Source organism: Capsicum annuum, chromosome 1 (assembly GCF_002878395.1).
Source record: "Capsicum annuum cultivar UCD-10X-F1 chromosome 1, UCD10Xv1.1, whole genome shotgun sequence".
Classification (NCBI taxonomy): Eukaryota; Viridiplantae; Streptophyta; class Magnoliopsida; order Solanales; family Solanaceae; genus Capsicum; species Capsicum annuum.
In genome coordinates this window covers 219,051,228-219,123,316 of record NC_061111.1, presented here as the reverse complement: position 1 = coordinate 219,123,316, position 72,089 = coordinate 219,051,228, and the positions used below count along the sequence as shown (strand labels likewise).

The window sequence follows — 72,089 nt, the reverse complement described above, 5'->3', positions numbered from 1 at the left end:
CACAGCTTGGTCTAGTGCCAAAAAGGCATCCCAAAATTCGACATAAGACACATTCTCATTCAAGGGATCAACTGGTTGGGGTGGCTGATTATTATTCCTACAAGCATTAGATCTGTGGGGAGGCATATTTTTTCATAAGAGAGCATGAGTTAATAGTAGATTGTAATACCCCGTACTTCTACCTAGCTTAAAATTGTCCTAATAACATTAAATACTTACTTTAAAAGATGAATCCACTTTTATACATATGGAATTTTCAAGATTTTAACTTTTTGTCATGTGGAAAATTGAATAAGATTTTTGTCGATACCAAATTCATCCAAATCCGACACCCGGGCGAAGAGTTAGAGCCATTTTAGTGAGACAGTGTGCCACCTGATCCTTCAACGCGTCGCGGAGCATGCCAAAATAGAAATTATCAAAATCCAGTAGGCCTCCATGATTATGGCATGTCGCGCCAAGGCTTAAATCTAGTGCCACGTCGCACCGTCAGTCTAGTTCCCAGTTGGAAATTTCCAATGGCACGACATGATAGTGCCGCGTCGCACCAAGTGCACAAATTGGGTTTTCAGTGACAAAAAATAAAAACCTTCCAAAGGTAATTGGGTCTTTTTTCATAACTCATATCAGCCTTTAATCACAAAATTTTTCCCTAAAAACCCTATTACATCACTTTTCCTCACTTTCTCTCTAGAACAAAATCCTTCTCTCTCAATAACAAGAACCCTAGCTCTCAAATTCAAGGGCCAAATCACAAGAAATCTCCATCAATCCTTCCAAATTCATTAACTTAGGTATGCATAGTGTTCATTCATGGATTTCTTTCGTCCATGATGCCCAAGAATCAAGTTTTAAATCATGTATTATGAATATTATGTTGTGGGTTGATTATGTTTATGTGATTGTTGTTGTATGGTTCCCAAGTTAGAATCTCAATGTGTTTTTATGGAATTACTTTAGTATATGAGTTTAAATCCATGAATTGAGTAGTTTATAAGGTGTTAATTAATGATCATACCTATGCCCTAAGTGGTGCATGTAAGGTGTTTGATAAAATGCCTAGAAGACTAGAAATCATGTAATATAGTTCAATTATGACTTAAGTGATGGATTCATGTTTTACCCTTATGTTCAAATGACTCTCATGCTATTAATGTCCAATATAGATGTTTGTTAAAATGCTCATGATGCTAGAATATGGAATTATGACATTGATTATATGCATTCCTTCCATGTACAAGATTACGATAACCATGTACTTTATAAAATCCCCAACTTATTATATTATGAATAGTTGATATTAGTCATGTGTTCAATAAGTATCAAGTCTTGTCAGTTTCATGCTATCGAGTCCTGTGGGTACTTGTACCCGATAATTTAGTTGTATACCTAGAGCCAGTGTCACGTTTCCACAATATCCTCAGTCAAGCCATGTTCAGTAGAATTTAGTCAGTCATGTGACTCAGAAAAACTCAGTAATCTCAGAAAGTTAAGTACTTCAGTAATGTCAATAGTATCCCGTCAGTCAACGGAACTCAATGAACTCAGTCTAGTTTAGTTCAGTGAATAATGTTCAGTGTCTATTCAGATGGGAGTAGAATTTAGTACCAAGTGAACTCAAGGATGAGGACACACACCCTGACAGTTGAGGGTGTGATCCTTAGAAAAAATCATTGCGTTCAAAAAGTATGTAGCCAACATAGGTTGAGACATCAACATTGTCAGATGAGGGTTGATGAGGTGGATAAACACTGTCAGGTGAGGGTCCCACCATTCTCTTTTGGAGACACTGCCAGATGAGGGTCACTCACAGCTTTTCCGTACCAGTGGTGCAGTATTGAAACCCTTCCAATTGGGGTTACAAATTGAACACCAACTCAACTATAATAGCTTACTAGGGGTATGTCGGTTAGATGATTACCTCCCATAGTTTCAGTTTCAAATTCAGTCTTCAGAATAGAACTCAGTCCAGTTCTATAGAAATTAGGACTGTTAGATACAGTCGCTTAGCTCAGTATGGAACTCAGCTAGTTCCATCAGATTTTAGTACTATCAAACACAGTCACCCAGTTAATAGTATATTAATTATATGAAATTCATGTTACTAGTATTCAGATTCCAGGACTTTTAGTCAATCAGACTAGTACTTCATAATCAGAACTGTTAGAAATAGTAATTCCTTTATCAGTAATATGACATCGTTCCTCAGTACTCAAAAGACTTAGTCATTCAGTATCCCAGTATTCGTATTCAGATATCAGAAAATCCATATTATCAAAATTCATTATTTAGTGTTACCTCACTTGCATACCAGTACATTCAATGTACTGCCGCATTTGTACTATGGTGTTTTATACCATAGGTTTAGAAGCACGAGCTCCCGAGCATCCTTAGTAGATCAGACATTCAGCAGCCAGACTAGCAGTGAGTCCTCATTATTCGAGGATAGCATGTTTATTTTATTACTTTATTATTTCAGTAGTTCGAAGTAAGTTGGGGACATATCCCATCAACTTCACAGATTTCAGATAGTTTAGAGGCTTTCAGACTACAACATGTTTCAGATAATTTATTTCAGTTTTGGGTATTATTATACCCTATTACAGACATTGTTTTATAATTAGTATTAGTTCAGGTTTGAACCTTATGGCCTTACAACTTATATTCTGTATATTTATAATGTATTATTTAGTGCTTAGTTATAGATATCAGTCATGGGTTAGCTTATGGTCCTTTAGGATCATGAGCACCGTGTAACATTATGGGTACCAGATTTGGGGCATCACATAAATAGAGATAGTTGTAAGCACGATGGATTGTGAAAGGATGAGATGATTTTCCTAAATATCCCGTAGCCTCTTGCTCATAAGTGTGGCGAACTTCACATTTATGTTCAAAACTCTACGTAATGTGGCTTGTCTAAATCCCTAAGACTCTTTAAACCTTAGGCTCTGATACAAAGTTTGTAACGGCCCAAAATCTCATCTCAAGACATCACACGGTGCTCAAGGCTATAAGTAGCCCCAAGCTAACCCTTTGAGCCTGTTACTGAATCTGGAGCTTACTTTTAAATAAACTAGTCAAGCAATAATACTGTTATTATAGTAAGTTTGAACTAAAGTAACCGAAAATAATATCTGAATGACAAAATACTGTAAAGTCTAGTCCAAGAAACTGATAGTTCGGCAAGCCTCTACTGCTAAGAACTAGAGAGTCATTGGGACAGACCCCACCCTGACTCAAACTGAACTGAAAATAATAACTCAAATACTATGAAAACTAGAAAGCTGTAGAAGTAGGTCCTCAAACCATGAGGACTCACCAAATGTAGGGATGTAGATGAGATGCTCAGAAATCACTATCGCTTCTGACATTGAGCACCTAAACCTACATTACGAGACAATGTAGCACATAGACGTATATGTGGATCAGCACTTTGAAGATATACAGAGTATATGAGGGCGTATGTAATATGTAAACAATATCATTACAGTTTATAAAATCATGCATGCTAAGAATAAATGACACACATAGCTTAAGTAAACTGAAATCCTAAAGATCATCAACTATGAATAGTAAGTATATGGTATAAATCTTATGAGTCATTACACTTAGTTTTCTAAAAGCTTTTCGATTCATCTCTTCTTTTAGGACTTAGGAACATTGGGACTCAAGGACTTGGGAACTTTGGTCTTAGGAGTTTCTTCTAACTGACATAAACCATGTGAGCTGACATGGAGTCCAACGTCTTGCCCACGTTGGGAAGAGCTATTCTATCCTTGCCATCGGAATAGAACCTTAACTTAAGTGATCACTATCTTAGCCCACTATAGGCAAGTCAAAAACCTATAGTGGCACATAGTTCTGGGGCATGAGACCTTGAATTCATACCCAACTCAGTGCTAAATACTACTTCCATACTTATTGCTCAGAACTTTTTAGGGAAAATTTACCTTAAAATAGCACAAGGGTCTATAATGAAAACCAATTATGCTTCTCTTACTTTAAATCATGAATTATATGAACAATGTGGGTTCCCTATCTTAGATTAGGATCAAAAGATCAAATCTTACTTAAAAATTATCTTTCTTGATTACCAAGAATGAAACTTATGGCTTATAACCCATACTTGGAAATCATTCCAAATCACAATAAACCTTATGCTCACAATAATAGAATTGAAATACTTTAAAAATCTCAAAAAATTCATACTTGGATTTAAAGTATATATATACTTAAATAATCACGATTTTGTAACAAAGCTTAATTCTTGACAAGTGTCTTGGAAACACTTTAAAATAGCAATTCACAATAGGGATATGCAATTCATGGTATAAATCCTCAATTCAAAGCATAAATAGGTTGAATAAACCTGCACTTCAAGGCTTAAATCACTTACAAGTTCATAAACTTAAAACAAGATACTTTGGGTATAAACCCCAACTTGCAAATCATCAAAATCTTTAATAAAATTCAAGTTTTTAAGCACAAGAACGAAAGATTTGCTCTTGTTCAAACCCCACATACCTTGGATAAAGAACTAGATGAACAAACTTACTTTTGAGATTCTGTTTGTACTCTTGAAGGAGGGTTCTTAGAATTCTTGAGTTAGGAATCTTGAATCTTGAATGTATTTGGAAAAAAGATAGTTGAATTATTAAGATTCTTGAAGATGAGTAGTGAACTTAGGGTTTTCAATAGGGAGAAAGTTGATGAAAAATAAGCCTAATGTGCTTAGAATAGGCTTAAATCTTGTGTTTGGATGGATTGGAGATAGGGAAAAAGGACTATACTACCCCTTGGCCTCTCTTTCCCGTGTAACTGACCATCATGGTGCGACTCCCAGAAATAGGAATGAATCTTGCATCGTGACTTCCAGAAACAGTAATAAATCCTGTGTCATGACTTCTAGAAACGATAATAAATCTCATTGTCGTGACTTCCAAAAATGGGAATAAATATCATATCGCGGGCTTATCGCGAGTCATCATAATTTTGAACGTCCAAACTCACCCTTATGCTAGTCCAAAAAACCCGAGATGAACTATGGACTACACCGATCAAGAATCAACTTAAAAATCAACTTTCCAAGGTTAGGAAGGTCGTGAATAAAATCCTCTAAGTTTGAAGGCTTTGGAAATGACTAAGTCCAAAAACTCAGCTAAAATTTTCTAAGTGTGAGACCTCTCTTGGCATGCTTTAAATGGCTTAGACGACAAGAATTTTTGCGGGGTCTTATAAGCCCGGTATGAATATATATATATGTTAGATTGGGTACTACGCCGGTACGGATATGTATATGATGGATTGGGTACCACGCCGGTATGGATATGTATATTGGATCGGGAACCACACAGGTACGGATATGTATATGTTGGACAGGTACCATGCCGATATGAATATGTATATATTGAATCAGGTACCACGCCGGTACCGTACATGGACATAGATTGTTCCCTACAGGTCATGACTATTTGGGCAAAAATAAGTCCCATAGCATGTGTGTACATATTTGTGTTGAGTCTGTGGATGTTTACAGTATGGTTGATAATCTTGATGATTACGTAGCTTATTTGTGAGTATTGTTTGATCTGTTATTATAGTATCGTAAATTCATTGGGTATTTGATTGTGTTATATGTATTTGAAGAAGTGAAACTTTGTATTTACTTAGGTGTTGGTTGACTTGCTTCTTTTATACATGTTTTAATCGTAGCTTACCAAAATGGCTAGTTATCATTCTTTAATATTATAAGAGAGTATTTGGTTGTTAGCCCGAGAGCTTAGTATGGGTTTTATATGATTACTAGTTTGTTCCTGTGAATATGAGTATGAAAAAGATAAGGTGAATAAAGATGAATAGTGATGTATTAGCATTGGATTGTGGTTGATTGTGTGAATTAATGAGGCTAGAATATGTAAGTAGTGAATATAATATTGATGGTGTTTGAAGAGTAGTTGGATATTGTAACTTATTTAGGTAAAGTAATAATATTATTACAACCTTAGTTGAATTATATTCCATTCAAGATGTCATGATTTATTTTCGTTAATTCTAATATGAACAAACACGGTCGGCCGACGATGCCTACCATTACGTGTGGTTGTATTGACCATACTCTTTTACATTCCTTCATGGAGTGTAGACTGGATGCAGGTTAGTTGCAGTTACTAGATGGATGACGATATTCAGCACTAACTTCTGCACTTTCTTCCTGGCAGATGTTAGAGTCTTTGTATAATTTATTTTATTGTTAGTCTATGTTATAGTAGATAGCTCTTGTACATGTCTGGCCAAGTCTTGAGATAGTGAAGGACATTTGTAAGAATTTTTTAAAAAAGTTTATTTATTAGTAATTAATTTACATTATTATATTTAATCTAGTATTTTCTTAAAAATAGAAGTCTTCCGCATAATTTTAGTTTGTAATAAGGGTTCTATTAGCTACATAGAATAGCGTAGGTGCCCTCAAGATCTGTTAATTTGGTTCATGACAATTGGTATTAAAGCGTTAGGTTCACCGATTCCATAAGTACAAGAGCAATGTCAAGTAGAGTTTCGTAGATTGGTGTGTAGGGCCCCATACCCAATCTTCGAAAGGCTATGAGGCATGTAGAAGTCATTTTTCTTTCTTTCTCTCCATCATGTTGTCCTAATCTTGGTCTATTAGATTGAATCCAATTGGTATCTAGACAATTCTAATTGGTATTTTAACAGAGCTCAATTGGAATATAGTTCATTCCAATTGGTATCTTTGTAATTTTAAATAAAAATCTAGGAGATTTCAATTGGTATCTGTTAATAAGGTCTAAAAGTTATTGTTAATAGGTAAAGACTTGTGAAAGTTGTGAACTTATTGATTGCTTGTGTTTGGTATTTGGCAAAACTTGTGTTGCTAGATTTTTGTCATTGTTGTGAATTATTTTTGTTTGAATTTAAGTGATGAAAATTGATTAAGTTATTTTTGTTGATAATTTTGATTGGATTATTTGATTTCTTGTTATTGTGAAACTAGAAATTCTATGGTGCTTTCTTATTTTTGGTACTATTATACTGATGAAATTGATGGTATAAGAATTGAGAGGATGATATGAGAACATGATGTCAAGAAAAGATGGTGAAAAAGTGACATGAATAAAAGACTGTGGTGATATATGGTTTTCGTAATGAGAGGTTCTCGTTAATGATGTTGTGGATGGTTCCTTGGGTAGTTCGATTATTTTATATTATTTAGGGATCCTTGTGTGGTAAGGTCATTGAAACTGTATTTAGAATTTTTGTGCAGTTCCATTATTGAAATTATAATGGGTTCCTTGTGAGGACTAACTAAGTGACATTATCTTTGAATTCCTTATGTGAAAGATTCTTAATGCTTGGTAAAATAATGAGTTTTAAATAAAAGTGACAAAAACTAGTAAAAGTTGTTGATACCAACAGAATTTGATCGATGACTTGTCTGAAATGTGATATTGGTGATGAGACTGTTGATGACCTGTAATCGATCTATTTTGTTTGGCCTTGCTTGCGTGCTAGTAGTGTGGGGACCACACTTAAGGTGATTAAGAGTTAAGTGAAGCCCGTAAAAAAAATATTGTTAGGTAGGAATAAGAATGGCTCTATATATCCTAAATTGGTGTTAGAGATATAAGAGTGGTTTGGCTTGACCATGAAGTGTTCAATGTTGAAAAATATTGAGTTAGTGATTGTCAGGACATAAGTTGTAGTAGTGGATTTATGCATTAGGAAAAATCTTGAGAAGATCAATTATTATTGACTTAACCTTATGGTTGATTTATAAATTTGCATGTCCCATAGAGTTGGCTGATATATGACACTTTTAGTGTATAGTTATTTCCATGATAGTGGCAATGCAAAAACAAATGGCTTAGTTACATTTATAAAATAATAAGAATGATCCCGAATGGGAGAACAAGTGAATTATTGATGGGATGATTGATCTTTCCTTGGGTGATACTTGGTGTATATTGTTTTTTGAGTGATTAAGATATGATGATTAGATGAATATTAACGATGTTGTGGAGAAGAATGTGTTGTGGGCTATAATTTTGAAGGATCTTTATGGCTAATAGTTGTAAGCTTGTGTAATGAGTGAGAGGTTATGTTGTCTTCTATGTATAGTAGTAAATACTAAGCTTGAATCGTGGGTAATCTTGAGGTGAAAATAATAGTGTTTATAAAATGTTGAAGCTAGCTTTATAGAATGAATTTAATAGTCTTGATTGTGTTCATGTGGATATCTAAGTTATGTGAATTGTAAGTGGTGTAGTGGCTTAAATATGATCAAATATAGATTTTCCATAGGATAGTCTCGATTAGAAACTGAGTGAGGTGTCTCAGAGAGAGCTTGTGTGTTGGGTGAAATAGGTGTGACTTGTTTAGTGTTGAAATTTGAATAGTAGATTCATGTAGCATCTCGTAACACTTTTTAGAATTGAACTCGGGACTCTGGAGCTTCGGTAGTGAAAAAGAGGTGTTTTGGATATTTGTCTGCATCAAGGTGGATCTTTTAACCATCTTTATCTTGCTTTCGTGAAACTTAAGTTTCAGACTTAGGCTGTTGAAAGGAGAATAAGTGATTTGTGTGTAAATATTTTTCTTTGCATCTTCATATTTTGAAAAGCTTATTTGAATGATTGAGCATAGAATGTGGTTTGATCGATAAGGATATCAAGAGAGTAAACATGGTGCAGTATAAGCAACTCTATTAGTAATGTCTCTCTAATTCCAGCCTCGTGTTTTTCTCCACTGAATGTCCATTCGGGGATGAATGGATTGTAAATTGGTATCTGATTGTAGCAACCCATTTCGTCTTCACTCAATTATTCATAATAAATTCATGAAAAAACTTTATCTTCATTCCTCAGTATTAACTTGGGTGCATGAAAAATAGCCAATCTTTTATTTATTATGACACCTCAAATTTTTTGGTGAAGATTTTAGCTTTCGGAAGTTCTGGATAGACTCAAGATTGATGAATTTTAATTATTCGTAAGTGTTAATATTAATACTTTAGTTGTGAAAGTTCTTTAGGTGTGAATTAAGGTCATACAATATCCCTAACACAAAGTTAAGTATAAAACTTTCTTTCCGATACAGTTTTGATATGGATTTTTATTAGGGCCAACTTCATATGATTATATCTCATAGAATATAAGTATTTACGGGTCCTATTACCTATCAAATCAAATATCTCTGAGTCCTCTTTCCAACGCGACCAACCGTTCCTCAATCCGAATTTGGAGTAAAAAGTTATGACTGTTTTATTGAGCACTGTCCGAGCTGAAGTGGGATTTCGCTATAGCGAAAATTCTGGTGGTATTTAAATCATCTTCATCCGTATTTTAAGTCTAAAAACCCCAAATTTCATTCTCCAACCCTAGAGAGGTGATTTCCCAAGGCTTAAGGTGAAATTCCTTCATTGAGGTAAATTTTTTACATTATTTTCTTTGTATTTTAATCCTTTAACATCTTAGAATCCTTAAAAAGACCTTTAATGGTGGAATCCTTTTGGGAAATACTCATGGGTTTTTTTAATATGATGTAGAGATGATTCTAAACAGTAAATTAAAGATTCCTAACATGAATTTCATAAACTAGATTATAAATTTTGATGATTAGGAACCTTGAATTCTGTAAAGATGAGACCTTTAGCATAAAAAACTTCATTAATAGAGATGGGTTAAGCTTGAAAGAGATAATTAATGGCTAACTGACATTGGAGAATGATATAGACTTTGAATTAAGGAAGAATTAGTGGGTTTGAATCCCCAAGATATTTGTTTGAAGAGTAAATATGTAATTACTCTTATAATTACTTGATTTATAGATGATTGAATGTTCTAAGGTATGAAAGAAATGAAAGAGCATCCTTGTTGCAGCTTGCTTCTTCCAAAAGCTTGGCGTTCAGGTAGGCTAGGTTTAAGGAGTAGAAGATCGTGTTATTTTATATTTTCATAATTTAAAATTGATGGGAGAAAGCATGTCTAGGCCTACGGACATAGAGTTGAGGTGGATAAAGACACGAGTACTTAACTTAAATCCCAAGAACTAAATTATTAATTAATTATGTGATATTTATGATATTATGTTTTATGTGCCGGAAAGAAGATTGTTGTAAATGTCATATTTGAATATGATATTTTTTTCAGTTGTTCTAGTGATGAACCAAGTTGAGTTGTAATGGTATTAAGTTGTGTGTATTGTGCAAAAATATGATGAGGAGAATTATGCTAAGATCGAATATTGATGAGCATAGTAATATCTAAGGGATAAATGACTTGAATTAGTGTGATGATTGTATTATGTGGAAAGAGGTAGAGGATAATGATACGCGTGAATGAGCTAGTTATAGGTGCTGATGTTAGAACCCAAGTCGCGGTATTTAAGAAGATAATGATATTTTTAATGATTAATGAGTAATTAAGGCTTCAATAGTGACTTGTATGTGTAAGAATTGAATTGTGAATTATTTTATGATATTCTTATTTTGATATTGATAAAAATAATATATCTATTGGATGCCCATGAGAGCCTAAATTGGTGATAATGATGGTTTATTGAATTGTGCCTATGAGTGGCCTGCTTGATAATGATAACTCCTTAAAGTAACGCTATGAATACTTGTTGATTGGTATTCGGACATGCTTGAAATTGTTGATATTTGAATTGTTGATGTGTGTATAAATGATTATTGAAAATTTACTTGATGGAATTGTCTTATGACTTTAAGCAAACTTGTAAACTTGGAATATTGTGTTGTATGTTGTGTTGGATAGGGTACCACGCCCGTACGGATATGTATATATTGGATCAGATACAACTCCGGTTCAGATATGTATATGTTGGATCGGGTACCACGCCGGTACAGATATGTATATATTGGATAGGGTACCACATCGGTACGGATATGTATATGTTGGATCGGGTACCACGCTGGTACAGATATATATATGTTGGATTGGGTACCATGCCGCTATGGATATGGATATGTTAGATTGGGTACCATGCCGGTACAGATATATATATGTTGGACCTGGTACCATGCCAGTACGGATATGTATATATTGGATCGGGTACCACACTGGTATGGATATATATACTGGATTGAGTACCACGTCAGTACGGATATGTATATATTGGATAGGGTACCAGACCGGTACGGATATGTATATATTAAATCGAGTACCACGCCGGTACGGTACATGAACATAGATTGTTCTCTGCAGGTCATAAATATTTGGGCAAAAATAAGTCTCATAGCAAGTGTGTACATATTTGTGTTTAGTTTGTGGATGTTTACTGTAGGGTTGATACCCTTGATGGTTATGTGGCTTATTTGTGAGAACTGTTTGATCTATTATTGTTGTATTGTTGATTCATTGGGTATTTGATTGTGTGATATGTATTTGAAGAAATGAAACTTTGTACTTACTTATGTGTTGGTTGAATTGCTTCATTTATACATGTTTTAATCATAGCTTACCAGAATGACTAGTTATCATTCTTTAATATTATAAGAGAGTATTTGGATGTTAGCCTGAGAGTTTAGTTTGGTTTGTCTATGATTATGGATTTGTTCCTGTGAATATGAGTATGAAAAAGATAACGTGAATATTGAGGAAAGTGATGTATTAGCAATAGATTGTGGTTGATTATGTGAATTAAAGAGGCTTGAGTATTTTAGTAGTGACTACAATATTGATGGTGTTAGAAGAATAGTTAGATATTGTAACTTATTTAGATAAAGTAATAATATTGTTACAACCTTAGTAGACTTATATTCCATTCAAGATGTCATGATTTATTTTGGTTAATTCTATTTTATGATTATATGAACTAACACGGTCGATCGATAATGCCTACCAGTACGTGTGGTTGTACTGACCCTACTCTTTTACATTTCTTATTGGAGTGTAGACTGGATGCAGGTTAGTTGCAGTTACTAGATGGATGACGATATTCAGCACTAACTTCTGCACTTTCTTCCTGGCGGATGTTAGAGTCTTTATATAATTTATTCTATTATCAATCTATGTTATAGTAGATAGCTCTTGTACATGTCTAGCCAAGTCTTGAGATAGTGAAGGACATTTTTTAGAAGTTTATAAAAAATTTTATTTATTAGTATTTAATTTACTTTATTATATTTAATATAGTATTTCCTTAAAAACAGAAGTCTTCCGCATAATTTTAGTTGGTAATAAGGGTTCTCCTAGCTACTTAGAATAGCGCAGGTGCCCGCACGATTCGTTAATATGGGTCGTGATAGTTGGTATCAGAGCGTTAGGTTCACCGGTTCCACAAGTACAAGAGCAATGTCAAGTAGAGTTTCGTAGATTGGTGTGTAGGGCCATACACCCAATCTTCGGAAGGCTATGAGGCATGTAGAAATCATTGTTCTTTCTTTCTCTCCATCTTGCCGTCCTAATCTTGGACTATTAGATTGAATCCAATTGGTATCTAGACGATTCAAATTGGTATTTTAATAGAGCTCAATTGGAATGTAGTTGATTCCAATTGGTATCTTTGTAATTTTGAATAAAAATCTAGGAGGTTTCAATTGGTATCTGTTAATAAGGTCTAAAAGTTATTGCTAATAGGTAAAGACTTGTGAAAGTTGTGAACATATTGATTGCTTGTGTTTGGTATTTGGCAAAACTTGTGTTGCTAGATTTTTGTCATTATTGTGAGTTATTTTTGTTTGAATTTAAGAGAAGAAAATTGATTAAGTTGTTTTTGTTGATAATTTTGATGGGATTATTTGATTTCTTATTTTTATGAAACTAGAAATTCTATGGTGGTTTGGTACTATTATACTGATGAAATTGATGGTATGAGAATTGAGAAGATGACATGAATAAAAGATTGTGGCGATTTATGTTTTTTGTAATGAGAGGTTCTCATTATTGATGTTGTGGATGGATCCTTGCGTAGTTTGATTATTTGATATTATTTGGGGATCCTTGTGAGATCGGGTCATTGAGACTGTATTTAAAATTTTTATGCAGTTCCATTATTGAAATTATAATGGGTTCCTTGTGAGGACTAAGTGGCATTATCTTTGAATTCCTTATGTGAATGAATTCTTAATGCTTGGCAAAATAATGAGTTTTAAATAAAAGTGACAAAAACAAGTAGAAGCTGTAGATACCTACAGAATTTAATCGTTGACTTGTTTGGAATGTGATATTGGTGATGACACTGTTAATGACCTGTAATCGATTTATTTTGTTTGGCCTTGCTTATGTGCTAGTGGTGTGGGGACCACTCTTAAGGTGATTAAGAGTTAAGTGAAGCCCATAATAAAAATATTTTTAGGAAGGCATGATTGATCTTTACTTGGGTGATACTTGGTGTATATTGCTTTTTAAGTGATTAATACTTGTTAGGAAGGCATGATTAGATGAATATTAACGATGTTATGGAGGAGAATGTGTTGTGGGATATTCTGTGGATTTTTATGGCTAATAGTTGTAAGCCTGTGTAGTGAGTGAGTGGTTAAGTTGTCATCTATGTATAGTAGTAAATACTAAGCTTGAATCGTGGGTAATCTTGAGATGAAAATAGTAGTGTTTATGAAATGTTGAAGCTGGCTTTATAGAATGAATCTAATAGTCTTGATTGATTTCATGTGGATATCTAAGTTATGTGAATTGTAAGTGGTGTGGTGGCTTAAATATGATCATATGTAGATTCTCCATAGGATAGTCTTGGCTAGAAACTGAGTCAGGGGTTTCAGAGAGAGCTTGTATGTTAGGTGAATTAGATATGACTTGTTTAGTGTTAAAATTTGAATATTAGATTCATGTAGCATCTCGTAACACTTTTCAGAATTGAACTCGGGACTCTGGAGCTTCGGTAGTGAAAAAGAGGTGTTTTTTTATGTTAGTCATCATCAAGGTGAATCTTTTAACCATCTTTATCTTGCTTTCGTGAAACTCATGTTTCAGACTTAAGCTGTTGAAAGAGGAATAAGTGATTCGTGTGTAAATATTTTTCTCCGCATCTTCATATTTTTAAAAGTTTATTTGAATGGTTGAATATAGAATGTGGGTTGATCGATAAGGATATCAAGAGAGTGAACATGGTGCAGTATAAGCAACTCTGTTATTAATGTCTCTAATTCCAGCCTCGTGCTTTTCTCTACTGAATGCCCATTCCAGGACGAATGGATTGTAAATTGGTATCTGATTGTAATGACCCATTTCGTCGTCACTAAATTATTCATAATAAATTCATAAAAAAATTTAATTTTTATTCCTCAGTATTAACTTGGGTCCAAAATAGCCAATCTTTTATTCATTATGACACGTCAAATTTTTTGGTGAAGATTTTAGCCTTCGAATCTGTCTAGATAGACTCAAGCTTGATGAATTCTAATTATTCGTGAGTGTTAATATCAATATTTTAGTTGTGAAATTTCTTTAGGTATGAATTAAAGTTGTGCAATATCCCTAACACAAAGTTAAGTATAAAACTTTCTTTCTGATAAAGTTTCGATATGGATTTTTATTAGGTCCAACTTCATATAATTATATCTCATAGAATATAAGTATTTAGGGGTCCCATTACCTATCAAATCAAATATCTCTTAGTTATCTTTCCAATGCAACAAACCGTTCCTCAATTTGAATTCAAAGTAAAAAGTTATGACTGTTTTACTGAGCACTGTCCGGGTTGAAGCGGGATTTCGCTATAGCAAAAATTCTAGTGGTATTTAAATTATCTTCAGCCTTATTTGTCTAAAAACCCCAAATTTCATTCTCCAACCCTAGAGAGGTGATTTTCCAAGGCTTAAGGTGAAATTCCTTCGTTAAGGTAAGTTTTAACATTGTTTTCTTCGTCTTTTAATCATTTAACATCGTAGAATCCTTAGAAAGACCTTTAATGGTGGAATCCTTTTGGGAAATACTCATGGGTATTTTTAATATGGCGTAGAGCTGATTCTAAACTATAAATTAAAGATTCCTAATATGAATTTCATAAACTAAATTATGAATTTTGATGCTTAGAAACCTTGAATTCGGTAAAGATGAGACCTTTAGCATAAAAAAACTCCATTAATGGAGATGGTTTAAGCTTGAAAGATCTAATTAATGGCTAACTGACATTAGGGAATGACATAGATCTTAAATTAAGGGTAGAATTAGTGGGTTTGAATCCCCAAGATATTTGTTTGAAGAGTAAATATGTAATTACTCTTATAATTGCTTGATTTATAGATGATTGATTGTTCCAAGGCACCAAAGAAACGAAAGAGCATCCTTGTTGCAGCTTGCTTCTTCCAAAATCTTGGCGTCCAGGTAGGCTAGGTTTAATGAGTAGAAGATTGTGTTATTTTATATTTTCATAATTTAGAATTGATGGGAGAAAGCATGTCTACGCCTGAGGGCATGGAGTTGAGGTGGATAAAGACACGAGTACTTAACTTTAACCCTCAAAACTATATTATTGATTGATTATGTGATATTTATGATATTATGTGTTATGTGACGGAAAGGAGATTGTTGTAAATATAATATATAAACATGATGTTTTTTTAGTTATTTTAGTGATAAATGTAGTTGAATTGTAATGGTATTAAGTTGTATGTATTGTGCAATAATATGATGAGGAGAATTATGCTAAGATCAAATATTGATGAGCATAGTAATATCTAAGGGATAGATGACTTGAATTAGTGTGATGATTGTATTATGTGGAAAGAGGTAGAAGATAATGATACAGACGAATAAGCTAGTTATAAGTGGTGATGTTAGAACCCAAGTTAAGGTATTTAAGAAGATAATGATATTTTTAATAATTAATGAGTAATTAAGGCTCCAATAGTGACTTGTATGCGTAAGAATTGAATTGTGAACCATTTTATTGTATTCTTGTTTTGATATTTATAAAAATACTATATCTATTGGATGACCATGAGAGACTAAATTGGTGATAATGATTGTGTATTGAATTGTGTCTATTAGTGGTTCATTTGATAATGATAACTCCTTAAAGTAATGCTATGAATATTTGTCGATTAGTATTCGGACATACTTGAAATTGTTGATGCGTGTATAAATGATTATTGAAAATTTACTTGATGGAATTGTCTTATAACTTTAAGTGAACCTGTAAGCTTGGTATATTGTGTTGTATGCTGTGACATTGTCTAAATTTGATATTGATAATACTAATTTATGTTGGATCAGGTACCATGCCGGTACGGATATGTATATATTGGATCAGAAACCACTCCGGCATGGATATGTACATGTTGTATCGGGTACCACGCCGCTACGGATATGTATATATTAGATCAGATACCACGCCAGTACAGATATGTATATGTTGGATCGAGTACCACACCGGTATGAACATGTATATGTTGGATCGAGTACCACACCGGTACGGATATATATATGTTGGATCAGGTACCACATCGGTACAGATATATAGATTTTGGATCAGGTACCACGCCGGTATAGATATGTATATGTTGGATCGGGTACCATCCCGGTACGGATATCTCTATTGGATCGGGTACCACGCTAGTACAGATATGTATATGTCGGATCGGGTACCACGCTGGTACGGATATGTATTTATTGGATCGGGTACCACGCCGGTATGGTACATGAACATAGATTGTTCCCTGCAGGTCATGACTATTTGGGCAAAAATAAGTCTCATAGCATGTGTATACATATTGTGTGATGAGTCTGTGGATGTTTTACAGTATGGTTGATACTCCTGATGGTTATATGGCTTATTTGTGAGCACTGTTTGATCTGTTATTGTTTTATTATTGATTCATTAGGTATTTGATTATGTGATATGTATTTGAAGACGTGAAACTTTGTACTTACTTATGTGTTGGTTGACTTGCTTAATTTATACGTGTTTTAGTCGTAACTTACTAGAATGGCTAGTTATCATTCTTTAATATTATAAGAGAGCATTTGGTTGTTAGCCCGAGAGTTTGTGTGGGTTGTCTATGATTACGGAATTGTTCCTGAGAATATGGGTATGAAAAAGATAAGGTGAATAAAGAGAAATAGTGATGTATTAGAATTGGATTGTGGTTGATCGTTTGAATTAATGAGGCTAGAGTATGTTAGTAGTAAATATAATATTGATGGTGTTGGAAGAGTAGTTGGATATTGTAACTTATTTAGGTAAAGTAATAATATTATTAACACCTTAGTTGAATTATATTCCATTCAACATGTCATGATTTATTTTGGTTAATTCTATTTTATGATTATATGAACTAACACGGTCGGTCGATGATGCCTACCAGTACGTGTGGCTGTACTGACCTTACTCTTTTACATTCCTTCTTCGAGTTTAGACTGGATGCAGGTTAGTTGCAGTTACTAGATGGATGACGATATTCAACACTAACTTCTGCACTTTCTTCCTGACAGATGTTAGAGTCTGTGGATAATTTATTTTATTATCAGTCTATGTTGTAGTAGATAGCTCTTGTACATGTTTGGCCAAGTCTTGACATAGTGAAGGACATTTGTAAGAAGTTTTTAAAAAAGTTTATTTACTAGTTTTTAATTTACTTTATTATATTTTATGCATATTTCCTTAAAAATAGAAGTGTTCCACATATTTTTAGTTGGTAATAAGGGTTTTCCTAGCTACTTAGAATAGCATAGGTGCCCGCACCATCCATTAATTTGGGTTGTGACAGTTTGTCTAGAGCAAGTGTCCCTCTTTATAATGACAAACATATACATCCTACGTGCTCTTTGACATTTATTTGAAAAGTCATTTGATTGTTGACCGGCTTTAGGTAACTTGATAAAACGTAAGATAGTATTTTATCTTCAAATTTAATGAATCATTTTTTGAAAAAATTAAAAAATATATATAGTTTTTGAGGTCTTCATGAACTACGAGGGGTCTGATTCTCACTCTTTAGTGAGATACGTAGGAAATTCTTCTTGAAATATGACCCTGTTTTTAAAAAATTATTCAAGATTTAATTGGAAAATATTTTTAAAATATGATTACTTTCATAATTAATTTTCTTATCCTCAAGTTCAATTTATATATATATATATATATATATATATATATATCTTAATGGCCCTGAATTTTTAGGGATCATGAGGCTATGTTCTTACAAAATAAAAATATATAAATCTTAACAGCCCTGAACCTTTAGGGGTCGTGAGACTGAATTTTGTACGACATATATTTCTGAACTACGCATACCTGATTCTCATCTTAATGAGATACGTAGGTTGTCCTCCGTGGATTCAGTGATTTTAAAAAAAGAGTTGTCTTTCCTTCTAAAAAAAAATTAAAATAAAAAGTTTTGATCCTTACATATATTAAAAAAAAACTAATGTGTTTTAAAATATATATATATATTATTTTTTGATAAATTCAAAAAAAAATTGTTTCTCATTATTCAAATAAATAAAAATATGTTTCTTCATATCTCCAGTTTCAAGAATTATGCATACCTGATTCTCACATTGATGAGATACGTAGGCTACCCTTATCGGGTTCGGTGATATTCTTAAGAAAAGTTTTGAAAATATTAAATCCTGACCCATTCATTATTACCAAAGTAAAAATATTATTTAGGTGGTTGGTTTGCGGCTAAATTGCCATCTCACCCATACAACACTAGGTCCAAAGAACAGGCAAGATGACTCACAAAAAATGATATGGTCTAAGATGAGTTGTTATAGACTGTTAGAAATGAGGAATAAGAAAAAATGGCCTGAAAAGTGAGAAATTCGGAGCAATATATGAGAAACATGCAAATACTGAGAGAGAAAAAGTGAGTTCCTTATAAGGATTTGTACATGTTTCATAATGTTCGCTTGCCTCTAGAGTCCAAAACATCAAAGTTGGACATGTACGAGGGTCATGGTGATCCTTTGGCTCATCTAAAAAGATTTTGCAATTAATTAAGAGGAGTAGGGGGAAGAGAAACTGTTGACGGTTTACTTTGGAGTGAATTTAACGGTGATAAATTCAGAATGACTAGGGAAAAAAAGATGATGTAGCAATGATTGTGGAGATTCCATTAAGGCTGACGTGCAAACTAGTGGCTAAAATATTAAGTTCAGCAATTTGATAATCACTCCGCTCCCCATGAGGAAGGAGTTTTGGTAGTCTATTTTGTTTTTCTTTCCGCTACCCAAATTATATTAGGATTGTAATTTGGGATCTATCTTGTCTTATTTTATTATCATTTCTATTCAAACCCTTTTATCTTTCTGTCAACAAATGTGTATCCCTTTTATTGTTATTTTTAATTTTAATTTTTAATATATATTGTTTAATTGTCTTTCTTTTCTTTAGAGAGCTCTTCTATGATGATTCTAGTGATGTGATATGCATGTTAAATTCACAGACTGATCTTTAAATCCAATCTAATTCTGAAACATTTGACCAAGAAAATAGAGTTGAAAGAAAAAAAGCATATAAGAAAATAAGTAAAGTGTTCAGGTATTTGGAGACATAGTTACATCATCACTTGAATGTATTAAGAAAATCACTTTGTGAATAAAAAATGACCTGGTCATCAACGAGACGGTCCATCTAAGTCACTTTAAATAAGAGCGATTAGAGGATATATAGTCTCCTCTATCAAGAGAAACAAAAAGAAAGATATCTTCAAAAATGCATGAGTCCTCTAATGGGAGAAATGTAGAAGATAATTTGACCTTTATGTTTGACATGTGCACAAGAAGTAGTGACAAAAGTGCTTAGCCACGGTCAATGTTTAAAAGATGTGTATGAACTACATGTTTCACTCCCAGATCGCATGTTTATGTACTTGCATTTTTAAGAATTGATATGACGAAGGCATTTCATTCTGCTATCCAAATATTATATCATCCTTTGTTACCCCATTTGAGCCTTAATTTTTTTTTCTTTCACAAACCTCTTTTGGAATCAAAATAAAGTCTAAAAAAAGTCAAAAAAAAAGTTTCAAGAAAGAGAAATATAGTCAGGAAAAAAATAGAATCAGCAAAAAAGTCAAGAAAAAGAAAAAAAAAGAGTCCAACAAAGAGAAAGAAGAAAAAATCAAGCAAAAGAACAAGATGTCTGAACTATGTTTGACCTGATTCTTGCTATGACAAGATACGTAGGCAGCCCTATTCTGGGGTTGGGTCCAACCAAGTGAAAATTTAAGTTACCAAGTATGAAATAAAACTGGAGCAAAAATTATTTTTCTAAAAAGTTGATTTCAAAAGTTGTATTCTTCACCCAATGTCATGTATATTTTTGAGCCTCATGCCGTCCTTTTCTTCTAACCCTTTCCAAAAGTCAAGTTACAAACAAAGAAAGACCTTCATATCGATCTTTGAGAATGTAAAGGCTAAACATATTTGAGTGTATGATGTTTCATACTTTGGGCATCATTTTCCTTCCAAAACAAAGGAAAAAAAGAGAGAAAGAAAGAATGAATGAAAATGAGAGAGTCTTATTGGTGAAAACCTTTTGGATACCATAAGGCAATGGTGAGCTAAGAAGGAAATGAAAATGAGATAGGTTCGTTGGCAAAAACACATTGAGGTGCAACTAGCCTAAGAAGGATTGTAATCTAAAGAGAACAAGTTCAAGAATGACTCCATTTCAAATTCAATGAGTGCGCAAAAGTTGTTAGTGATTTGTTTGGATAGATTAAGTTGTTTAATTCAAAAAGCATGTGATAATCACTGAAATCACCTGCCACACCCAGATAAGTTTTCATTTTTAACGTGTTTGAAAAGAGATGTCTATTGTCTTTTTCTTTTCTTTTTATTATTATTTTTCTTTTTAATTTTGTGTCTTTGTCATCAGTGAAAAAATAATATTGTCATCTTTCATGTATTTTGAGTCAAATTTATGTCAAGACAAGTGAGAAAGAACTTCAAAACTTGCTACCAACTCCTTCAATTACACAAAGCATGACAAAGAGCTGATGCACCAAGTTAACATATTTCAAAATAAAGTAAGGTACTCAAGAATGCTTGTCATCCAATAGTTTATTGGACTCATAGGAGTATAAAAAGTGTATTTGAAGTTAAACTCAGAGGCATCATGCAAGTATGATTTGAGTCAAGAGTTTCAGTAGTCAGAATTTGGGGTTAAAAGTATGACAAGTCAATAATACCTATCAATGATTTGCAATGGAGATAAGCATCACGAGTGCAAGAACGGTCGCCTGAATAGCCAAATTCCACAAATCAACCACCGTGTTTTAAAATTAAAAAGTTTTCTTTATATGAAAAAAAATACATGTTACCTTCAAATCAAGGGTTTCAAAGCCTAAATATCAAAAGATGCAATTCCTTACTTTTGCAAATGCAGGAGGCAATATTTCTACACATGTTTAGTAACCACAATCATGGTGAAAACTCATCATCATTTACCCCTAGGAGACGCACTTCCTTGTATGGGTATTCCAGTTTTCATTTGATAGGTGACACACTTCCTAACTTGAACCTTCACTCCTAGAAGACGTACTTTCTAGTTGAGTCATTTCATTTAACCCCTAGGAGACGCACTTCCTTGTTTGTGAAATTTAAGTTTCATGTTTTAGGAGATACACTTTCTAATTTTGGTCATCAATTTACTCTGAAGAGACGCATTTCTTTAGCAGGGCCTTGATTTACCCTCTTTACAGTACTTTTCAAAAGTTGTGATCTTATGACACAAAATTTTTTAGTGCAAACTGGGGCAAAAATTTTATTCGTGTTTATTGAAATTTATTTTTTCCTCAGGACCCTCCTAAAGAATGGGAATTTATTTTTTGCTCAGGACCCTCCTGAAGAATGGGACAGGACCCTCCTGAAGAATGTGAATTTAGTTTATGGTCAGGACCCTTCTGAAGAATGGGACAGGATCCTTCTGAAGAATGGAAATTTATTTTCTGCTCAGGACCCTCCTAAAGAATGGAAATTTATTTTTTGCTCAGGACCCTTCTGAATAATGGGACATTACCCTCCAGAAGAATTGAAATTTATTTTATTCTCATGACCCTCCTGAAGAATGGGACAGGACCCTCCTGAAGAATGGAAATTTATATTTTGCTCAGGACCCTCCTGAAGAATGGGACAGGACCCTCCTGAAGAATGGGAATTTTTTTGCTCAGGACCCTCTTGAAGAATGGGAATTTATTTTTTGCTCAGGACCCTACTGAAGAATGGGATAGGACCCTCCTGAAGAATGGGAATTTATTTTACGCTCAGGACCCTCCTGAAGAATGAGAATTTTTTTTATGCTCATGACCCTACTAAAGAATGGAAATTTATTTTTTGCTCAGGACCCTCCTGAAGAATGGGACAAGACCCTCCTGAAGAATGGGATAGGACCCTCCTAAAGAATGGAAATTTATTTTATGCTCAGGATCCTCCTGAAGAATTCGATAGTGTAACACCCTGACCCTTTTCTAGGTAAAATTTGTCCCAAGGATGTTAAGAGATAGCTTTCAAGATGAATCTTATTTAATTTCTATGGAATTCGTTAGATTTAAACTTTTCATGGCATAGGAAATTGAATAAGCTTTCCAACGATAAAGATTTGCCTAAATCCGATAACTGGGTAAGAAGTTATGTCTATTTTAAGTTCCAGTCGCAAAACATCGTTATTTGGGCCTTTAGCACGTCGTAGAGCAGTGTTATCATGTTATTTAAGGCTTCAATTGCAAGAGATTTACATATATTCATGTTTGAAATTATAAGATTCAAATTATGAGTTATTTTCCACTATCTTGATTGAGATTGTTGAAAGCTTTTAAGATGATTGTTGAGCATTAAATTTAATTATGATTATTGATGTATTAAAGCTTTATATTTTGAGTCCTAAGTACCATTGATGATTTTATAAGGAGATTATGATCTCAAGTTTTATTGACAAGTTTGATAAGTGCTTTCAAAAGCAAAGATTGATCTTTTGATCCAAGATAAGATAGGAATCTACATGATATATACAATTTATGATTTAAAGCAAAGCAAAACATAATTAGTTTTAATTATAAACCCTTATGCTATTTTAAGATGGATTTTCTAAAAGTTTTGAGAGTAAGTATGGGAGTAGTATTTAGCACCGAGTTGGATATGATTCTAAAGTCTCATGCCCCAGAACTACGTGCCACCATAGGACCAAGATTATTCCAACTTCTATGTGGATGACTAAGATTATGATCACTTAAGTTAAGGTTCTATTCCGATGGCAAGGGTAGAACAACTCTCCCCAATATGGGCAATATGTTGGACTCCATGTCAGGTCACATGGTTTATGTTGGTTAGAAGAAACTCCCAAGCACAAAGTCTCTAAGTCCCAAAGCTTCTAAGTTTCAAAATAAAAGAATGATAGAAAAGCTTTTATAAAACTAAGTGTTATGAATCACTAGATTTACAAGTATGATTGGTTATACATGATTTTATATTTCAATATTTTGGATAATCAAGCTTATGTGAGTCATACACATCCGTATGCATTTACTTTCTAATTATGATGATGTTTACTTATGCATTACACCCCCATACACTCAGTACATCCTCAAAGTGATGATCCATATATATGTCTATGTGCTACATTGTCTTACAATGTAGGTTCAGGTGCTCCATATCAACAGCGTGATTAGTTTTGAGCATCTTTATCTATGCTCCCACAGTTGGTGAGTCCTCGTGATTTGAGGGCCTACTTCTTCAGATTTATAGCTTTTATAGTAATTGAGTTATCGTTTTTAGATTAGCCCGAGTTAGTTGGGGGTCTTTCCCAATGGCTCTCTAGTTCTTTAGTAGTTAAGGCTTGTCAGACTACGAGTTTAACTACAAACTTTCAGTATTTGTTACTCAGGCAGTATCTATAGTTTATTCAGCTTAGTTTTTGGTATAATACAGTATTATTTCTTGATTATATTATCTTAAAGTAAGGTTCAGATCTAGTAGCACGCTCAAAGGGTTAGCTTGGGGCTACTAGTAGCCGTGAGCACTGTGTGACGTCTCGGGATTAGATTTTGGGGCATTATAGATAGGACTCTCCTAAAGAATGAGAATTTATTTTTTGCTCAGGACCCTCCTGAAGAATGGGACAGGAACCTCCTAAAGAATGGAAATTTATTTTTTACTCAGGACCCTCCTGAAGAATGGGACAGGACCCTCCTAAAGAATGGAAATTTAATTTTTGCTCAGGACCCTCCTGAAGAATGGGATGTTATTTTTCTGTTTCACCTTTTATTTTGAGTTCAGGCACACATTTGAAAAATCAGAAATAGCAAGTCAGGAGCCCGCTTAAAGAATAGGATAAAGGAAAAGCAAGTCAGGAGCCCGTCTGAAGAACAGGGAGCCCGCCTGAAGAACAGGGTGAAGAAATAACAAGCCAGGAGGCCTCCTGAAGAACAGGGTGAAGAAAAAGCAAGTCCAAGAGCCCGCGTGAAGAACAGGGTGAAGAAGTTGTAAGTCCAAGAGCCTGCCTAAAGAACAGGGTGAAGAAGTTGTAAGTCCAGGAGCCCGCCTGAAGAACAGGGTGAAGAATTTGTAAGTCCAGGAGCCCGCCTGAAGAATAGGGTGAAGAAATAACAAGCCAGGAGCCCACCTGAAGAATAGGGTAAAGAAGTTGTAAGTCCAGGAGCCCGCCTGAAGAATAGGGTGAAGAAGTTGTAAGTCCAGGAGCCTGCCTAAAGAATAGGGTGAACATTATCAGTTGTAAATTAGGAGTCTGCCTGAAGAATAGGCTGAACATTATCAGTTGAAAGTTCAAGAGCCCGACTGAAGAATAGGGTGAAGATTTTCAAGTCCAAGTCAAGATTAAAGAAGGTTGCATAAATAGGATTGTTTACTTGTATCTTCGTTTTCTATTTTTATGATTCATTTAAATGTAAAAGCAGAATATCGTGAACCGGAACCTCACTCGACTTCTAACTCATTGTCTCACCATTTTATGTTATTGAATTACACGTAACCAGATTCCCTTATAACCCGAGATATGTAAGCGGTCCAAAATCAGGACTCGGTCACATCTTTTCTTTTATTTTATCCTTACTTTTTAAAAAATCGGAGGATCAAAAATCATCTCTTTGTCTACTTCTTTAGATGAATACTCTTCGAGATTTCACACAAAGAGGGACAAAATGTAGATACATGATTTTTGACCCTCTCCGAGTTTTAAAATATTTTTTCGACATTAAATATTTATATTTTTGTCCAATATCTATTTTAGCTCTTATTTTATTTTTAATAAGTTTTAGTTAAAAATAAATAAATAGTTAAAGTTACATTTTTGAGATATTTTTATTTTTGTGTTTAAAGTAATACAAAAAATTCAAAAATATATTCCTCTTTTAATTTTAATAATAATAATAAATAAGCTAGTAGTTTTAGTATTATCTTAATTTTAGGATATTTATAATTTTTTATTATATTTTCTTAAATATAAGAAAACTAATTAATTATTATTCTTTTGTTATTATTATTGTTATTATTATTATTTATTATTTATTTATTTAAAAAAATGAATAATTATCCTAACTCAAGTACCCCACCCTATCTGTATCCCAACTTCCCTCAACCTCTCCCTCCATTAGTATATAGTTCCCTCAATCCTTTAGAATACATACATTAAACAGAGACAAACACTGAGGTTGAGGAGACACTGAAGAGAACAGAGAAAAAATATCAGACAAAAAGTATGTACTTTCATTAACAGACTACATCAGACACTTTGGGAGCAACCCAAATAGAAAGTGAGAGAAAACCAGAGAAAGAAAAAAAAGATCAAGAAGAGAGAACAAAAAAAGTTACGATTTGAGTTTCAGATTTTCGTTCGAGTTTCTCGTGACAACCTCTTGCTTTTTTATTCGATTAAGTTGGTATATAGATTCTATTTTGATCCTATTTCTGTTAAGGTTGTAAATCTCCTGTGAAAAGCATAAATGGAATGTTCAATTGGTCTCAAGCACTGTTCAGTATATAATTAATTGAGTATGTAAATTTTATATTGTTGCATGTTACATAATCAAGTTACGGAATGCTTAATGTATTTGTATGTTGATATGTTGGATGGTAAATGTTCTGTGTGAATATTATCAAATTAAGAAAAGAATTAAAAAAGTAGGAAAATAAAAATAAGCACACATGCACAGTGAGAACATATGGTAACATAATACAGAAGGAAAACTTCCAAATAGCAACACACACATTCACAGAGGTCAATTTACCAATAAACACTTTCATTTTTTTACGCTGCACACACAACCTCTATTTTATTTTAGGATGAATATCTACATACACATGAAACACAGAATATGAAGAATAGTGAAAACACGTAGAGAATTGGAGTTGAAAATTGATTAAAAATAGAGAAAACGAGAGATATCGAGAGAAAAAGGGTGAATGGAAAATTGAAATTGAAAAAAAGATGATTTTGATTCAGGTTTTTCCAGCGAATTCATCACCAGAAACACTATCTTTACTGCCGGAAACCGTCGAAACCCCCAAACCCAGCAATCAATCAACCCAAACCGGCCAAATCCGAAGGAAAACCTCCAAAACTAGATCTATCGGCGCTCCCAGCCGGACATCACTCCAAATCTCGTCGGTAAATCCTTGTTTTTCACTGCCAATGACCTCTCCCTCCCCTTTTCCGTTACCCCACTCCCGCTGGCAGCCACCGCACCGCCACTCCCCATTTTCTCTCTTTCTTCAATTGGAAAAACCATCGCCAGCCGCACTGAATCAGCCGTCAAACATTCCCTCACTGGAACCGTTCCACCGTCGGCAAACGGCGTCACCAGATCTGTCCATCCCAAAACTAACTGGGGATGCTGCTAATATATGGGTTCATATATATGTCTGTATTGTTTCGATTAACTCTTTGATTTTGTGATCTTAGTTTAAGTTAGATCTCAGTATATGAGATCCGAATTTGTTTATAATATATATATATATATATATATATAATAAAAATAGATTTCGAAAATTATATAAAATTTGTACTATATGATTAATTTTGTATATATGTATTATATTATTATTTTATTTTTTATTTTATTTTACCTTATTTTATTTTTATTTCATTTTCTATTATTGATAAGGTTTAATAATTGGTTGTTAAATTAATTAACCATCTTAATGAAATATTTTTCAAGGATATTATTAAGATTAAGTAGCATTTTGAAAAAAAAAAATTGTTACGAGTTTTTACAACTAAGATAAATCAATATTTTGGCATTAAGCAAATTTTAGGTACGTTTTAAAATATTCGTCTCAATTAAGAATGCGGCATACGTATCTTTTCGAGATATTTTAAATTCTAGGATGAAGTAATGCACCTTGACAAATAGCTTTTAAAATTAATTTTTACCAATTTATTTAACATAAGAGGTTTAGACAGATATTTTCGGTATAACTAAAAATGAACGAATTTAGGCCATAACATAATGTATTTAAATAGTTTTAGTTAAGTTTAAGTCAATAAAGCGACCGTGCTAGAACCACGGGACTCGAGGGGTGCCTCACACCTTCCCCTCGGTCAACAGAATTCCTTACTCAGTCTTTTATTTTCGTAGAGCATAATAAGAGTCATTTCCTTTTGACTAGGAATTCAAAAAGATAACTTGAAACACCATAACTCAATTCCAAGTGGCGACTCTATAATTAAAGTAATATATATTCAATACCGTCACTTTAATTGAAAAAACCTTTTGACTCTGAACTCCCTCGGGCGAAAAAGAGGTGTGACAGTATGAAAAAGGACGTGGATAATTTTGTGGCCAAGTGCTTGGTGTGTCAACAAGTTAAAGTTGAGCACATGAGACTTGGTAGGTTGTATCAATAGATTGTTTTGCCTGAATGGAAATGGGAAGTAATAAATATGGATTTAATTACTGCCCTTCCTTGGTTTGGGAATCAATATGATTCAATTTGGGTCATCGTGGATAGAATGAAAAAGTCTGCTCACTTTTTGCCAGTGAGGACTACCTTTTCAGTAGAGGATTATACTAAGTTATATCATCAGGAGATTGTGAAGCTACATGGGGTAACTGTTTTGATTATCTCTGATCGTGGTACATAGTTTTTATATTATTTCTGCCAGTCTTTTCAGAAGGGATTGGGTACTAACGTGAGTTTGAGTACTGCTTTTCAAACTCGAAAAAATAGGCAAGCTGAAAAGACTATTTAGACATTGAAAGATATGCTTCGGGCATGTGTGGTTAATTATGGTGGCAGTTGGGTTAAGCATCTACCTTTGGTAGAGTTTTCTTACAACAATAGCTATCATCTTAGTATTTGTATAGCCCCTTTTTAGGTATTGTATGGTAGGAGGTATAGATCTCCGATTAGTTCATTCAAGCTTGGTGAGGCGGATATGTTCAGTCCAGATCTAGTCTATTAAGCTATGGAAAAGGTAAAGATGATTCGAGATAGGCTTCCCAAAGTCGCCAAAAGTACTATTCTAATGTAAAACGTAGAGACTTAGAGTTTGAGGTTGGGGATAAAATGTTCCTCAAGGTATCTCCCATGAAAAAAGTAATGCAGTTTGGTAAAAAGGAAAAGCTCAGTCCCTGGTATATTGGTCATTATATGGTTTTGCGGAGGTTTGGATGTTGCTTATAAATTGGATTGTCTCCTAGTTTTAACTCCATTCCTCCGGTATTTCATATCTCCATGTTGAGAAAGTGTCTTGGTGATCCTTATTCGATTGTTCCTTTAAAGAAGTTGGGTATCTTGGACTCTCTATCTTATGAAGAAGTCCCGGTTGAGATCTTAAATAGGCAAGTTTGGCGGCTGCGAACCAAGGATGTAGATTTGGTTAAGGTTCTATGGCGGAACCATAAGGTTGAAGAAGTTACATGGGAAGCAAAGGAGGATATGAATTCTAAGTATCCACATCTATTTCTGCTCCTGGGATTCGTATGGAAGGTATGTGTCCTCAACACATCTTTTTTTTCTAAGTTTGTTAAAGGAAAGATTAATATCTTTGCCTCTTTGTTTTCAAACTTTGTTAAAGATTAGAAATATATTTGATAATGCAAATGACTCATGCGTGTGATTACCCCTACCTTATCTGTCATTCGGGGACAAATATTCCTAGTGGGGGAGACTGAAACACCCTGGTTTCTAGACATTAAAAAATTTCCTTGATTTCTGGTTTCTGGTAAAGATACGACTTAGAGGAACAATTCATACACTTGGGCATGGATGGTATGGTCCAATCGTATGCTGAACAGTATTGGTTGGTGGGATAGGTGTAGTTACTGAAATAGGTACGATTTAGGCGGTACTAGTCATATAGTTGGGTACGGGTTGTTTGGTTACTTCACTTAACCTTAGACTTGGTAACTTAAGTTGGATCTGAGTACGAGTGGCTCACCATGAGCCGTAATCCAGGGTATAAGTCGGACCTAGGACTCATATGGTTGTCAGTGTTGAAACCTCTGGATTCTATTATCCCAGGGGCACGATATATGGGTACTATTCATACACTTGAATACAACTTGGGTTTAGGTGTATCGTACCTTGGACAGTATGGGGCCCAAGGGGGAAATCCTAGGGTACGAGAGGTGGGTACCACTCATACAGGATGGGTAAGACTTGTAAAGGTCAGTCGTACCCTATGATGGGAATTTAATGCAGTTTAAGTGAGGGCAATCTAGAAATTTCTCCACTTATCCTAATAAGGTCCCACGACTTATATTGCACTTGGAAGGTTATTTGCCCTATTATGCTATTCTTAAACAATTGGAAAGCACTCTTAAATCCTCTCTAGAGTTCTTGGGCAAAGGAAGCTGGGGTTTTATCTTAAGGAGTAAATTGGGGCTTGTCTTGGTGATTTCTATCCATCGCCATCTTGGTTTAAGGCATGTTCTCTTCCCTCATTGTTACTTCCAACTAAAGTCATGGTTTTACATAATGTTTTCATGATTTGAATGTTGTATGATTTTGGGTTTCAAATATGATTTGGGGGTTTTAGTTATGAATGCTTGGTTATGGTTTTCCTATGTTTTTAATTATGCTTTTATATGTATTAATGGTGTTTTTGGATAATTTGTTGCATGTGAATGGTTCTTTGGGAAAGGACTTTGGTTTTGGAAATACTATGCCCCCAAATTGTTTGATAAAATGCCTATAATAATGCTTTCACTATAATATTGGTTTTGAAATGGAACTTATGCATGGTTTAAACCTGGTAATAGAACCATAAATGATATGAATGGTTTAAATGGTTTTGAATAGATTGAAAAGGCCTTAGTGGCCATGGTTTTGTTTTAATTGGAAGTCATATGGGGTACATTGAAATCCCCTAAGATTGGCTAAGGACAATACTTGCAACTTATAGTCGGTATAACAAAACACTATCAATAGACTTGGTTAACAATAATGGAATAATGGTTTGGTTAGAAAATAGTTTTAATTAGGCTTAAAGGAAGGGGTGTGTAGTAAAGCTATGGAAGGTGGAGGTTCCGGGTGTATTGAAACTGGAAAGTCATATTTGCTGATGTGAGGTTTGGTCCTAGTGACCATGTGCATGATGTCACACCTTATATTTTGGTGGATATACTAGTCATCCCAGATTTTCTTCCCTAGTTATACGGCTTCACGCACTGGGGCCCATTCATCAGGGGGAGCTGAACCCACATAGCCCGTGGATGGTTTAGGACGGCAGAGCTACACAACCAAGTAAAGGTTTTAATGGCATACTAAACTCAGTCCCCTTTCTCGGCATGGTTATATATATATTTATGGTTGTGTGCATATAGATGGTTTTTACTTGGTTTTATAAATAGTATTATTTTATCCTTATCTTGAGTTCATGCTAGAGTTCACCCATTAACTCATCTTCGAGTACTGTATCCCTACGCGATGCAGGAACCAGGACATTTTACTCCTTCTACTTAGTATTCAGATATTCGGGAACAGATGTTGGATTGAAGTGGTAAGCTTCTATATTTCTAGAAGGATCCATTTCATGGATGTATTTCATACTTTGACTTATTTATGGATATTGGTTTTGGCTATGGTTGGGGGTACGTCCCAACCGGATTTTGCTATTCTTTTGTTTAGAGGCTTTGTGGAACTACTATGGGTTAGAATGAGCGGGATCGATATTAATATCAGCCTTAGCATTGGTATTGGTATTGGGGCTGATATGGATTGGCGATATTGTTGGTTGTTCCATCCTCTTTTATTTTGGGATTATATATTTAATTATTAATGGAACTTATTTGGCTATGGTTGGATCTATGGTTTGGCTTGGCTTTGTATGGTTGTATAGTTAGTAGGGGACGGTCGGACTCGATTGAGCCAGTCTCAATAATAGACCTATCCCAGAGTCTGTAATCAAGATAGTTACACTATCTTGTTATATGTTTGAAATTCAACCAACTCAGGGCACGCGGCTGAAGGTTGGGTTGGATAACCAGGGTGGTCTTCGGTCTCGGTCGGACTTGGGACATCTATTACGACAAGGTCCTGGGTCGGGTTGTGTTAGTAGTGCAGCAATCTGAGCTGATATAGCAGTAAATTGTTCCACCTGCAACCTTCTTTGGAGCACATCTTCAGTTCGCATGCCTCTAAGGATTCCCTTGTGCAATCTGGTTCAACAAGGTGTATATCTTATCATACGTCAATTTCAACGCTTAACCACCTGCAGCTGAATCTAGCAAAATTTTGTGTTGTGATCAATTACCTCAAAAAAAGTGTGAGCTAGTACCTTATTGGACTGCTGATGATGTGGACAGTCCCACCGAAGAACTTTGAACCTCTCCCATGCATGATATAAGTTCTCATCTGGCCTCTGTTTGAAGCTCACAATCTCACTTTGCAGTCTCGTAGTCTTGCCATATGGAAAGAATCAAATGAGGAATTTTTGGGCTAAGTCATCCCAGGTTGTGATTAAACTTTTCGACTCACCATTCAACTACTTCTTCTCTTCCCCCAACAGTGAAAATGGAAAAAGTGTAAACCTAACATAGTCAGTTGACACACCCGTAGGGATGAATATGTCACTGATCTCTAAGAAGTTCCATAGGTGAATTTGTGGATCTTTATGTGAAAGCCCCATAAACTGTCCGTTGCTGATCAAAAGTTGCACCATGTTCTATTTTTGCTTAAATTTACCTCCAATAGTTGGTTTGTGAAAAGGGGAGGTAAAATTCGTCAGAAGTGGGATTGCCACTTTGCGAATTATCCCGCGGGCTGGTGGATCTTCATCCATGGGAGCAAGATTGTCTTATTTCTCTTGAATTTATTAGATATGGTGGAGAAAAACTGCTTCTCTCCTCATTGGTGAAAGCATTGCTGGGGTTTTGGGCTTGGTTCAACAAATTCCCTATCCCTTGCCAGCTTACTAGTCTGAAAACCTGTTTCCTGCAAATTCATTATCAATACCAATACCAAGCGTAAATCACCAAAGAAATCTAAAAAGTAAAACTAAAACTAAAAAAATTATCAATTTATAAGTCCCAAGCAATGGCGCCAAAAACTTGTTGTGCCCAACCGCACACGCGAGTGTACATTGTCTCATAAGGTAGTAAAGTGGCCATTTAGAAGCCAAGTATCGATCCCTCAGAGACTCATTTTAACAACTATTTAATTCTAGTTCACAATTGAAATTAAATTAGTGTAAAAGTAACCGAAAGAGTTTTAGAGTTGTAAACTAGAAGTAAAGTAAATAATGTGGTAAAGTATAGTTCTTGGACAATCAACAAAGAGAAACTCGGGGTTAAAGAACTGCTAACAATCATACTAAGCTATTGAACTTTATTAGTTAGATTACTTATCTTGGTTGTTGATTCACAGGATTGATATTGTGATCATGGTCTCCTGGTCTCCCGATCCTCTAATCACCTATCTAACTTAGCCCCACAACTACATCATTGAGTGGGGATGTGAGAACTAAGCTAAACGCATTTATATTTCATCCCGTAGTAAACCAAATAAGTCTTTAAGTAAATCTCTATCCTACATGCTAATTCAAATCCCTTATTTTATAAAAGATAAGAATCTTACTCAATTTACCCCCACATTCTATCCTCTTATTCCCCCTCCTGAGCTCATAAAGACGTTAATGGATGTATTATAAGGGTAGTTAATCCTTAAAATAGTTATAACAAGGATAAATAAACAACCAAATATGATAAGCAATCAAAACCAAATCAATTCAAAGCAATAGTAATCATGTTCTTGGCTTTAACCCCGGAGAGGGGACTTTTAGCCACTCATGGACATAACTATAATCACCATAGATAAATACAAGATAAAACCCATAAATAAACCTAATTAAAGAAATAAAAACCTTATTTGAAGTATTTTCCAGCCCCTCTCCAAGTTTCAAAGTTGTCCAAGCAGTTTAACATCAAGTTCAAGTGTCCTATTTATAGGAGGACAACTTGGTCATTTTGGGATTAAAGTCTAAATCACCTATATTATTCCCATGAAATAGGTAGTGCGACATACAAATTATTCCTACGAAATAGGGTGTTCGATACGTCCACATTGCAGTGACACACTGGAAAGTCATCTTATAAGCCATCTCCATGTTTTTCCATCCCAAGCCTTGTGGTGTTGTTTTCACTTGATTTCCAGCTTCTGCATCATCCATATATCATCATAATTAACTCACCAAACATACTATAGAATCAAACACCATGTATTATAGCTCAAAGCAACATAACATTAAAGACAATGAACTAGAAACTTAATTTAAGAACTAGTTTTACCCATTTTGATTTTTAACTTATTGTTTGAATCTTGGCTTGATTCAATTGAACCTAGAACACTATAAACAAGTTGTTCCATACATAATTACATAATAATAACCTTATTAACTCACTATACACATTATAATTCATCTCGATCAACTAGAACAACACCTAGCTCAAGCTAGTAACACTAGTTCCCTCATTAGAATTCTAAGTGACCAAATTAAGTACAAATTTGTTTGAAATACACTTTAAACATCGTAATCAAGTACTTAAGAACTTATATGCTCAATTATATCATCATTAACACATTAATAACATAATAAGTCCTCCAAACATAGCTAAACAAGCCTGAACAACAACACTGAAGTGCATAAATCCACCTCAGATCAGGCATATATGATGAATAATTTGCCCCATCTCTTCCCCTCAACTCAGCCTCAGTTTTAGGTAATAGTTTCCCTTAGTTAATTAATTCTTTATGTTTCATGTACCCCAATTATTCATTCATAGCATGCATTTATGAGTTCAGTTCAGTCCACTTTTTAGTTACTGACTCAGTTATCGTGTAGTGTTCAGCTCTTAGAAACTCAGTGTTGGAAATTTTAGGTACAGATAGTGTGAAAAGGTTCCAATATTATAAGGATAAATAGTGAATAAAATGTGGGAATTACAACTCCCTCCCCTAACTTTCTTAGTCAGTTTTTATTCGAGGATGAATGATCTTAAGGGAAAGATATTGTAACACCCCAAAAATTCAAGCTAAGACTAGAACCATGCTTCAAGTAAATATAGGGAAAAATTTCAAATTTTAACAATATTCAAAGTGATAAAGACATGTACTAAGACCACAAGTAACTCCTATCCCGTGGTCAAGCCAAAACCTTCCTTTCCAATTGATTCCTTGAGAAGTATCTTTGCTATGGTCAGCTTCAAATCAGAATAAATTCTATATTTTAAAGCATTTTTTTAGATCAAGACCCACCAAATTATAGATATTTGAATTATCTTTCCAACTCATTTATTTTTGTCTTAATTTAATAGCTTAATAAAAAGTTATGGCCATTTTAGTGAAGCATTGTCTAGTAGTTAGATGTCACGAGACAAACCACGATCGTGGTTACATTATACGATCTTATAATGGTCTTGTTTGATCAAACCAGACCCAAACATCTAAAATTTGTTTAACTTTCAACCACGAGAGGAAACCATGATCTTAGGTACGATCTTGACTCCTAAATATGACCCAATTAGAACGTTCAACCTGTGAACCAAGGTACAATTGTAGGTACATCCCACACTTTTACCAAGGCTCGTATGATCATGTTTATAGAGCTCACATAAATATCCCAACCACGAGCACCACCCCCAATCGTAAGTTGGTCCCACAATCTTGGGAAGTTCCCATGTGTCTCTTTCAAGAGCTTTCAGTTACGAATTTAAAAAAGGCATATAAATTTTTTCCCACTTTTTTAACATCAAAACTACATTGTTTAATTTATTTCAAGGCTGATTATTAAGGTTAATATTATCCTAAGCCCTCATTACTTAAAAAAATATTTGACACGTAGTTCAATAAAAAGAAAAGAGGAAATTTCTTTCCCATAGGTAGAGCTAAGGTTCATCTTCTTTACGCTCCCAATTACAAAGAATTCTTCAGGATTCTTATCTCTAGGTATGTAGAATTTATCAATGGATCTCATTTCATCCATTGAGTCCCAAAGTTAATTTAATTGCTCAGTTTAATTCTTTCCCCAGAGCCTAGGGTTCGTGAATGTTGCGAATTTCTTGATATTCCAGTTCCTTGATCTCATGAGTTATAATCCCATGTTTTAAAAAGAATTTTAGTACCATTACATATTCAAAATTATAAACCCTAATTATATTATGAAATCTATAATTGTTAGACTTGAGTTATTAAATTATTTAAATTCACTCAATGTATGAAATTATCACAATAGTTGCATTCTTCTGAGATGACGGATTATGAACACCTGATGATATAGGATTTTATGGATATATTTATGAGTATAAAATCCTCTAGCTTACATGTTTTTGAATTCTTTTAGATAATCCATTTATTTTTAGTCTTCAAATTATTATTATCATTGAGCATTGCAGTTATTAGTGACATTAAGCTGGGAGTAGTACTTAGCACCGAGAGGATGTAAGGATGAAGGTTCACCAGTTGGTTAGGCTGATACCTTTAGTAGAATTTCCTAAGTCCTAGAACTACAGTGCCACCATAGTTTCTAATGTGTCACCCAGACCAGGTTTGACACCTTAGTCCTTTGGGACACCAGTTTAGTGGATCCACATCAGTCAGTGTTTGTATCCTTGGGAGGGCACTGAACACCCTTCTAACTAGGGTTACAAGTTGGACCCCGATTATCTCAGATTGGGGTATATCAGTTATTAGTAATTCCCAAAGTCCATAGCACACAGTTTAGATTCAGATTCTTACATGACCTTATATTTAGTTATTTAGTTATCCTATAGTACGTGTCTATTACTTGGCTTTGAATCATTTTATCTTGTTACATACATCATGTTTAATCTATATCAGTTATTTCTCATATCACATACTCGGTACATTCAAAGTATTGATCGCATATTTTCTTTTGCCCTATATTGTCTTATAATATAGGTTCTAACGCTCGGTATTTGGATCATGCTTAGCACGATCTCCTATCACATCAGGAGTAGTACTTTGAAGAGTTCTCATCATTCAAGGGCTAGTATCAACATTTTTTTGTTTGTTTATTTTAGTTTCAAACAATTGGAGTTAGTTGGAAGCTTTCCCCAACAACTCATGTTATTTAAAGGCTTACAGACAATCAGATAGATTTTTTTTCAGCTTTATGGGTTGTTCAGATATTGTCATTTGGGGCTCATTTGCCTAACGTATTATTTAGATTTATTATTTTTGCATTAGTTATTTTCAGTATTCTTAGTGTCATGCCAGTACATGGGTTAGCTTGAGGTCAATTGTGACTCTAAGCACTATGTTATGATTAGGGGTCGTCTCGAATCGTGACACGAGTATTCTATGAATTTGAGCTATTTGAAATTGATTGGCAACATACCAAAGATAAAGGTTGCAGGCTTAATATGGAATAGAGTATCAGTTCCAAAACAGAGATTCATTAATTGGCTTGCAATGATAGGGAGATTACTAACTAAAGGTGGAGTGCACAAGATGGGATTAAGAAATGGTACAACTGAGTGTTGTATGTGCACTAGCCTAGAAAATGCAGCAAATCTATTAGCTTCTTATTCTTGGGGTGAGAGGTTTGGAGCAACATTCAAAAATGGCTTGGACAGTCATTTCCTTGTCGGGGGTGTTAGAGATGCTTAACTAGATCCATAGCAAGCGGGGGAACAAGTGTAGGAAGAAGATACTTATGTTAGGATCGATTAGCAGTTCACATACACTAAATCTGTGGAGAGGATGAAGAAAACTATAGAGAGAGTTCTTTAGGAGAAAGAGAGAATCAATTCCATAGTAACACCCATAGGTAATCTCCACGGCGTGAACATTAATATATAACAGTACTTCACATATTAATCAGGCTCCATAACCTAACAATTCTCTCACTTGGAGACTGATCCTGTCATCCAAGAATTACATTCTCAAAAAAAAAAATATTCCTCCATTATCAATATGTTCGCCACACCGCAACATCTCTAGACACAACTACAGAAAGCCAACTAAGGTTCTGCACAACCTTAGTTTACCAAAATCAACATATTTAGTCAACATGTCTGCTGGATTCTTTGCACCCTCTATCTTTTCCAAACACATATCACCTTCTTCCACTGCCCTGTGAGTGAAATGGTACCGTCTTCAAATGTTCTTTGTCTTTGAATGATAGACCGGGTTCTTCACCAACTGTATGGAACTCTGGCTATCTGTGTAAAGAATATTCTTAAGCTACTACTTCCCCAGTTCTTCTAGATAATCTGTCAGCTATATCATCTCCTTTCTAGCTTCAGCTATTGCCACATACTCAGCCTCAGTAGATGAAAGAGCAACGCACTTCTGAAGCCTGGACATCATACTCACTGTTGTACCACCTACGGTGTAAATGTATTCGAAAGTGCTTATGCTTGATTCCATATCCCCACTAAGATCAAAAACAACAAAACCTTGCAGAATCACTTCACCATTGCCAAAACAAAGTGAAGTACTAAATGTACCTTTCAGATATCTTAGAAGCCACTTCACAGCACCCCAATGCTCTTTCCCGGGGTTTGCAATGTACCTGCTAACAACTCCCACTACATGTGCTATGTGAGGTCTAGTGCAGACCATAGCATACATCAGACTCCCAACTACAGAAGCATACGGAACAAGTGCCACATGTTCCCGCTCATGAGCTGTCTTCGGTGACTGCTCCTTTGATAATTTTATGTGATTTTCCAATGGAGTAGTCCTGGGTTTAGATTCATTAACTCAGAATCTAGCCAGCACCTTCTCGAAGTACTGCTCTTGGAATAGATTCAAAGTGCCAGCAAATCTATCCCGAGAAATCCTCCTCCCAAGAATCTGCTTCGCTGCACCTAAATCTTTCATCTCAAACTCAGAAGACAGGCTTGCCTTCAGAGAGTTTATCTACTTCATCCTGGATCCTGCAATCAACATATCATCCATATACAAGAGTAAAAATACATAAGAATCAGTGTATTTCTTGAAGTAGCAACACTGATCTTTTTCACTCCTGCTGAAGCCACTCTTGCTCATAAAGGAGTCAAACTTCTTGTACCACTGTCTAAGTGCTTACTTCAGCCTATACAATCTTCTGTTGAGCTTGCAGACTATGTGTTCCTTGCCTAGAACTACAAACCCCTCTGGCTGCTGCATATAGATTTCATTGTCCAAATTTCCATGTAAAAATGCAGTCTTTACATCCATTTGTTCAAGATGCAAATTCTCTGATGCAACAATGCTCAATAAAATTCAGATAGTAGTTAATTTCACAATAGGAGAAAATATTTTAGCATAATCAATACCTTTCCTTTATGAATATCCTTTAACTACCAACCGAGCCTTGAACCTTTTTTTGCCATCTGGTTCTGCCTTGCTTTTGAACACCCATTTGTTCAACAAGGCTCTCTTCCCTGCAGGTAACTCAGTCAACATCCACGTGTTATTCTTCTAAAGTGATCTCATCTCATCATCCATGGCTTGCTCCTACTTAATTGAATCCTTCACCTGCAGGGCCTCAGCAACAAACTCTGGTTCCCCTTCATTAGTTAGCAATAGATAATGTAATGATGGTGAATATCTATCTGGTGCTCTAATGGTCCTGGATGATCTCCTCTCATCCTACTCAGGTGTCACTTGTTCTACCTCTGGTTCCTCAACGACAGTCTCTGGAGTTTGTTGAGTATCTGCTGCAACATTTTTAGGTGTACTCTTCGGCAACTCAAGCTCAACTCCCACTTGCTTTGTAGTTTCTTGAACCTTTTGCGCTTTGTCCTTGTACAAGACGTTTTCATTAAATGTCACATCACAATGTCTTAAGATTTCCTTGTTTCTGTCATCCCAAAACCTGTACCCGAACATGTCAGAACCATAACCTATAAAGTAGCACTTTATAGCTTTAGCATCAAGCTTATCTCTCTTCTCTGGATCAACATTAACATAAGCAGTGCAACCAAAGGTTCTCAAGTGAGAATACTTGAGCTCTTTTCCTGTCTATTCTTCTTCAGGAATCTTGAACCCCAGAGGAACTGATGGTCCCCTGTTGATCAAGTATGCAGATGTGCTCACAGCATCTGTCCAAAATGTCTTTGGCAGCCCACAGTGTATCCTCATACTCCTTGCACGCTCATTCAATGTTCTGTTCATCCTTTCAGCAGCTTCATTCTGCCTTGACTTCCCGGTAACTATCCTCAACAATCTAATTCCCTCAGCTGCATAAAATTATTTGAATTCTGACTTGTCATATTCTTCTCTATTATCAGACCTCAGGCATTTGATTTTTAAGCCAGTCTAATTTTCAACTTCAGCTTTCCACCTCTTGAAAGTAGCAAACACATCTGACTTATGTTTCAAGAAGAAAACCCATACCTTCCTACTGAAATCATCAATAAAGGTAACGTAGAATCTGGATCCACCAAGTAATGAAACAGGAGATGGTCCCAAAACGTCTGTATGGACCATTTCCAGCCGTACTTGCTTCGTCTCTCTTGCAGTCTTCATGAAGCTTACTCATTTCTGTTTACCCATAACAAAACTCTCACAAAGACCTATATCAACAAATTTCAGCCCCTCTAAAGCACCTTTTGCGGCCAATATCTTCATTCCTTTGGCACTCATATGTCCAAGTCTGTTGTGCCACAGACATAAACCAGAAGCACCCTCAGCAACAGCAGCCATGTTTATATACCCTGCAGTAGTGTACAAAGTTCCAGATTTTGTGCCACGTGCTACAACCATAGCACCCTTCACAATCTTCCATGAACCTTTCCCAAACTCTATTGCGTAGCCTGTGCTATCCAACTGACCAATAGAGATCAGATTCTTCTTGAGACCAGGAATATATCTGACATCCTCCAATGTCCACTGATTTCCTGCCGGAGTTTTTATGCAGACATCCCATTTTCCTTCAATCGTCAATGGCTTGTTGTCAGCAAGATACACCTTTCTAAAATTTCCAGACTTGAAGTTTTGGAATAATTCCTTGCTAAGAGATGAATGAAAAGATGCACCAGAATACAATATCCAGGATTCAACCAGGCTGTCCACACTAAGGATTAGAGCATCCCCAATGTCTTCTGCTGAATTAACAGAATCAATATCATCTCCAAATTTCCGATTCTTCTTCTTCTTGGTTTTCTTGCATTCTGTCTGAAAGTGACTTTTCTCTCCACAATTCCAACATGTCACGTTGGATTTTTGTGGAGATTTTCCATGATTCTTTAATTTTGATCTGTCATGTGTATTCTGACCCCTCGATTGGTGTCTCCCCCTTTGGTCAACGCTGAGAGCACTACCAGATGATTCCCAATTTCTCGTTTGTAAATGTTTTTGCTAAGAACAATATCTCAAATTTCATCAAACTTCAGTTTCTCAGATCCATGAGAACTGCTAATCACAGCAATAACAATATCCTAAGACTCGGGCAGAGATGACATCAAAATTAGTGCTTTAATTTTATCTTCGAAATTAATATCCACAGAACACAGTTGACTAACAATAATGTTGAACTTGTTTATATGATCAGCAACAGATCCGTTCTCAGGCATATGTAAATTGAACAATCTACGCATCAAATATACCTTGTTCATCGCAGAGGACTTTTCGTACATATTTGATAGTGCCTTTAACAGATCGAATGTGATTTTCTCCTTGACGATGTTGAATGCCACATTTCTCGACAAAGTCAACCGGATCAACCCTAGAGCCTGCCGATCCTTGAGCTTTCAGTCCTCCTCCTTCATGGACTTCGACTTCACCCCGGTCAAGGGTTCGTAAAGATCTTTTTGGTACAGATAGTCTTCGATCTATATCTTTCAGAAACCAAAATTGGATCCATCAAACTTTTCGATTCCAAACTTTGATCCTTCCATCTTCAGTGATCGTGATGAATCTCCCAAGCTCTGATTCCAGTTGTTAGGATCGATTAGATGTTCACACACACTAAATCTGTAGAGAGGATGAAGAAAACTAGAGAGAGAGTTCTTTAGGAGAGAGAGAGAATTAATTTCATGGTAACATCCGTAGGTAACCTCCACGGCGTGAACATTAATATATAATAGTACGTCACATATAAATCAGGCTCCACAACCTAACAACTTGTAGTTGCTTATGAAGTTGTTCTCTATCACATTTGATTGGCCAGGAACCAGAAAATTTTTATGAATACAAGTGTTAATAGTCGTTTTGTAGCTCAACAGATGAAATGTGCAATTATGGAGAGATTAGAGAATATAAAGGGACCAAAGAGAAACGAAAAATTTAGTGAATTTGTATAGAGATCATGTAATTAGTTGATGCATGAGGTCTACAAATTTGATAAATGTACAGATTATTATTTAGATGTTCTTAGGTGTATTTCGTTGATTTGTTGGTATAGTAGTAGTTCACCTTTTATTTTTAATATATATATATATATATATATAATTAAAAGTATTTAGGCAAAACTTCTCATGAATTAATTTAAATTGTATATCAACTCAATTTTAAATAAAATGAATCAGACATATTAAAATGAGTTGAGCTAATGAAATAAGTAAGTCAATAGCACGCTCATACTTAAAATAAAATGAGTCATTAGTTCACGGGCTAATTTTATAACCACCTACTTATAATGTAGAAATTGCAGTATCTAGTAGATTAACATCATAATCGGCATTTTAAATAAAGGCAAAATATTGTGCTCAACAATAACATTGTCAATTGAAAAAATAACAACAACATGCACAATTCACTGAAGTCTAAGGGGTCGTATTGGTTAACAAATAAGTTGGCCAATGGTTAATAATGCAGGAGTAATAATGTAGTGATTATTCTTTTATCATCGTTTGATTATTATTTTTTACAAAAAAATGAATTATGTATGATAAAATTTAAAGATATGAGTTTACTTTTTAAAACTAAATAAATTTTAAATGATGCTGACGAAGAACTTGCAGAAAAGATAAAGGGTAATAATTTTAAATTCATGTATTGATTTTCTTTTTGGTTTCAAAATTAAAGATGCTATTAGTATACCTAATATCCCATGCTATAGGCATAAAATAATTATATCAATTGTGTATTAAAAAGTGTATCGCCATTAGTTATACAAAACTCAAAAGATTAACCAAAGGCAATTACACCAACAATAATAACAATAACGATATATTCAGTGTAAATTCACAGTGAAATTTGAAAAGGTTAGAATATTATATGCAAAATCTAACCTTTACCTGATGGAGGTAGAAATATTATTTTTTGAAGATTCTCGGCTCAGAAATGCATTAAAATAGCTTGTAAAATAAAATATAAAAGTAACAAAGGCATATCAAATAAAATGCAAAGCATTTCATAGTATTTATTATTTAGGAAAAAGGAACAATGAAAATACCAAAATAATGTAATCAAAGAACACAAAATAACAGATCGTAAGAATAAGAAACTATGAAAATATTGCAAATACTACTGTTATTGAAGGAAATTGGATCTGGTCATCCGCTCATATTAAGAGATAAATAATATATTATTATTATTTATATTAATAAATAATAGAAAGAAAAGACATATCTGTTGGAAAAGACTATCTGAAGAGTTATGTCTCTATTGAAGAGTTGTGTCTCTTCTCAATAGTTATGTCCCTATTGAAAAGTTACATCTCATCTGAACAGTTATGTTTCTTCAGATAAGATAAAAGATCAAAAGCAAAAAAAAAATATTTTTTTTGTTCTTCCTCTTTCTCTCTCTCTTTGCAAAACTCTCTTCTTTTTGGGTGAAGAATTTCAGCAAGAAAATTCCTGTAAAGATTAAAGTAATCTCCATCAGCGATTGAAATAATCTTTTGTAATGGGTACGATTTTAGATTGTGAATCAATATGGCGTAGTTCGTTTATGTACGTGATTACATTCTGATTAGTGAAACGAATTTAATGATCCTACAAATTGTGTGTTTGATAAGATTCAACATTGACATCAGAGCCTCCGTTATTAGTCTCTCTAGCCTTATTTTTTAGAAAATTACAATTGTGTGAATTGTATATTTTGTTTGATCTATTTTTATTCATCGTGCCATTCATGAAAAAAAAAAGGAGAAAGAACCAATAAAAATTGTGTCTTTCAAGAAATAAGGAGGAAGAATGATCTAGACCTGCCCATCAACGGTAAGTTGAATACAATTTTCAACAATTGACGTGGAGGTTTGTACAAGCTATCATTATTTTAAATTTCTTCTTCTTCTAAAAAACCGCATAAAGTGGGTGTGTTATTTTTTATGATATTGATGTTCTTGGCAGTGGCAAAGTAGTTTGAGATTAATTTTTTAGGTAGTTTGAGAATAAAAAAATCTTAAGACAACATTCTTTCAACTTGATTTATTTTTGTTCATTGCCTCATATGCTATATATTTGACTAGTATAAGAATCTTCAATTTTATTCTAGTTTGTGTCAAATCGTGACACTTTCCTTTAAAAAAAATAGGAGGATTTTTGTTAGTAACAAATATGGGTTAGTTTTTTTTTATCTTCTTTTAAGAACTATGAGTTAATTTTCTTTTATAAGCCATATTAATATAAAGTTTTTTGTAAAATTTTATTTTCACCATAAATTTCTATATGCATGTTTATACATGTATATGTGGTAAGTTCTAATTATTTTTTGTATATGTTATAGAAAATTATGGTGATGATAAGAACAATCAGACGAGTTTTCATAAAGCAACAGAAGGACAGAGTGAAAATTGTGATTGATAATTGATTAATTTCTCGTCAGAATTCAATGTTCAAGATGATGATCTTACAATCTTTGTGAAACACATAACGAGAATTAACAAGTTAATTCAAGAAGTTGTGTGGGTTGAAGGTCTATTAAGTGTAAAGAAGAAATACAGGGTTTTACGGTCTGCATTGCCTAATGTTTTTCAAAAGGAATTACTTGATAAATTTTGGCATAAGTTGGGTCTCAAAATTACGAGATCTTACAAATCGTTAGTAAATGATTTTATAAAAACACATTAATGTGAAGCTTCAGAAAACTGTGTGTCATTCTCACTGGCTGCTAAAGAGAAATTACTTGCCTTTGAACTTGCATATAGATCTTATTCTATCTTTTCCTGTTTAAATTAAACTATTATCATGATAATGTGTATTTATTTATACAATGATTGTTTATATGTAACATGACTTGTATGAATTTAAATTTATTATTTTATGCAATTATCTTCTTGGTTGAGTGTTTCTAGATGTGTTATAGAATTTATGCTAGTTTAATCTTGAATTTTTGTGATTTAAGATAAGTGGTTCTTAAATAATTAATTGTGTTAGATTTATGACATATTAGAAATCAAATAATTATTGGAAACTTAGTGAATTTTTGAATTTGAACTTGATGTGAAATAAATATTGACATAGTGGATTATTTTAAGAATTATTGTGTATATGATTAGGCTGAAATAATGTACGTAGTTGTCTCACTATACATTATAATTGTTTAAATTAGTATGACAACTGTTGTAAAGAACATTGTCGTTGATCTTAATAAAGGTGATAAGCTTAACGGTGATAACTATGAAATATGGAGTATGAAAATTCAATATGTCCCGGAAGAGCAAGAGGCTCTAGAAGCTCTTAACGTGTCTATGACATTTCCTGAAAATGGTGATATCCCTCAACATATGATAGATCTTGAGGCATATCAAGCTTGAAAAAAGAAAAATTTTATTGCTCGCATAACATTGCTGAGTAGTATGAATAATGACTTTAAGAGAGAATTTTGAATGATGATGCTAAAGACATGTGGTCCATATTAAAAGAAAAGTTTGGTCATACTTTAGTTGCTAAGTTAAGGGATCTTACTATTAAGTTCGATACTTATAATAAATGCTCTGATTATACTATGTGAAAGCATCTTCGCCATATGTCAAAAATGGTGAATGAACTGAAAGTTGTAGGTCATGTGTTGACCGATGAGCAACAGCTCCAAGTTGTGATTCACTCTCTACTCCAAAGTTGTATGACTAGTTCAGATCTTAAACATGGATATGATAACAAACGCAAATGTGGTAAAAAAATTTAAAATAAGGGAAAAGGAAATATCTCAAAGAAGCTCAACAAGGAGAGAAAAATATTTCTCATTCAAAGAAAAAAAAAATGATGAACATGGTTAAGCTCAAGTGCTATGATACTATGAGAACAAGGGACACTTTGCTCGTAATTGTCCTGAGCCTAAAAAGGTAAGCGATCTTATTAATAATTTACATGGTGATGTAAATATTTCTTATTCTTCTTTTTTAACTGAATCACTTCCTATGTGGACTTTAGACTCAGCAGCCACCGAGCAAATAGCAACGGATAGAGATACTTTCGTAGATTTTCAACGAATTTCGCAAGGATCCAAATGGGTGTGCGTAGGAATTAACTTCAAAGAAGAGGTCAGAGGAATTGGTACCTATAAGCTGAAAATGTGTGGTGGCTGGGCTCTATATCTACATGATGTACTATTTACCCCAACAATACGTCGAAATTTAGTTTCTGTTAGAATATTGATTAGGTTAGGATTTATTTTTTTCTTTCATAAACATGGTGTAGATTTGTATTTGGCCAAGATAAAATATGGCACTAGTTATTTTTATGATCAATTTTTTATATTGGATGTTGTTTAAAATCGCAATAATAATAATATTAGTTTTTCATTATTTACGTCAACTTATAATTATGAGAATGATGTAAATTTATGGTAAGCTAGGCTTGGCCATATTGGTCAACAAAGAATGAATCGTTTAGCTAAAGAAGGTCATCTTGGAACAATAGATAAAGTAGAATTATCTACTTGTGAATCGTGCCTAGCCAGAAAAACTGCAAGAAATTCATTTGGAAAAGGCAGAAAAGCTGATACTCCATTGCAATTAATTCATTCCAATATATGTATTCCAATGAATATAAGGGCAAGACATGAACCTATTTACTTCATCACTTTTATTGATGATTTTACTCGACTTGGTTATGTGTATTTGATTTCTCACAAATCTGAACCTTTGAGTTACTTCATTAAGTTTATGAACTTAGTTGAGAATCAATTGAATGAAAAAATTAAAGCTCTAAGAATCGATCAAGGTAGATAATATTTTTCTGATGAATTCAAACAACTATGTGATGAATAAAGAATTCAAAGACAATTAACTACTCCTTCCACTCCACAACAAAATGGTGTTACGGAATCACAAAATAGAACTCTGTTAGAAATGGTTAGGTCAATGATAGTGCAAGAAAAATTACCTATCATCTATTGGGGTGATGTGTTGTTCACTACTGTATTTTACTTAATCATGTCCCTTCAAAATTAGTTACAACTACGTCATATGAGTTATGGACTAAACGAAAGCTTGATTTGAGCATTTTAAAGCCTTGGGGTTGTGCTGCTTTTATTCATAACCCTTCTTTTCAATATGAAAAATTAGGTCCAAGGAGAAACAAGTGTATTTTTATAGGATACTCTGAACAATCTAAGGGTTATGTGTTCATAGGCGAACAAGATAGTGGCATTGTAACTGAAACTGAGTCATGTGATGTTACATTCATAGAGAATAATTTTACTAAGCAGGGTGAGATAGGTCAAAACTTATCTCTTTATGAAACTATGGATCAGATCGCTTTCGCTATTGATATTTTAATGAATTTGAGTGGAAATCATATTGATGATAATGGATCAGTTTTTATTTTCATAATTCCTAGTGATATTATTAGTCTGAGTGGGAGTAACTTATGAATTGATAAATCAATTTGTCGATCTCAACCTCGATGAACAAGTCACCCTCAAATTCTCTGTCTTCAATTTTAGATCAAAGAAAAAATATTTATAGTTACTCCGGATGATGAAGAGACAAGAAATATAAATGGGTCTTTTTTATTTACCACTAAAGAAAAATGGTTAAAAACAATGAAGGAGAATATGGGATCAATGAAATCTAACCAAGTGTAGAAATTGGTTGATCTACTTGTAGGCAGAAAAGCTATAGAAAATAAGTGGATTCTCAAAATCAAGCCTAAGGCAGATGATAGTATCGAAAGATTTAAAGCTCACCCAGTAGCTAAAGGGTACATACAACAGGAAGGAATTGATTATGAAGAAATATTTTCACCTGTTTAATGCTTTACTTCAATAAAAGTAATTATGTCTATAATAGCTATGTTGGATCTAGAATTATATCAGATGGATGTGAAAACTACATTTCTCAATGAAGAACTAGAAGAAAAAAATTTATATGAAACAACCTGTAGGTTTCGTTAAAAAGAACAAAAAAATAAAGTATGTTGACTTCGAAGATTGATTTATGGCCATAAACAATCTTCTAGGTGACGGTACTTACATTTCCATAATGCGATAATATCGTATGATTCGTTATGATTCATGAAGATCATTGTGTACGGATCAAAAGATTCAAAGGTAAGTTTGTGATTTTATCATTGTATGTAGATGACATACTATAGCTACCAGTGACATCTAATATGTAAAAGAAATAAAAGAGTGGTTATCATCTACTTTTGAGATGAAATATATGGGTGAAGCGTCATATATTCTTGGAGTTAAGATTTCAAGAGATCATTCGAACAAATTATTGTCTCTTTTGCAAGAACCTTACATTAAGAAAGTTCTTGAATGCTTTAATATGCAGGACTGCAAATCGATAGACACTTCAGTTTTTAAAAATGAAACTTTAAACCAAAAGATATGCCCTCAGACTCCACAAGAAAAGGAACAAATGAGAATGGTTCCTTATGCCAATACAGTCAAAATCTGATGTATGCTATGATGTGTACTAGAACTGATATCTGTTATGTCATTCGGTTAGTTAGTAGATATCAATCCGATCCAGGACCACAATATTAAAAAATAGTTAAAAGAATATTGAGGTATCTTAAAGGCACAGTTGATTATTTCTTATGTTATCAGAGAAATAATCTGCAACTCAAAGGATGTTGACTAGGGAGGATATATAAATGAGAGAAAGTCCACCTTTGGATATGCATTCTTGGTTAACAATGGCTTCATTTTATGGAGTAGAAAGAAGCAGTCATGTATACCTTTATCTACGATGGAAGCTAAATTTGTAGCTTTGTACAAGAAGTTATTTGTCTTAAACTTTTTTGATCCACTTGGGTGTATATAATAATGTTGTTGAACATGTCACAATCAATTGTGATAATTAGGCTGCAATAACTTACACAAAGAATCTAAAATATCATGGAAAGACGAAACATATTGACATAAAGTATAATTTTATGAAAGACATGGTTATACAAAAGAAAATGAACGTGAAATACATATCTACGCATCAAATGATAGCAGATCCTTTAACAAAAATAGCATAAGATGTTTATGAAAAACATATAAAGTCATTGAATTTGCGTAGATGTTGACTTAGTTTTATTTTTTCAATCATGTTTATGTAATTTCACATTATTGAGGTTAATATTGATTAATGCTTAATTTTTCAACTTGTTAGTTCATATACACATATCATTTTTTCTTTATGTGGTGTACATAAATTTTTTAGGATGAAAAGTGTGTCAAACAGACATAAAGATTGGCTTATTCACACAGACAATCGCCTCTAATGTCTAAGTGACAAATAGTAGATATGAGGTAGTTATAAACTTATTATTGTCAAAAGTGATGATTAAAGAGAGCTAAAAATTTATAATTAGAATGTCATTTGTTAGATTGTGTTTAATCATATGTGATTAAAAGATGAGTTAATCTATTTCTAATGTCAGATGTGAGTTCTGAAAAATAAAATGATAGAAAAGAATTGTAAATTCAAATTAGACATGAGTAATCTAAACCATCATCTGCACAATATTAACTTTATAAAAGACATATGCTCCGTGGGAAAGGAGTCAATACTATGATACATGTTTCATACCAAGAATGTATGCTAGAAAGTGATCCATAAGGGCGGTACAAGTTTAGTCTCTCCTTGCTATCGTGTGAAGCCCTGAAAATTATAAGTAATCTTTTACATTGTACCCTCATGACTTTAATCAATTTTTTGAGATTTAAATTGGTGTTTGCTATCTTAGTATGTTGTCAAAAGATCATGGTTGATTCGTTCTAGCGGGACATTTCTAGAAAAATATACCACGTTGAGATTAAGTGATTCTTGAGATGAGGAAGATCATTTAATATTATCACATTAATTGTGTTCATTGATGTCCTTTATGTTTGTCTGTGAGAAAAGTACATAATGATGAACTCAAAATTAACAAAAAAGAGATGATGAGAAATATGGATGTGATAGATGATCTAGGGTACTGCATATCATAATCTACTCTAAGTTTCATTGATCGAGATATTGTACATTCCTAACAAATGTATAGCAACAAAGCTCTCGAAGTAGCACTGGTTACACGGTCTAGTCAGTGAGTATGAATATTACAGAATAGGAATAAGAATTGATGACCCACTATGTGTGAGTGGGAGATGAAGGAAAGTGCATTGGTTCACCCATGTAGGTCAACCCAGATCCATATTAAGAGATAAATAATATATTATTATTATTATTTATATTAATAACTGATAGGGAGAAAATACATATCTGTTGGAAAAGACTATCTGAAGAGTTATGTTTCTACTGAAGAATTATGTCTCTTCGAAAGAGTTATGTCTCTATTGAAGAGTTGTGCTTCTTCTCAATAGTTATGTCTCTATTGAAGAGTTATGTCTCTTCAGATAAGATAACAGGTCAAAAGCAAGAAAAAAAATACTTTTTTTGTTTTTCCTCTTTCTCTCTCTTTGCAAAACTCTCTTTTTTTTGGGTGAAGAATTCCCGCAAGAAGATTCCTGTAAAGATTAAAGCAATCTCCATCAACGTTTGAAATAATCTTTTGTATCGGGTACGATTTTAGACTGTGAATCAATATGGTGTAGTTTGTTTACGTATGTGATTATACTTTCTGACTAGTGAAACGAATTCAATGATCCTGCAAATTGTGTGTTTGATAAGATTCAACAGTTATGACAAGAGGCTAACCAATCACTAGATAGACAATATATTATCTTATATACAATCTATCAATTCAAACCGAATAAGTCTTTGATGAGAAAATGCCACTTTGGTGAGAAAATGCATTAGCTCCAACAATGGCCTTATGTGGCTGCAGCTTAAGCCACTGTGCTCTACCTGCATAGCATTTATGTATACATATAACAAATAAAAAAAGTACAAGTAAAATATGTGTTGAAGAAATATATATATATATATATAGATATAGATATATACCATGTTGCTAGTGGTGAATATATACTTTGTATTAATCCCCTATAGAAACCACCTAGTACTTCCACTCCACGATATTTTATGGCAATTACAATCTATATATTCCATCGGTACAGGAAAAAATTACTACATGATTACCAGACAAATTATAACTACTAAATAGAAATGATATTAAAAGATAAAAAATGTTTCTTCCTCACCTCTTCAAAAGAAGCATTTCCAGCTCTTTCACCAATGCCATTGATAGTTACATCTACTAGTCTTATCCCTGCACAAATTCCCTAACTAGAAACTTCAGGACTTAAAGTCGGTGCGTTCCATTATATTTCATTGGTTCCAATTTATCAGAACGTATTTGTTTGGATGTGAACTGCATGAATTTTTTATTTATATTTTTTAAAAAAATTGTGATCTAAAATACGTTATAGAATTTTTTGTGATTATAAGTCATATCATAATAGGGTAAAATGGGGAGTTAGAAATGACATAGTTCCTCCATTTCAATTTGTTTGGCTTGCTTTTTTTTTAGTTCATTTAATAAAAAATGTCTTTTTTTTCTTGAGAACACTTTAATTCTAACTTTCCACGTGATATATTTAACACCATAGGATTAAAGAATGTTTTGGTTCGTTCTAGAGTAATTTTCTTTAATATAATATTACAATATTCAAAATTTTGCTTTATCTTTCTAAATTCTAATTCCGCATCAAGTCAAAATGAGATAATAGTAAAACAATGGAAGTAATTACTACTTTCTTCATATAACAATACTTGTCCACTATACTAATAATAAATGTCCACTAATATTTGTCAAGTTTGAAAAACCAATGGATAATTAATTCATTTTTTCGTATTTTACTTTTAGTATTAAGATTATTCATTATCCTATTTATTTTTTAAACCAATAAATTAATTATCTTCAAAGGGTGATATGAGAAAATTATCTCTATTATTTATTATTTTTTAATTTTTATGTCAAGTCAATAATAAATAAATATTATTAAACGGAGAAAAGTAAATTAAAAAATGATATTTTTATGAGATTGACTAAAACGAAAGAGTGTCACTTACCGCAATGGTGTTGGCAGTAGCACATCTTCAATTCCTGGAGTATTGGCTTTTATGTCAGCAATTAATGGTGCATATTCACTAGGCAAATTGCAACCAACAGTATCAGGGATTCCAATGACTGTCGCACCAGCTTTGATAACTTCTCCAAGGATATCATAAAGAACTCCTTATCAGATCTGACTAATAAAGATATTGTATTATATATTGAGTTAATTATCAAATATCAATATATATCATTTGGTCATTTAGTTTATCAAAAATAATCAACGTATGCACTTTTTTTCTTTTTTCTTTTTAAAAGATGTATACCATATCATCACAGTCAAACATATACTACATGATATATATGCATTTTAGCATAAAATAATATAGAAAAAATTAGATAATATAGAAAACTTCAGCCCATAATTACCATTCATTGTTTACACACATATATATATTAGCTCTACATTATTTACGTACCTTGTTTCCTAGATGGCCCAAATATTAATCTGTAATTTTTTATATATATTTACATATTAGACTCGTTTTACAAAACAAATACGTAAAAAGGGGATCGACTCATCTTCATTTCTAGATTTGAATGCATCCCCTAACCATAGCTAAGTACCTTCATTTAGTTAATTAAATCAAAGAGTATTGATTTTAAGGCATGACATGTGTCATCCACCGAGGAAAGAATCTGGGAAAATAGAGACACAAAAAAAAAAAAAAAAATTGAATCTGTAAAAAGGTTATTCTTCAAATCATTTTTGTGAAAACATGAATATTTCTCTATTTCAATCAATGTAGCATATAGATATTGGACTTTACAAGGAAGACAAAAGACATTTGAAATTTAAGAGCTTAGATATATTATGAAACTTTGTAATTATAAAAATATGCAACTAATAGAGAAATAAAAAATTTAAAATAAATTTATTTTATAGATAGATAGATAATGTTCTTATTAGGAAACAAACCTACTAAGAAATAACAACACATATATTACAAAAAAAAAAAAAAAAAAAAAAAAAGATATATAGACAGAGAGAGTGTGCATGTGTTCAATTCCACCTAGGGGTGGACATATTTTGGTTTAAACCGAAAAAATTAAAAAATCAAATCGAAATTTAATTTCGGTTTCGGTTTTTCGGATCGGATTCGGTTTGTAATTTTAAAATTTCAATTTTTCGGTTCGGTTTTCGATTTTAAAAAAAAAATCAGTTAAGCTGAAAAAACAAAATTTTATAAATAAAGAAATAATATATATATATATATTATTTATATATATATATATAATATTTAATAATTCACATTCACAATTAACATTTAACAGCAAATTCGTATACGCCGCAACCATTACCCATTGCCAACCCTAAATCCCTATTCTGATATTCTCCACACCGTTTCTCACGTGCACCAGCGACGACGAGTCACGACTCACGAGTGTTTCTCCGTTCCATCGAAGGCAAGGCGGTGTTCCTTCGTTGATCGTTTTCACTTCTACTGGTAGTGGGTTTGTGAGTTGTGGCTATTCACTGGCGAGAAATAGATGAGTTTTGTGTCGTTTTGTAGACTATTTATGCAAGGTTATATTATATGTAATGATTAATGACGTTATGTATTATGTTAAGCTTATGATTATTTCATTTCGTTTCATCCATGTTGAGTTATTTATAGTTATTTATAGTTATTTATAGTTATTGAAAGAGCTTGGAAGGGTTTCAATATCATTCTTATTACACCTTGCTAAACCACAAATCATTGGCACATACCTTTCTTCATTTATGTGATTTCCTGTTGAGATATAATATAATTAGATAATTAAAAGAGTGTAGTTTATTAATAGATTAAATGGTTATACAATTCAACATTAAAATAAGTACAAATCTCATCGTCACCTAAAAGTCTAAAAGTATTTTCAAGTGTTCAACTAATTTATTATGAGAAAAATCAAGTCAACACATTATATGCTCCCTTAGTCCCATGCGAAAGTGTTTTGACTATTGGTGCAACACTTAAGTCATACTAGCTTTCATTTGGACATAAATGATGTTGAAATTTGAAACTTGAATTCAACTTTTGAAGTTGTGTTTGGATATGTATCTTACTTCGAAAAAATTAGATGTTTCATGTGTTTGGATATGTATCTTACTTCGAAAAAATTAGATGTTTCATGAGTACAAGTCCTAAAAATCCAAAGATTGAGTCAATTTTGGAGAGCTTGAAAATATTTGAAAATCAAAATTTTAAAATGTGATCAAATTTCACGACCAAACAGATATTGAAGATAATTTTTCAAAATCCACTTCCAAAACTTATGGCCAAACGCTAGTTAAATAAGATTTTTGGGATGTAAATCAAGTATATTCAAAGTACCAAATGTTTACACATGCCTTTTCCATTTTCTTTTTCTCCTTATAAAAGTATGAACTTCATATTGAATGATCCCAACAAGTTATGTCATAAAGTACAAAAAGAGAAATATTCAATAGTTTACATAAAGGAAAAAGTAATTGTTAACCAATTTTAGGATATATCAGTACGAAGTATGTCGCATAAAGAGAGGGGAATAGTATAATTAAGGAAGGTCTGCGGTTGGAGTCTGTATAGCCCTATAAAATACTCCTATAAAATATGATTAATTTGTGAAACTACCTAAGAGTCTTTCATATAGAGATGGTTTAGCGTTACCAATTTGTTGTGCTACCAACTTGACAAGATCAAAATCAGCCTGAGAGACAGCTGGGAAACCAGCCTCAATAACATCAACACCAAGCTTAGCTAGCTGAATTGAAATGTCCAATTTTTGTTTAACACTCATGGCAGAACCTGGGGCATGCTCTCCGCCACGAAGCGTCGGGTCGAAAATCGCAACGTAGTTAGGGTCACACAATAATTTGTCATGTTTGAAGTCTGAGCAACGGATAGCATATGGAGAATGAGAATTTCTTGTGAATATTGGAGGCGTGAAGAAGAGTTTTCTTAGAATTTAATGGAATGTAAGTATTGTTTAAGAAATAAGTTGTAGACTTTGCACAAAGAGAAGTCATTTTGTTTTTTTAATAACAAAAAGCTAAGAAGAAGATCGAGTGGACTTAACGGTATGTGTGCTTCTTGTGGGGTTTTATAGACTCGAAAAGGGCTAAAATAGTAACCCTCCTCCCCTTCGTCTCAATTTATTTGTCTAATCCTTTAATTTTGTGATCTTTTATTTGTCTAATCCTTTAATTTTGTGATCTTTAATATGTTACGTGAAAAGTATAATCGAAAGTTATCAAAAATGGAAAAAAAAAAAATTGGAACTAAAGATCTAAAAAAAGTAAAATAAATAAATTGAACCGTTTTGTAATTAATTAGTCAAGCGAACCGTTTTTTCATATATTGAGAAATATAAATATCTCCAAGCAGAGATGGAGTACTAGAGGATGTACTTCTCAAATTGATATTGCTTCCGCTTCAATTTATGTGATATTCTTTTATTTTATTTTATATATAGTAAAAAAAAATTCATATTTAAAAATAATTTAATTTAAACTTTTGGTTTACTCTTAAAATGTGTGTTTGATATAAACAAGTGATTTTCTCACCTAGCTAGTGCGCATTTGGTAAAAGAGTGGAAAATATATTTTTGTATGTTTGATTGCCAAGGAGTAACAATCTAACAAAAAGTAATTTTCAAAACCCTCAACCTTACCCCCACCCCCAATACAAAATATGCATTTTACTACTATATACTTATGATAAATGCACTTTTTAAATTTATGAAATATATAATTTTTCCAACAATCTTAAAAGCAAATAGTTGTATTATGAAGATCTCAGGAATACTATAGAAAAGGGAGAAATTAAGGATTTCGAAATTATTAAATATTCAAGAAATTACAATAAAACTATAAATTCACAAAATTGATGCTTTTGGTCATACGAATACTGAACATTAATGTTCTTTATTCATGAATAGAGTAAATTAACTAAATTGGTTATGTATGATGTATAAGCCTAATTTAAAACTAATAATTGTTAAGACGAATAAATTAGTGGGCTTAAATCGTTATATCACATAAATCTACTCGTAATTGATTGTCACAAGACTCGAACACACAGAACCTTTTTGTTTTGGGATGGTAGTTATTGTGAGGTATAAGTTATAATAATTTCGGGATAAAAATTTAGGATTATTTTATCCTACGTTTGATTGGAGGTACAAGTTAATTTCGAAATTATTTATCCCACCATTTATATTATAATAATGGGATAGGTTATTTGTACTAGTTAATCTCGAAATTATTTATCCCACCATTTTATCATAATAATGGGATAAGTTATTTCATATATATATGGTGAGGTAACTTATTCGAGAATAATTAATCGCGAGATAATTAATTCCAAAATAACTGGTTCCAACTGTGTTATTCCCTAATTCAATGAGCATTAAACCAAATTACATATGAATCCTTCTAAGGCTTACTTAATAATTGAATGTGACAAACAGTTTTACTATTCTTTTTCGCTCCAATTAATTTACATCCGTATAAGAAAAATATTTGACTAATAGAATTTTGCTTTCAATATATATAGTTATTAATCCTATGAGAGGTGAGCTTTATTCGAAATCAAATACCCCTTTATAGCTAATCAATTAAACCCAACTCGTTGAAAATTTTACTGCTCATTTAATAAGAGAAACATGTAATACTCCATCCATTCATTTTCACATGTCATATTTCGCTTTTCGAGAATCAAATTATATAAATTTTAACCAATATTTTAAGATGTATTTTTTCATCATATTAGTATAAGAAAGATTGCAACTTATATCATTTTTCGTAAAGTTTCGAACGCCTAAATATTAAATTAATCTATTTTAATGTTGCTTTGAAGTTTAGTCAAATTGATTTGATAAAGTGAAATGTGACTAGTAAAAATGAACGAAAAAAATAATATTCTCACAAACTCTAATTAAATCAAAACATAACAAATGATATCGAGAACACTTTATCATACAACATTGTGCACTACAAATTTGAGCATATTCTTTTGTGGCTAGATTATATTTTTGTACAACTATGGGATCCCTTGGCACTAGTAAGTTTTAGAGTATAACAGAATTCCTATCAGTAGTATTATTCAAGTTGATTTTGGTTCGGTCCCCCCTTCATTTGGGTAAAACTTTCACAACGTGTTCTATTTGGGCATAATCATTTAACTTGTACCTATTTTTTGAATATTATTTAATTTCTACCCAGTATTAATAAACTTCAAATTAAAGATTGAAGCTACTGCGTCTTCCTCTTCTTGCAAAATGAATTTGTTAGCTATGTTCTGGTTTTTGACAAATTGATGATTGAGATTTATTCTTTATGATAGATGAAATTGATATTTTAGATTTGAGTTTATTTAATATAATGCAGATTTAAGTGTTTGATCGTGAAAATTCAAAGAAAAAATCTTGAGTTCTAACCACACCAAATTTTGAAGTTAGGCCTTATTAATGCCACAATTTCGGTAAAAAATTATTTGAAATTTGGCACTGTCAACTCCAAAATTTTAGTAAAAATGTCTGAAGATTGCCCTGACAATCCACACCAAATTTTAGTCAGAAATATCTGATATTTGATCTTGTCAAGTCCACAACTTCAGTCAAATTGCTCTTGGCAAGTAATACAAAACTTCAGGCAAAATTTTCAATGTTTGGCCTTCATAAGGTCACATTTGGGATAAAAATGTATTAAGTTGCCAAACTTTAGATGCGAATTTTTACAACTTCAGTAGTGTATTGAAGTTGTTTTTGAAACGTGTAAACTTGAAAGAAAAAATTAACTTTTGGAACAAATTAAATGACAACCACATAAATAGATATTTGTGCACTCCAACCTTCATTAGGCCACAAAAATTATCAAGTACGAATAACTAACCCAGCCATTAATATTTATAACTATTAGCACTATGTAATAGATGCTACTTGGAAACAATAGAGCACCCCTATTTCTCCATTAAAGAGTTGCCAAAAATGAATGTTCCAAGTATTTGTAGTGTTATATAGGTGATGCCTCAGAATGTGAGATTTATTACAAAGTTGGCAACAACAGGTTACTCCCAAAGAAAATAAGCAGATACGAAGGACTATTCATGGTGCATATTCGGTAATATGGCTAGAGAGGAACAAGACTTGGCTTGAAGGACAAAGATCTCTTAAATTTGGAGTCAAAAATAGGTGTTCGCAAAATTTGCTCGTCTGGTGTAGAAGTAGTTCAATAGGTAGTTTGAACCAATTAATGATATCCTGGATTTGTTAGGAAGGAAAGTCTAGTAGTCTGCTTTTTTCTAAAGCTTTCTGTGGTCTTTGTAACCTTGAGGTGTGGTTTGGTTGGGAATGTAGTTATGCTGGGATAAGTTATATTGGAATTAGTTATGCTGAAATTATTTTTTATTGAGTGTTTGGTTTGTTGTTTTCAAATTAATATGCATGGTATAATTTCTAAGAATAAAGTATTTGATTACCAAAATACCCGTATCTTATTTAACTTCTTTTTTGTTTATATATATTTGTTTTCAAGCTTTAAATATTTATTCTTAAAAATAAAACTTTCATCTTATTTAGCTTAATTTTTTTGTGTGTGCATTTTCATGTTTATATCGTGTGTATTTTAAAAATAAAACTTTCATCTTATTTAGCTTTAATTTTTTTGCATGTGCCTTCCCATGATTATACCGTGTGCGTTTTAAAAAAAAATCTTACAATATCTTATTTAGTTTGAATTAAAAACTTCTAACTTAAGTTTCTTAAAGTAAAAGAAGATTTGTTGTTTATATCTCTTCATTTAAACACATATTACTCATATAATATAGAATATTAAAATTCATTTTAATTGATATTGTCTATATACAATATCAATTTTCAAGTTATTAAAAAACTATTTAATTTAAAATATGTAATTGAACAATAAAGTCAATTGTGAAACGATAATGTGTATTAAAATTAGGCAACGCCTTTGTAGTTGTTAAAATATTTTATAGATTACTAGTGAATGGTAATTATTATTATAAAATCTACTTAGTTTAGTTAATCTTTTCATTGTGTAGTAAGAACTTTTTGTGTTATCAATTCACAAAAATAACACTTGGAAGGAAAAAGTTGATGTTGAATTCCATTTTTCTATGCTTAAAAAATTATAGTACCTACATTTTGTTGGATATATGAAAAATTAGAGTACCTAATTTTGATCCTTATTATGTATGAATCTAACATATTTTATTTTTTAATCTGTTAACTTTGCATTTTGATCCTTTATATAAGAAAATAGCGTATAAGTTTATAAAATTCACAAGCAATGGGATGAAATAAAGTGCAAAGTTTAATTAATAAGAAGTTAGTTTTTCTTAGTCATATATTTCCTTCGTTCCAAAATAAGATATTTTAGTCTTTTTAATTTGTCATAAATAACACGTTTTACATAATCAAGTAGATATCAATAATCTTTTTTTAATTTCAAAAGTAATAATTAAAGATGATGAGAAAGATTGAAGAAATGTGTTTGTAATGGATTTGGGGTATTTTTGTTATTTTATAACTTATTCCAGAATAAATTAAGGTGGGATAACTTATACCATCAAATATATGGTATAACTTATCCCGGGACTATTATTAATCCCGGGATGAGTTATCCCAAGTATTACCAAACCAAACGATGTATTAAAAAGTTTATCCCAAAACTATTATTTTATTCCGGGATAACTTGTTTTAGGACCTCACACCAAACGGCCCCTATATTATTGGTATCCCTTCACCTGTCATACTTTTTACACTAACCCTTTTTTCTTGTCATTTGTTATTTCAGCGGGCTTCGATGTGTACTATTATCTATTGATGCATGTGCTTTGTATGTTGCTAGTTTGCTACCTTATTTTCTTTTGAATCGAGGGCCTACTAGAAACAGTCTCACTATCCCTATAAAGATAAAGGTAGGGATGACAATAGTGCAGGTGCAGGTGTTTTCTAAACCCGCAAGTTTTAAAATCGCACCGCATCATTTTTGAACCCGCATAAACCCACCCCACATTCATGCTCGCACATAACTGCACCGTCCCATGTTTTAATTTTTTCCTTTTTTAAAAAAAAATCATAACTCCATTGAAAATCATAATATTTTTAAATTTACAACTAAGAAATAATAACTAATTTCTATCGTATCACTTTTCACTAAAAATTATCAAAAAGTATAACGTGTACAAGTAATGATCAAATAGCATATTTTTATTAAATGAATAGAAATGTTAAAAAAAATATTATAAAATCATTTATTTATAGTGTTATACATGTCATTTTAAGTATCATCAATTTTAAAGTAAAGAATACATATAATTTTAGGTATATTCACGAGAACAATACTAATTTTTAACTTTTTTTAATTTAAACCAACATTTACCCGCAATCCACACCGCCCCACATAGCTTAAAACCCTCATCGCACCGCACCCGCACCGCCCTATTGTCATCCCTAGATAAGGGCAAAGTCAACATACATCATAATCATCCCGAGACTCCACTTACAAGATTACACTAAACGGGACTCCACTTACAAGATTACACTAAACAAGTTATTGTCACTATTGTTAATTCGGAGGGCATAGGCACTCATCATTCGATCCTTTTCGAATCCTCCTCTAATATCTTTGGACTCAAATATTGTTCATCTCATCCCCCTCCATGAGGTGGATGACTTTCAGAGATAAGTTTATCTCTGGAGTAGCAACAACAGTTTTCAAAAGAACTTAAACAAAGATTAAAAATGGCAGTGGCTAAGAATATTATCACTGAATCAAATAGGTTCTTCTAGAGTTTCCATTGCATCTAATATAATACAAGCCCATCCTTGATACATTTCCAGCTAAGATTACTACATAACTTTTCCTTCTTCAGTATACATTTCTGTTAAAGAACCCGAGACAGAACGCAGGCTATCCTTATATTATAGCCCGCAAATTAGATCTGGCTACTAGTATCTATCAGAAGAACAAAGCCTTAGAGGTTTGAACCACATAAAATCAAGTGGACCTTGCCAAGAGAACCATTGAATACCTGCATCTCTGTGTTGAAAAGGCATCCTTTCGGCTGGCTTTTTCAAACAGTGTTATTGTCAATCCAAGACCTTACTATGGACACTAGTGATCGCTAATCCCACGTTGTTATCTAAAACTTATGTGAGGTCTTAATGGGAGCCCAAATATCAGCACCATTGCTGCTCGCCACTCCAACAGTATATGAAACCGGCACAAGACATAAGCCTTGGCTTCTCAAATTGTAAGGTTGTGATTCCTTCAAACAAAAACATGAATAACAGTTCGAAAGTGTTTGAGAAGTTTTGCTGATAAAAGTTGAATTCCAAGTTCAATTGATATGAACAAAATTGACATCAATAACTGATCACAGAGTTCTATCATGTAGCAAATTAAGGTCTCATAGAGCATTCTAGTGTAGCAATGAAGGCTTTAACTTTTTAGATATTTCTTCTCTTCAGGGCTGATGTGGTTATAAGGAATAAGCAATTTCAGAAATGGTGCTAATGGGAATCTAACCTGTGTCTTAGGCGTTGGCATACTTCCGAGGTATGGTGCACTCAACACCTGAAAGAACCAGGAAAAACAAAATGAGGTCACATTCATAGCAGAGGTTAAAATGAGCCTGATGCATGTTCTTTAGCAATCAGTCCAAGGCGTAATGAATAGCAGTCACACAAGTACCATGTTTATGTTATTAAAGTAACTCAAGTAAGTTCCAGTTTCCATGAATTAATTATGCGTCCAATGAAAATGTGGCACTCCAAGAACTTCTCGTAATGAAAATACATAAAATCATTCTTTTCACATTTCATAAATGGTTTCCGGTACATTGTTTCTTAAGATATAATCAGGTTCATCGTAGATCTGTAACATACGAAGCCATAACCACCAAGACTTCTCTAACCAAAGATTAGTTAAAGGACACTATGGTGCGCTAAAGCACCTAGTATGCACAGGTCCAAGGAAGGCCCGAACCACAAGGATTTACTGTACACAGCCTTAACTTGCATTTCTGCAAGAGGCTGTTTCCACGGCTTGAACCCGGACGCTCCAGGTCACATGGCAACAACTTTACTGGTTACTCCAAGACTCCCCATCTAATCAAAGAGTGTAAAAGGTAAATCATCCTTGTATAATTTATAACAAAGTATCTTTATATATTGAACCAAGTCAACGACAACTTGAAACAAAACTTGCAAAGTAAAGAACACAGCTGCACAAGTAAAGAGGATGTCACACACTCTATAACAGACATATAAACAATGCACAATATAAGCAGCAATCTCAAAGATATTGTAAAAAAACCTACATTTCTAACCAAAGAGTATTACCAAAATTTAAGCAGAAAAATCAATTCGTTTTGATAAGGTACAAATTTTTTGTTTAACCTCTCAAATAGTAACAGAATTTTTAAAAACTAATCATCATTAAGAGACCACCTGAAAAGTTAATAGGGATCAACGCACTTTAGCATCAACCAGAATACAATACTTTTTTAGAAGGTTTTTTTTTTTTTGAGAAGGCAGAATGCAATATTCACATGTGAATAAATCTGAACTCTTAAAGTTAAAGCTCTACAATCAGAAAAAGATGCAGCCAGAGAATATTAGAGAATATGGAAATTTGATCTTCCAATCATTGAATTGGTAGAACATTCAGAGGCATAAAATTCAGTACCGGGGGCACTTAGAAAAATAGTATATGGTGAAATCCTAAAAAGATAATTAAATATAATAATAAAGAACCTAACTATAAACCAAGACAGAGAAACAGGGGAAGCTATGATGAATAGCAACCTAAATTATTAGGAGGATGCATACACATTAGATCAAACAGGCACTGCGGTAATAGTGTGAGATTTTCTTGAACAATCTTTATCAGTAATACTTATTTTCTTTAACCATTTAAAATTCCTTGTATTATTAACAGCGTTGAGAAGGTAATCAGATCAACCTCCAGCAACTGGAAACTGCTCTTGAATCAATCAATTCGAAACACCAACAACTTGAGCATAAAAGAAAAACAAAGACGACACTTCCTTCCCTTACATTCTCAAAAAGATTTAAACAAGACTTTGCATCTCCATTATCTTCTAAAGAGGAACACAAATTACACACATTAGTAGTAAGCACTCCGGAAATCTAACTTCAAGCTTAATTTTTCCAACATATACCAACAGCTTTGTACAATAAAATTTGCAGTACAAATGAGTGTAATTCTATGTAACAAACTGTATTCAAAGGCGAGATCATCATAACTATGGGAAAAACGATCACAGAAACTGAGATTTGCAGTACTGATACAGAGATACTTCTGGAACAAACACCCAAGTGTGGAAAATGAAATGATAGAGCTAATGTTGAAATCACAGTTGTACAATAGAAGACGCAAACTCATCCAAGGAGTTGACCAAACATATGTTATTTGGCAAGAAATGATAACTTAGCAATTACAACAGGGATCTACGTACAAAAAGAAGAAACTAAACAGTTGGTAAGCTCTATCTGGGTTTGTAAATATTCTACTTTGGTGAAATAAAATTGTTTATTGGTGAAATAAAATTGTTTATTTACCCAAAAAAGAAAAGGAAGAAGAATTTATCTCCCCTCTCCCTCCCTCGAGACACTTTATTTAGAAGATATTCATATTGGAGCCCAAACTACATTGTCTTTAATCGGTCGTACAGTAATATAGTTCCTATAGATGAAGAAAAGAAAAAGGTTGGCAAAAAGCCAAAAACACACCTTCACTTGTTCATGGAGGAATTTTATGTATCCCATTGCTTCGAGGAGAACAGAAGCCGTATCTGTCTGCAATTACAAAGGAAATCAGGATCTTATCCAAACAGTGAAAAATTCTAAGGTTAATAAGAACTAAGTGAGCTTATTCAATTTCAGCTTCTCTAGGCATACATAATTTCATGTGCAGGAAATAAAATCTCAAAGACATTCCGTCATGTGGCAAACTCAAAGACCATGTCCTAAAACTTATGAACCTTGCTAAACCTTCTCTTTAAAATAATAGTTGAAATTCATTGCTCAATTCCTGCAGATGTACCTTGCCATATGGTGACACCAGCTGCTGGAGAGCTACTATTCGTTCACCAAACTTCTCCTTCTTCTCCTATTTAAAAAAGAAAAGAAAAAGACAAACAAGAAAAATCTCCAGATCAAGAACTCAAAGATAAGGGTTGCAACACATTGCAAAAACAAAAGAAGGATGCACCAGTTTATTAATCAAATTTCTCCAAATACACAAATTTTGTAACTTGGAGCAGCCAAACAAATGTGTCCAAACCCTCTAATAATTCGGACACTTCAAGTAGGACAGCATAAATGAACTATTTCAATACTTTTTAGAGTTTTCTTTAGTCAGTTTAGTCTTCGCCTTAAGACTGAAAGTCAAACAAAATGTTATATCTTTAACTCAATGAAATATATCACACACAGAACAGTTTCAGTGTTCAGCAAAGAATCTTATGTTCACCATTAAGTACATCACTGCTAGCCTATGTAGAAAGTATACTTAAATCCACAAGCTACAAACGACATAAGATAATAAGTTCATGAAAAAACATATGCATGTCCAATAAACGTGCACTAACAATAACAGCATTGCACCAAAAATGGAGGAAAAACCTTGGAGGAAATGGGCATATCGGCCTTTAGTCTTTTTGGTGTAAGAGTTGTGAGGCCGGTGCTATGCTCTAGGGAAATTGGGCTTCTTTTGTGTTGCATCATCGTTCCTACTATTGCTTCAATACGCTGGAAATTAATAGCAATCCTATATAAAAGAAAAGAAAATGGATATTAGGGCATTAATAGACAGGGAAATGCTTCAAAAGTCGCCCTGCTATCACAAAATATTGACATACACTGTTCCTAAATAAGAGGAAAAGAAAATGGTATAGGAAACTAATAGGCAGACGTGTGTTTCAGAAGTCACCTAGTTTTCTCAACACACTGAAAGACAGGACGATTAGAAACTATCTCCTCTTAACAGACATTGTCAATAAAGTTGCACCAGATGGCTGAAAAAAAGTTGAATGAGCACGCTCTGGCATAATGAAGCCTTTTTCAGTATGGAGAGTAACTGAGGCAAAACATGCTATAACACTATATTTGTGATCTATACAGTCTCTAAAAGTAAAGTGTTTGCAAATATGACAAGCTTCCATTTCAGATCATTGACCACCAAGATTCTTTAGTGGCTGACCACGAAACATACCATCATCACTTAAAAGTTAAGAAAAATTTGGAGGTTCATCAAGAATTAAGAATGCAACACTACCAGATTATTATCACCTATAGCAGATCATTAACTGTTACAGTTCTCAATTATTTTTTCAAGTGATCCCGAAGGTGGAAAGCAATTCAAGAATTCCCTTCCCATTCAAGTCATTGACTTAGCAACCTTTATGATATAAAATACACACCACAAAACCATATTCTCAACATCTATCTTTTCTTATTTCCTCTGGTATCCTTTAGGAGTACATTGTTAGAGGACTTCATTAAGTGTATATGCAGCCAATCCAGTCAAAATTTTGGAGCAACACTTCGAAAAGGAACCACACCTGTTCAGCATACAAAATTTCTAAATGCACCACTTTTTGATATAAATGGCTTTGATTGTTCAGGGAACTGTCATGGAACAAAAGCACATAAATTTCAAAGAGAACACAAGTAAATCCGCTTGCTTCATCCCTCAAAAAAACTTATGCAAATCCAAAATTTATAATTATATTGCTGTAAGACATGTAATTCTAAATCCATTGACTGTTCTAGTTCAAGATATCTAACATATGTCTAGAGCAGTACAAAAATTACAGAAATTTGATATCCCACAAGCATAATCACAATTAAATGATAGGCGCCAAGATTACAAATGTGTTGCAACAACAGCAATAATATAGAGAATAGCATAAATGTAAACCTTACCCCTGCCTTTGTAGGATAGAGAGATCGTTTCCAACAAATTCAGCTCAAAAGAGGTGTTTTCGAAGCAAGAGTGGTAGTAAAATATGACAGCAAAACAGCAAGAGACAACGCAAAAGAAAACTTTTGAATACGTTCGTAGTTGTTAAACTTAAACCATCACCTTCTTATATTATATATATTACATAAACTATGTTAGAATAAAGAATACATACGTTGTTCTTATTTTATAAAACAAACCAAGAATGTAACAAGAAAAGAATTAAAAAAATGCAATCATCAATAACAGAATCTATGCCTACATAATTACGCTTATAATTTTTAATGCAATATCATTCCTTGAACCTTGGCTCCACATTCGCAACTACCAATAATAAGCTCAATTAGTCTGAGTAACCTCAACGACGATGACGATAACAACAACATACCCAATGTAGTACTACAAAGTATGGTCTGGGGAGGGCAGAGCGTACACAAACCTTACCTCTACCTCATAGGTGACTTAAAGAGATTGTTTTCAATAGAGACAAAAATAATTTAAAAAATACGTAAAACGTAGAAAAGAATAAAACACTAGTTGGACAACTTCAACAGATTATCATTATTAATACATCAATCAATGGCTTTTTTTAATGTATGAATAAACTTTATATAGTGTGAATAGGGGTTAGAAACAACTTAATTCAAAGAAACCAACTTTAGTGGGGCCAACATCAAAAATTACTAGTATAATACTACTATCATTCATTAAGCATGAAAGCAGCCATTTGCGTACACAAATCTTTTTTCCACAATTTCAGCCTTATCTCATGCTAATTAAGCGTATTCAAACGATACAAACAACTTATAAAACGTCAAAAAATCATCTCAACACTTCAAATAAATTGATTAAACAGAACCAGTCAAATTGAAAAAATAAAATAAATTATTGTAAAACCAAAGAAAATCATCAACTTCATAACTTACAAGAAGAAAAATCTAAAAGCATTTATGGCTTTCAGCTTCGTTTTATATAAAGGTGTTTTACGGGAAATTTAATTTAGTTTAAAAAGACTTTTAACTTGATTAATTTTTTTATCCGATTTAACATGATTATTAGTACATATCATTTCTTAAAGTCCGACATAGAAATTTTCAAATTAAAGTGTTTTCAATATAGAATCTAAAGTGGTCAATGAGCAAATGGAAAATCACAACGTCTCAAGTAAATTTTCGACTTACCTGATACCCATATTATATACCCAGTAAAATTAATAAAAGAGTGCCCTACCTACACGACAACAGTTCTTAAAAAAAAATTAATATAGCACCAAAGTGGTCAATAAACAGATTAAACATCACGAGGTCTCGTATTAGATTTTTAGCGGTAAAAATTATTATTTGTTTAAGTGAATAAAATTACCCATATTATGCCACGTAAAATTAGTCAAAAGTACGTGCAACCTAGTCAGCAACGGTTCATCAAAAGGAAAAAAGTTTTTAACATAAAGCTTTTAATTACTACAAGGTAAAAAAGGTGATATAAAACAGAAACAAAAACGAATACCTTGATTTCGAACTCTACATGAAAACAACCACCTGAACACAATTCAAAATACTCAAAATCCACCTCCAGAAAGGAAAAAACAGAATTTTCCCGCAAAATGATTTCGCCGAAAAATGAAAGAACAGCTCTGTACACTAAAAATTCCCCTATGTGCAGGGTCAAAAGAAAAAGGTTCGACCACAAGAGAAGATATTGATGATTGAGAGAAAAAATAGTTAGAAAATGAAAGGACAAAGAGAGGAAGTGAAAAGAAGTGTGGAAGGTGGGAAGGGTTTTTGAAACTCATTTTATAGTATGTGATTTTTGCAGTGTCATTTTTCAAAGAAATAAAAAAAACAGAAAGAAAAATAAGATTTATTTATTTGACAGCTAATATCCAACCATATAAAGAGGAAAAAGGCGGAAGGGAGTAGTTAAATTAAAATCTACATGATGTCATTTCTGTTTTTTTCTTTTATATAAATAATATAAATGAAAATGACTTGTGATGTGAAAAGCATATTTACTGTTACTTCAGTATTTTTGAACTGTTATTTACTTCTTTCCTGAAAACTCTATACTCCCTCCGTTTAAAATAGAACGAACTATGTTTATTTTTAGTCCATTTTAAAAAGAGTGATCTTTTCGTTTTTTTTGATAATATTTTAATTTTAATTTTTTATATGGTATATTTAAGACCACAAGATTAAAGAACATTTTGATACATTTGACATAACTTTAATTTAAGGCTACAAGATTCAAAAGTTTTCTTTAATTTCTTAAACTTTAAACTTGTATCAAGTCAAAATAGATCATTCTATCCATTCCTAGTTATCTGATTGTCTTGCTCACCTTCTCTAATAAACTATTCAATTCTAAAAAATTAAAAATAATATTAGTAGTTCATTTCTAATTAAGTTTTATTTTCTTTTAAGTTGATGTTGATTATTATATTTAAACTGAAGCACATATTAGAAAGATAATAATCAAAATATTTTTAAAAATCCAAATATGCACTTATTCAGAAACAAAATCACAACTCAGAAAAAGTAACAATGGGAGTAGTTTTTTGTTTAATCCTTTGGATTACGAAATATTATTATTATGAGTACAGAATTTTATTACTTTCCCCAACTCATTTAAGCAGGCATTTAGATATTAAAAATAAAAGTATATTTATTTTATTTGAAAATTTTGAAATTAGAATTGGAGTTGTGTTTGACCACAAATTTGAAGTTAATATTTAGATTCAAGTATTTTTCTAAAAGAAAATTTAAAAATATTAAACATACAATATAATTCAAATGGGGTTATTTTATGAAAATAAAAAAGTTTAAATTTGTTTAAAGAAAAAAAAGTAAAGGCAAAATGACCTTCTAGACCCATATATTATGTCGGTTTTATAAGTTGAACACGTCTACTTACATGTTTGTCATATGGACCCTTGAACCATTCAAAAGGAAACATTTTGCACCCTTTGACCGTTGACCTTGCCTATGTGGCAAGGTCATGCTGACTAGGACAAGGAAAGTGTACCCACTCGTCTGGGGGTGCGAGTGAGGGTCATTTTTTTGTCAATTTAACATTAGAATAAATTTTATATATATATATATGTATATATATATATAATTTTAAAAAAGGGATCTTTTTTTTTCTCCATGTTTTTAAATTTGAAAATATTTTTAAAAATCTAAAAAAGAAAATATTTTTAAAATTTTAAAAAAAAATTAATATATTTTTAAAATTTTAAAAAAAATTAAAAATATTTTTATAATTTAAAAAAAAGGATCATTTTTTCCCTCCATCTTTTTAAATTTAAAAATATTTTTAAAAAAATTTAAAAAAATTTCTAAAATAATTTCAAAATAATTTAAAAATATTTTTAAAAATCAAAAAATTATTTTAAAAATATTTTTAAAAATTTTAAGAAATATATTTTTCCCTCCCCATCCCACCCCAGCCCGTCCCCACTCCCACACCCCACCCAGCCCGTCCCCACCCCCACACCCCCTAACCCCTTCTTTTATTCCTCCATCCTTTTTAATTTAAAAATATTTTTAAAAATTTAAAAATATTTTTAAAAATTTAAAAATATTTTTAAAAATGTAAAAATAATAAATTTTAAAAAAAATTCCCACCCCCCCCCCCCCTCCACCCCCTTCCCCCCCCCCCCCGCCTTCCCCCCCCCCATCTCAGCCCGTCCCCACCCCACCCAGCCCCACCCACCCCTCTCCCCTAGCCCTCCACCCCAGCCCGTCCCCAACCAACCCAGCTCCCCCACCCTACCCAGCCCGTCCCTATCCTCACCCCACCTACAGCCCCCATACCTCTCCCATCCCCAACCCCCACACCCCCACCCAAACACACCTCCAACCCCCTCCCTCTCACACACACTTCACTTTTTTTTTAATTTTAATTTTTCCTCTCAATTCAATTCCTTTCATTTTTTAATTAAAATTTAAATTTGAAATCTTTTTATTTTTTGGGGGATTAAAATTTAAATTGAAAGTGAGTGATAGTGAATATTGAAAAAAAATAGTGAATTTCGCTTTAAAAAATTAAAATTTGTGAATTTATTAAAAATATTCAAATTTAAAAATCAAAAATTTATTATGTTTGTATGTATGAATTTATAGTTAAAAATTTAAATTAGTTGGAGAAGAATTTTAATTATTTGGAATGGATTTGATGTTTAATTTGTGAGCAAAAATAAAAACATGATTATTCAAATTTTTTTACAATTTATAAATTTTTCTTATTTAATTAAATTAATTTTAATATTTAATTTGTTATGTAGCATTTTAAAAATGACTCAGAATTTAATGTAATATTTTTTTTATTTTTTAAATGACGTGGCAGATGATGTGGCAGATTACTTACATTCACCAAAAAAGGGTTTAAAATATTGTTTTTTAGTGGGTTCAGGGGTCCAAATGACAAACATGTAAGTAGAAGTGTCCAACTTACAAAATCGACATAGTACAGGGGTCCAGAAGGTCATTTTGCCAAAAGTAAATACTGAAACCAAATAAAGTGAAAACACCTCTTGAAGTGTTTTTCAAGATTTCAAATACAACTTCAATTTATATTTGGTATTGTTATGGCAAACAAGAATTCTGGATTAAAATAATTAATATTTATGGTCAAATCGATCCTTCAAGTGAAGGTAAGTCAATAACTTTGTTTTTACTAAAACTTTGATTTGTTAAAAAAAGTATTTTGAATTATTAGTTATGTTAAGTTATAATATTTTCTATGTTATTTGCAAGTATATGAATTTAATTTTAAGATATTTAAAGAATTTATACTTAATTACAATACCAAAACCCTCTAGTGATACGTATTACGTATTAGGGAAGCTAGTTACATCAGGGAAGCAGTTGGAGAGGTACAAGGAGTGTCGAAGAGTAACTATAGGGACCATTGAAGAGATTGATGGTGGAATGAAGAAGTCTTAACACAAAATAGAAGCAAAGAAGGTTGTTTATGCAAAGTTGTTGGAATGCAAGAATGAGGAGGAAGGCTTACGAAGGTGAAGGAAAGGAAGGTTCGAGACTCAAATCAAGTAAAGTGCATCAAAGATGTGGAAGACAAGGTGTTGGCGAAAAAGGCCCTTATTAAGGGAACATGGCATTGCCTTACTTCTACAAACTTTTGGATAATACGGGGGATAGTAATATTGTGCAGGGTGATTTGGAGTACTCTGAAAAACAACAAAATTTTGGATATTGTATGTGCATTAAGGTTGAGGAGATTAAGCGCACTATTAATAGGATGAGTAGAGGAAGAGCGATCGGATCAAATGAGATTCTGGTGCAATTTTGGAAGAGCACATGTAAGGATGACATGGAGTGGTTGACTGATATCCAAAATTGTAATAATTACACAGATTATTAAGTTATTAAGCCACACTATGAAAGTTTGAGAAAGGGTGTTAAAGATAAGGGTGAGAAAGAGAGTATCTATTTTCGAAAATCAGTTCGGATTCATATTGGAACGATTAAATATCGAAGTCATACATTTCATGAGGAGGTTGGTGGAGAAATATAGAGAAAGGAAAAACAACTTTGTCACGACCCCAAAAAATGAGGGTCATGATGGCACTTGTCGCAACGTACCTTGACAAGTAAGTCTATCACCCAAACTAATACAAAAGAAAGGAAAAAACAAAAATATTCCAAGGTAAGACTTCTAGAATGAAAGCTAACCATACAAGTAATCATAACAATGTGGAAAAGACAACCAAAATATTGATCATGCCTCAAACTAGGTGTCAATAGTGTAAGAACTACTAATACAATTTGAGAGTCAAATACATAAAAAAATAACCACAAAGGAATATGCATGTATCCGAATACTAATAAAGACATAACTATTATAGAAAGATAGAGGTGAACTTCGGATGCATGAATGTCCAATTGCTACCTTGGAAGCTCCAACAATCGCCCGAGTCAAGCAAGTTGAGGTGCACTCGAGCTAGGACCTACACCGAAAGGGTGCAGTAGGCATGAATACAGTCCACTTGTACTAAGTAGGTATCATAGGTCGGCCGAGCAAAGTAAAAAATAAAGCATACAAAATACACACTAAGGATACGTTACCTACAATCAGAAAATATTCCACAATGGTAGCCCACACTGCTTGCACTAACAGTTTTAATATATCACATATATTACAACAACACACCAAGATATAGAATAAAAATATATATTATGTCACATGTAAATAGAACAAGAGAGAACATGTAGATACAAGATCATCAAATACAAGTCAATATAGAAATACAACACAACATTAACACAATAATGCACGAGGTCGTCGCACAACCTCCGAGATCATCGCATAATTCTCGTATAAACCTACAGAGCTAAAGCTTCCCGACGTAGG

The 72,089-nt window shown here is 33.1% G+C and overlaps 1 protein-coding gene, 1 long non-coding RNA gene and 1 pseudogene across 3 annotated transcripts; all 3 read right to left on the bottom strand.

Moving 5' to 3' along the window:
* Window positions 1-47,842: 47,842 nt before the first annotated feature.
* LOC124896970 lies at window positions 47,843-52,869 on the bottom strand. Its single transcript, XR_007053347.1, has 3 exons — window positions 51,697-52,869; window positions 50,826-50,893; window positions 47,843-50,529 (listed from the first exon to the last, which is right to left on the bottom strand). It is a non-coding gene; the product is annotated as an uncharacterized LOC124896970 (long non-coding RNA).
* A 499-nt stretch (window positions 52,870-53,368) lies between these two features.
* LOC124898811 lies at window positions 53,369-54,826 on the bottom strand (annotated as a pseudogene).
* Window positions 54,827-60,470: 5,644 nt separating this feature from the next.
* LOC107856097 (transcription factor bHLH153) lies at window positions 60,471-67,510 on the bottom strand. Of its 2 annotated transcripts, none has more exons than XM_047408960.1 (6): window positions 67,224-67,510; window positions 64,379-64,523; window positions 63,798-63,863; window positions 63,485-63,550; window positions 61,257-61,304; window positions 60,471-60,996 (listed from the first exon to the last, which is right to left on the bottom strand). In XM_047408960.1, the coding sequence occupies exons 2-6, from the start codon at window positions 64,478-64,480 to the stop codon at window positions 60,871-60,873; spliced, it is 408 nt and encodes a 135-aa protein (XP_047264916.1). In that variant the 5' UTR covers window positions 64,481-64,523; window positions 67,224-67,510; the 3' UTR covers window positions 60,471-60,870. The 2 variants fall into 2 exon arrangements, with proteins under 2 accessions (XP_047264916.1, XP_047264919.1); XM_047408963.1 differs by lacking the exon at window positions 67,224-67,510 and adding an exon at window positions 64,686-67,174.
* Window positions 67,511-72,089: the final 4,579 nt, after the last annotated feature.

Excerpts from the sequence above, each read along its gene's own strand:
- LOC107856097 (XM_047408960.1), bottom strand. The coding sequence starts at position 64,480 with ATGATGCAACACAAAAGAAGCCCAATTTCCCTAGAGCATAGCACCGGC. Across the intron at positions 61,305-63,484 it reads TCCTCCATGAACAAGTGAAG|GTGTTGAGTGCACCATACCT; the intron begins GTGTGTTTTTGG and ends TGGTTCTTTCAG. Across the intron at positions 60,997-61,256 it reads TGCCAACGCCTAAGACACAG|GAATCACAACCTTACAATTT; the intron begins GTTAGATTCCCA and ends TTTTGTTTGAAG.